Consider the following 69,392-nt stretch of genomic DNA (forward strand, 5'->3'; position numbering starts at 1 on the left):
CTCACCCCCTATGGTGTGACCCGTGACATTCTCTCCCATTTGATCTAACAATTCTCTCATTGCTAGGCAAGAACACTTGGTCTTTGAACACCTTGGACGAATCTTCAACAAAAAAACTCAGCTCACTTCATGCATTGGTTCACACCATCATGACTCAACACGATCTAACCCTCAGTGGCATACATCTCGAGCGTAGGAAATCCATCCTACCTGTTTGCATTCACCCAAACTTGGATAATTCTAATCCAACAACCAAGACTTAGATACTCCCAACGACATAGGACATGAACTATCATATTCATCGAAAACACTCGCTTGTCCCTAAGAACTCTAAAAAATCTCACATGACCCTTCCAAACTTTGGAAACTTTGCAAATCTGGTTGGGTCTTTGACCCACACCAATCAACAATGGCAAATAAAACTAAACAACACTGAAAAAAATGTTTGAGATGTACTTCCCTTGATTACTTCTTATTTACATTTACTCTCTATGCCAACCCTTCTTACCTATGAAGATTGACACTCCCAGCATGATACTTCTACCTCGAAGTTCATTGTTTCAACTCATAATGGCACCCCCTTCTTGAAGCCTAGTGATACTCCCATCACGCTACTGGGTGGAGAGATCAACTTCCTTTATGTCCCTGAGAGGCTTGGACTCCATCAACCACTCTTTAATTATCTCTCCGATGGTATTTCCAAAAGCAATGTTCCTCTCCCTCAGAACATCAACACACTGAATGGTTCTCATAGTCTTGTTCTCTCCCTTCTCGTCTCGAAACAATGACACTACACATTGCCTTTGGGAATCCAATATGCACATGACATTAACAAAAGGAAAGAAAAAAGCATGAACTCAATCAAGGAATCCAAACCCGATGATGAAATCAAATTTATCCAGTAGGATCACCTGGAACACTTCCTTACCACTCCATTCACCAATTTACAGCTCTATCTCCTTTGTCAAGCCAACAATTGAAACCTATTTAGAGTTAACAGTTTTGATCCTCTTACTCGATGGTTGAACTGAGAGATCAAGTTGCTTAGCAAGCCTATTCAAAATGAATAGAATGGATACCCCCGCATCTACTAAGGCAAATCTCTATCGTCCCGTAACGGTGATGTTGACAAACATCAACCCTCTCTGTTTTTTGCCTCTTGTTACCTTGGAAGAACTCAAAATCATTGTGCCAAGTCACACAATATCTTCGATCCTAGGCACATCATCCTCCTCGGATGCCTCGATCTTGGGCTCATCCATCTCCTTGGACAATTTGGCTTTATCTAGGCAAACTTGCAACTCCTATGGCCCCTTAGATAGGCTACCATTCAATTGTTCATATATTACCCTTGGCTTAAGGAACTTGTCACTTTCACTTGTACTAAGTTTAGTCTTGTGATCTTCATTGATGATTGCATCAGGTCTCAGTGGACTTCTGTCACCACTAGTAGAGTTTTTCTACCCCATAACCCTTCAATGTGGATCCCTTAGGTTGTTCGAAGAGGTTATCTTTCCCAAGAAGATAATATCGATTCTTAATAGTTAACTTATTCATCTTACGATAATTGATACACAACCTCATTGACCTATCATTCTTCTTCACAAAAAAGACTAATGTTCCTCAAGGAAAGATGCATGGTCGAATGAAACCCTTATCCAATAACTCTTATAGTTAGATTTTTAACTGCTTAAGCTCTATTGGTGTCATGCAATAGGGAGCAATGGTCACCGAGTGGATCTTAGCATCACCACAATACCAAACTCTAGCTCTCGATAGGTGCTAATCTTGGCAAATTCTCCAGGAATACATCTAAAAGTCTTAAACTATATATCCTCGAGTATTGGAACAATAACTCATGTGTCAACCATATAAACCAAAAAGGCTTCACAACCCATCTCTCTCATCTTTTGTGCCTTTATGACCGACATAATTCTTGAATACCTCAATTTCTCACTAAACATCACAACCTTGGTTCCTTCGCCCTTCCTAAGTTTGAGCTGTCTAGCTTTGTATCTTAAACTAGCATCGTTCTCTAACAACCAATCCATGCCAAAGATCTTGTCGAACTCTCTAAATTATAGCTCCATTAGATCAACTGCAAATGTCTGACTTTGAATCACAACGGGACATCTACGGTGAACCTTATCCACAAGGATTTCTAATCCTAATGAGTTGGACACTCAGACTCTTATCTCTAGGTCATCGGCTGGAATGTTTCTTTTTTAAACAAGCTCAGAACAAATGTAAGAGTATGTGGACCCTGGGTTAACTAAATCATAACTAGAATAGAGAACACAATGAAGGTACCTGAGATCATATCAGTTATGTCACACTCTTCTTAGGATCTGACTGCATACTAAAATAAGGACACTTTAGGCTTGACACCAGCTGTAGATTGACCTTTACCCCTACTAAACTATCCAGATGTGGTACCCTCTCTTCTCGAGTGTTTTCTGTCCATCTGGAATGACTAAGCAAACCTCTGGGTCGATGTTGGAGTCATACGCTATGCCTCAAAGTAATCTCTGATAAAGTGGTTCCTCACTAGTAAAACCCTAAGTGCCTCCTATCATAGATTAAACAATTGGGTTGGGATGGTTCCCTCATATAACCACCGATACTCATCACAGAAGTTGTGGCCAAAGGTTACCTACGATGTTCAGATTTACCTCCTCTGCCTATGCTCTGCACTGACCTACTAGGCTAATCCGATGGAGTTCTCAATGATCCCTGTGAATCCCTGGCACTCTTGGTCGATGGTTGGGAATGTCTCAAAGACTCTGCAACTCTCCTGCTCTATCCAAATATTGCCGACGCTCTAGATTTCATACCCAAAACTCTCTCTCTTGCCTTCGTCTAGCGAGTCAACCCAGTAAATACCCTCGATGTATCGATGGCTAGATGGGTGAGGATTTCTAAGTGAAGTCCCTCTTTAAACCTCCTACAACGGTGGTACTCAGATGCCACCAACTCTGGTGCATACCGGCTTAGACTAAGGAATACCTTCTTATACTCGCATGCAGATCGATATCCCTGAGTCAGGTGCAAGAATTGATCCCTCAATTCGTTAGTGTGATCCTCGCTTATATACTTATGACGAAACTCCTCCAAGAATTACGCTCAAGTGGGTCGTTCATGCTCCATCACCATCTCAATTGTCTCTCACCATTTTATAGCGTCACCCTTCAATAGGGTAATGACGCACTCCAACATACCCTCAGGGGTAAGGTGTAGCTGATGGAGTACTCAAAGATACCAACTGACGCCAGACAGAATAGTGATTATCCTGCAAGCGCTCCAACAGATGATTCACAAGAGAAAATTCGCCCAAAAAAATCCAGAGAAAAAAAGTCTCTAGGGTTTAATAAAATATTATCAAATCAAAACAATGCCAAAATCAGTCCACAAGCCAGACTGTTATAGCCAAAAATCATCTTTATTCGAATTTTGCCAAAATAGCAAAATCCCAAAAATCACTCTAATTGAAATTTGAAAAAATAAGCAATCTCCAAAAAATCCGGCCTAAATCGGATTTTAAATGACTTCCTAATTGACAATCGAAATATTACCATAAATAGTAAAAAATATCTAATTCTAGTGATTCCAGGGAAAACGGCAGAATTTGAGGTTGAAAAAAAGGCACATTGACTATGCTCATACAGAGAGCGTGCGCGTCGAAAAGAGCTTTGGATTTCTGGGGGTCTTATGCGCGATTCTGACACCTGTAGCCAAGTTATGGCCAAAAGACTGAAACATACTCAAAACGACCCCAATGAGGAACATGTCACAATCAATTCCCGCCTTTGCGCTGATATGCCAATTCATGGTATCTCAGCGCCATCAAGGTGCAATCTGACAGCTCAGCATCATCTGTCTTGGATCCCCCTACATCAGTCACCCCGGGTTGGAAAGAACTCATTCTCGAGTTCAAAGTAGTGTCATCAGAATCCACAAAACAATGACTCAGGTGCTTCACATTAAAGACATCAGAAGTCTTCAAGTGGCTGGGAAGGCGCAACCTATAAGCATTATCATTGATCTTCTGCACGACCTCACAAGGTCCAATCTTCCGATCCTTAAGCTTATTATACTCACCAACAGGAAAACGATCACGAGTTAATACAGCCCAAACAAAATCACCAACACAAAAGTACCGACGACGATTTGTCGACCCAAGTCTTGTACTTGGTATTGCTCTCATGAATGGTTTTTCACCTGCTCATGGATACCCCGAAGATACTTTGCCATCTCATCTGTTTTAGGACTAAAACGACCTATACGTGGAATAGGGGCTAAGTCCAGCACCCCGGATGGGTTCTGACCATAGACAATCTCAAATGGGCTTAAACTTGTGGTTCTGTTTTTTGATCTGTTATAGGCAAATTCTGCCTGAGGCAATGCCAAATCCCACTGCTTCGGCTTCGTTCCTACCAAACACCTCAAGAGGTTTCCCAAACTTCGGTTCACCACCTCGGTCTGGCCATCCGTCTGGGGGTGGTAGGCGCTACTGAAATTCAACTGCGTTCCTAGTTTCCCCCACAGGCTCTTCCAGAAATGACTGATGAACTTAGTATCACGATCTGAAGTGATGGATCGAGGAACACCATGTAAACGCACAATCTCCTTGAAATAGAGATGGGCAATCCGGTCAGCATCCACAGTCTTTCTGCAAGCTACAAAATGAGCCATCTTGTAAAACCTGTCAACCATAACAAAGATAGAATTTGAGGCCCTTTGGGTGCGGGGTAAGCCTAGTACAAAATCTCTGATCGAACCAAGGAGCTTCAGGAACAGGTAAGGGAGTGTACAAGCCCACATTGGTGAGAACTCCCTTATATCGCTGGCATACATAACAACGGTCCACATAATGGGCCACATCACTAGTCAACTTGGGCCAATAAAAGTCAGAAGAGATAAGGGCCAAGGTCTTATCTCGGCCAAAGTGTCCCTCATTATGGAGTTCACTTATAATTTGCTGCCTCAATGAACAATCTGGAATGCACAACTGTAATCCACAAAACAGATACCCATTATGCAAAACAAAATCATGACGGTGACCCTCAGTTACCTCCTGAAATATCATTCCAAAGGAAGGATCAGCTGCATACATATCTGTGAACGTCTCAAAGCCTGCAACTTTAGTACTCATGGTGGTGAGAAGTAAGGTACGACGGCTCAGGGCATCTGCGACGCAGTTCAAACTCCATGCTTGGTGCCTCAGCGTAAAAGTGAATTCTTGCAAGTATGCCACCCACTTGGCATGACTATACTCAGCTTGTGTTGTCCATGATGTACTTCAAGGCCTCATGATCGGTAAACAGAATAAACTCCTTCTGTACTAGGTAGTGACGCTTATGCTTCAGGGACTGAACTATGGCATAGAACTCCAGATCATAAGTGGAATAAATTTTCTTTGATCCCGATAGTTTTTCACTAAAAAAAGCAACCAGATGACCTGCCTGACTCAGAACACCACCAATGCCAACGCCAGATGCATCACAATTTACCTCGAACAATTTGTCAAAATCTGGAAGTGCCAAAACTGGAGCCTCGGTCATCTTCTGCTTGACCAGTTGAAAACTGGCCTCTTCCTCCTCAGAACACTGGAAATCACGCCCTTGAGGCACTCGTGATAGGGGCGATCAGAGTACTAAAATTTCTAATGAATCGGCGGTAAAAAGACGCAAGCCATGGAAACTTCGGATTCATGTAAGGTCTTTGGTGGGCCACTCCAAGATGCATCTACCTTTGACTGATCTGCATGAACACCATCAGTAGACATAACAAAACCAAGAAAAGTCAGAGTAGTGAAGAAAGAACACTTCTTTGATGACAAACAAGCACTCTGTTTTCAGCATCTCAAAAATAGCACGGAGTTGATCGAAGTGTGAAGTCCATGTCGGACTATAAACGAGGATATCATCGAAGTAAACTACAACAAATTTCCCCCATAAAAGGCCGCAAGACCTGATGCATAAATCTCATGAACGTACTGGGCGCAATGGATAGCTTGAAAGGCATGACCATCCACTCATACAACCCTTGTGGCGTTTTAAACGCCATCTTCCACTCATCTCCAGGTCTTATTCTGATTTGGTGGTAACCACTCTTAAGGTTAATTTTTTAGAAGACCTTAGAACCAGATTGTTGATCCAACATATCATCTAGACGGGGAATTAGAAACCGGTACTTAACTGTAATTCTGTTGATCGCTCGGCTGTCAACACACATACGCCAAGAACCATCTTTCTTTGGCACTAGCAGAGCAGGGACTGCACATGGGCTCATACTCTCTCGGATATAGCCCCTCTCCAATAACTCTTCCACCTGTCGCTGCAACTCTTCAGCCTCTTTGGGACTGAGGCGATATGCTGGTCGAATTGGCAAACTTGACCCAGGAACAAGGTCAATTTGATGGTGAATATCCCTCATAGGTGGTAGCCCAGGAGGAAGATCCTCTGGCATCAAGTTAGAGAATTATGCTAGCAGCCGCTGCACTTCTACTGGTAAATCTGCATCCACGTCTACTGCATTGTTCTCGTAAGGTAGTAAGGCATATACCACGTCGTCATGCTCAATCTCATCTAAAAACCTGGACATAGAAAGCAGAGTAGTTATTATGGGTTACTGGGGTAGGAGTGAGTCCTTCCGCCGGGTGCCAACACAATCTTTTTTCCCTTGATGCTAAGGGAATATGTATTCTTCTGTCCATCATGAATGACACTACGATCATACTGCCAGGGTCGACCCAACAATATATGACACGCATCCATAGACACAACATCACACCAGGCATTATCAAAATATTTTCTACCAATTGAAAAAGACACGAGACATCGCCTATCAACTGTTACCTCACTGCTTTTATTTAGCCATGATAGCTTGTATGGCTTAGGATGACGATCCGTCTTCAACTGCAATTTCTGGACAACCTCCTCGGACACTACATTCTCACAACTGCCGCTGTCAATGATCATTTTGCAGACTTTATCTGCAACTGTGTAGGTCGTGTGAAAAATATTGGTTCTCAACCAATCGTCCCCTGAATCGCCCTTGGGAGTAAGTAGACTCTTGCGAATGACCAGAGTCTCATGACCATCTCCATACAGCACATCATCAGTCTCATCATCGTCATACACGGGTTCGCCAATCTCCTCAGTCTCGTCTTCCGCGTTTTCCTCAATCAACAAATATTTGCCCTTTTGACTAGCAGGCTTCCTGCAATCAGTCGCCCCATGCCCTTGTTCACCACAACGAAAACATCTAATAGTAGGGTTTGAATCACCCTGCGGTGGCTGTTGAGCAGGACGAGAATCCTGAGGATGAACTGGTCGACTGTTGTGATCGTTCCTAATCACTGGTCTCTTGTTTTGCTGTTTTTCAACAGCAAGTACACGCTGGTAAGCTTCCGAAACACTCAACAGTTAATGAAGGCTGAGGACATCTTGTAAGGGCTGGCGTAAACCCCCCCAAATACTGCGCCACCATTTGCTCCTCCGTCTCAGATAAATCGTTCCGGGCGACCAATTGGTAAAACTCCTCCGTGTAATCATCGACTGATCGTACGCCCTACCTCAACGTATGAAGTCGCTGAAATAAGGTTTGCGTGTAGCCGAAGGGAAGGAAGTGACCTTTCATCTTCTTCTTCATCTTCTCCCAATCAATGATCTTGGCCTTGCCCTGTCTTTCTCGTGAACGTCGCAACTGTTCCCACCACGCAGATGCTCTGCCCTTGAGTTTGATGGCGATCAGTTTCACTTTTACATGATCAGGGACTTCCTTATATTCAAAAATACGCTCTACTTCATTAATCCAATCCACGAATCCCTCGGCCTGTAACGTACCAAAAAACTCAGAGAGATCGACCCAAAAATCGAGGTCTCAATGACGCTCTTCCCGACCACGGTGTTCCCGGAATAGAGTACGATTGTGATATGGGTTTTCGAAAACGGAATTGGTATCGTGATCAGAGGCCTCACGATCCTCTAAATCCTGCGCCGCCAGGCGCTGGGTTAATTCTGCTACTTGCCTCTGTAAATCCGCAATCATCACATCTTGAACATTACGATCACGGCGTTGGGCTTCCTCATTCGGAACCTACTCACGACGACCACGACCTCCAGCCATTGAAACTGGTGAAATTTCCCAGGAAGATGTTGAAGCTCTAATACCAACTGACACCAGAAAAAATAGTGATTATCCTGCAAGCGCTCCAACAGATTATTCATAAGAGAAAATTCGCCCAAAAAAATCCAAAGAAAAAAAGTCTCTAGGGTTTAATAAAATATTATCAAATCAAAACAATGCCACAATCAGTCCACAAGCCGGACTGTTATAGCCAAAGATCGTCTTTATTCGAATTTTTCCAAAAATAGCAAAATCCCGAAAATCACTCTAAATTGAAATTCGAAATAAAATAAGCAATCTCCAAAAAATATGGCCTAAATCGGATTTAAATTGACTTCCTAATTGACAATCGAAATATTACCATAAATAGTAAAAAATATCTAATTCTAGTGATTCGAAGGAGAAAACGGCATAATTTGAGGTTGAAAAAAGGCCATATTGAGCATAGCTCAATGTGGAGAGCGTGCGCGTTGAAAAGAGCTTTTCGGATTGGGGTCTTATGCGCGATTCTGACATCTGTAGCCAAAGTTATGGCCAAAATACTGAAACATACTCAAAACGACCCCAATGAGGAACATGTCACAATCAATTCCCGCCTTTGCGCTGATCTGCCAATTCATGGTATCTCAGCACCATCAAGGTGCAATCTGACAGCTCAGCATCATCTGTCTCGGATCCCCCTGCATAACTCTCTTAACCACTTGTCGGCTAATATTTGGTCATCGTCCATGGAGCAAAAAATCAATAGTCTTATATCTCCAGATCCTTTCAACTAAGGACTCCTACGGTGCTCTAACGAGAAGGGCTGGTGGAGCTGGCTAAGTAGATGTGCAACAAGTTTCCTGGGGATAGTTATAACTCTTTGTCTGAGGGCTACTATCAAATCTTAAAAGAAGGTTGCCTCATCGACCCCCACATCCCTGTGTATCTCAAACACTGAATCTGGGACAAATTCGTAATAAGTATCACCCACTAGAGAAGCTATACTCTCATCCCTACCCTTGTGACTTAGAGCAGTGCTATTTTCCATGTCATAACTCTGAAATTTAGGCAATAACAAGGAGTTATTATCGCTATTCTAGGCACAACAATAATCTTGACTCCCTAGAGACATGTATACTTATAGACGCTTACCAACTCTAATTCACGAGTCTTAGGATTGACTTAACCTGATGCTCTGATACCACTACATGTAACACCCTAATCTGATACGACTTGAGGTTGACTGATTAGAATGTCACACGGACCACCATAGTGGCTAACCAAAAATTTTCTTAAAAAGTTTTGTAAAACATCATTCAAATATCATTAAGTAAAACACAAAATCAAATATAAATAGTTTAGTTCACAACGGGGAGCTCCTAAAATTAATATATCAAAATATTACAGTCGAGTATTTGAAAATAAAGTTATGACTCAAGTAAAACAAGGTTTATGATTAATATATTCCCTCTAAAGGATAAGACTCAAGACGTGCTCGAACTGTCTAAAACATATGTTGCACGATAGGCTCCTTGAATGCTCCTCCTAAAGACTTATGTACATAAACAAAATATAAAGACTAAGCTCACTAGCCTAGTGTCACACTAACAACTAAATCGTACTAAAAGTGTTTATTAAATGCTCATGCTAACGAATACAAATAAATAAGTGAGTATACTCGTATATTGTACATTATATTAGGGTAGACATCATGGTGTGGTCGGAGGGTTATACATCTCGGGACTCAAACCCCTCTAGTTTACCAAGGGTGAGACCCAAAAATTTTACATCGAACACAACACCCAACTTACCCACCCCTTGCGAGTGTTTGGTCCTCGCGCCCTAGTTAGACTCAAAGTTCCTCGCACACTTGCTAAAGTATATTCAGATATTTTATACATCAAAACTATCATTATCTTTTAAAGTAACTTGGGTGTCCTGATCGTTTCCCGAGCATTAACCAATGCTAGTTTTATGTCTTCATAGCTGATATTTTTTCTAGTTGTAATTGCATATTAATGGAATTCTCACTTGTTTATTTTGGTGTTTTAGTTCCATTGAGTCCCTTTATATTATTCTAAATCTCTTGGGTTTCTGCCCAATAATGTACGATGGTATCAATATTAATCCCATAGTATCGGTATTGACCCACGAGTATCGATATTATACGGTTATTACATGCTAAAACGAAATGGTAGTATCAGTATTCCTGGACAAGTATCAATACTCCCAAGCTAGGGTATCGATATTATATGGGGTATCAATACCAAATTTTGCTTCGATGATTTGAAAAATACATCGATATATAGATACTCCTACTAGGAGTATCAGTACTCAACCCTATCGATCCCATGAGTACTAATGCTAAAATACCCTACGATAATCTGCTAAGTGTGTTCATCGATACTGCCCTACAAGTATCGAAACCCGACTAGTAGTATCGATACTCTTTGGATGATATGATACTTCTCTACTCAAAACTTCCTTATTTTAAGCTAGTTGATGAACATAATCGATATTGTTCTTCTAGTACCGATACCTAAACCCAGAAATACACTATTTGGGTGCGAAAATGACTCCCTAATCTACCCCAAGCACCCTAATGAGCTTCCCAATTGTTCTTAAAGTTTTATGTATGAAAGAAATAGTCATAATAGGTCTTTAAACATGTTAAAAACCAAAAGCTTGAATCTATCATGGATGTTCATTCATGTTTTACAGCTCAATACTCACTAGCTAGACTATTCTAATGGCTCACAAATGGTATGAAAGAGTTGTGAATGTGTTACCTTAGTTTCCTAGCTGTTGGAAATGTTCTCAAATCAACCGATGGTCAATTTCTCATTTCTTTTTTCCTTGAAGCTTTCTCCCACATCTTTCACTAATCAAAGTAAAGCTAAATGAGTTACTAACTGATCTAAAGGCTAAAAAATTTAGAAATATGATTTCAAACCTCTAAAATGGTTTGGGAGCAAAAGGAACCCTAAAATCCAAACCCACTTTAACCCCCACCTAAGGATTTCAATGACAAAATCTTACAATATGAGGCTTGGATGAAAGCTTAGGATGTTGAGATTTCATTTCTTACGTTAGAAATTCCGAAATGTGATTGAGAGCCTACAAGTTTCCACATTTGCACTATGTTTGATAGAGTAATAACTATGAGAATGGAGAAGATGAAGGTAGGGGACAAGGAAAACTACAATTGGGGGGAAAAGGGGGTAGTTTAGCCAAATTACATCACCCTCATTAAACAAAATCAACCTTTGGTTGAAAAATTGGTATAATTCCCCTTTTAGTCTTTCATCTTCCAGTTAGACATTAAAATTGCCCTATTTTCTACCATTTGGGCCTAACACAAGCCAAAAATCATTCTTAATAGGTCCAAGTTTTTTCTATAGGTCTAATGGGTCGATCCTCTCAAGTTAGCCCACAACTATTAACCTGAGATTTGGGGTGTTACAATATTAATGAAAAATATCATGTGTTTGTTGTGGCATGTTTAATATTAAGTTAATCCGCATCATGAATTGTTACTGAGAAAAACGATAGAGTGACAAAAAAGTCAATGTATAAAGTTCAGTGAATAAATTTAAAAAATTTGAAAGTTTAATGAGTAAAATAGGAGAGTGTAAAGTTCAATGAGAAATTCTATAATTTTCCCATATAAAGCATTAAAAGACAACTCTTCCCTCACTTCACCGGAATATCTATATGATATACACACTTGTCTTTTTGTCTGGTGTCTCTTTACTCTAGTTCCTTAAATTATAGTTGAAATTTTGAATTGGTCTTTATATTTTATTAGCTTTTAAGAAAATTTTAAATTATTAGTTTCATTTTAATGAAGTATTCCCCCCCTCCCAACATTCTATTAATTTCTTTATTGATATTAGTTGGTCACTCATGTATATGTGATAACAAAAAATATTTGTGTTTTTGTTTTTTATTTTTGTACTATTTTATTCTTTTATTCATAATTCATAATTTTTCCCCATAAAAATACAAATAAATACTATTACCGTAATTTTTAAACCTGTAGTAAATTATAAAATTATTTTTTCTTTTTTTAAATTTTTCTTTATATAATAAAAAATAACTTATATGCTAATTTAAATTATTAATCTTAAAGAATAATTTATTAAAGTATGTTATGTATATATTATATAAATTATTTTTATTTTCTTCTCAATCTTACCTTTTTCCTTTTGATGAAGAAATAATTTATTAAGAAATATAATTTTTTTAATCTCATTACTTAATTAAAAACACTATTTCATCTTTTTACGATCGAATTAATTCAAATAAAATTTATACTAACTAATATAAACATTATCCATTTCTCTGTATTTACATATAAACGCGGTTTTCATTGTGTGGAATGATTCCATTGCCAACATGGTAAACCCCACGTCTTTAAAGAATCTCTCGACCACAACTCCATCTCATTCAATTGAATTTATTGAAGAACCTCTCTTCTATCTTCATCTTCTTGTTGTTATTAATCGATATGGCGATGAAGACTGGTAGCTGTGTCCATCAGGAGACCAACTGAAGCAACTCAAGACATATTCACCCGGTTCGACATAGATTCCGACGGCAGCCTCACCGCTCGAGCTGGCGCTCTCTTGCGCTCCTTGGGCCTCAAGCCCAGCGGCGACCAGATCCACATTTTGCTAGCCGATATGGATGCTAACGGCAATGGTTTTAGTGGAGTTCGAAGAACTGGTGAGCGTCATCATGCCGGATCTCACGCACCAGATCTGATCAACCAGGCTCAGTTGTCGGTGGTTTGCAAAGCATTCGATCGGGATGGGAAGGGTATATCACGGCGGCTGAGCTTGCGGGAACCATGGCTAAGTTGGGCCATCCGTTGACGTCCGTGAACTTTCCGAGATGATGAGAGAAGCCGATTCGAATGGGGATGGCGTATTGAGCTTCAATGGTTCGCGAATATTGGCCAGATCGGCTGCCGATTTTCTGGGCTTAAACTCAAACCTTCAGTTAACTAATTCCTATGGTTAGTTGGGTGTTGTTTATGTGAAATGTGATATTTTATTAGGTATTGGAATTAACATAGTTAGATAATAATTATGATTTCATTCATTTATTTTATTTCCTGTTTGTTTTCCATCGATCATTTGTCTTTAACTTGAATGAATTTATATTTCATTGATCATCGAAAGAAACGCAATCCAGTATGCTGCAAGTATTAATAAGTAATTTTAATTTCTTCATTCATCACAAATTTTTATAAACGGTGGTAAACTAAGGCATGTACTCCATGCATTATATTGGGACTTAGATATGTAGTCATCGAAGAAGATTTGAGAACGATTGATCATCAGTAAATTGAACCGATACTTTGGATAAATTAAATTGCATTTGTTAAAAATGTTTTTCCACAAATCAAAATTATTGAAATTTGTTTAACCTTGTAGAAATGTAGTATAATTAAACTATTTTATGTCTTACAAATATGTTAGATAATGTTTATTATATATTTATTAGTGATTTTACATCTAACAGATAAATCGAGGGATAGTAAGTACGGCAATAATCCCTTAAAAATTTTAAATTATATATATTTTAGATATTTTCTTTGTACTTTTGCTTGAAAATTTGTTAGAAAATATCGCCAAACAAAATATCATTACAAATCAAGAGAAAGAACAGTTTACTCTGTCTTGAGATGTATCCGAAATAATAATTCGAGACGAAATCAAACGTGGGAAAATAAAAAAGAAGTTAAACTTCTTAAAACCAAATAAAAATATGGAAATAAAAATACTCCTTTATTTATATCTTATGATCGAAAACAGTTGAGGCATGTCTTACACAATTTCCTTAAAACAGATTTTCGACCACTCCTTTGGTGCTTGATTCGTTGGTCCCTGTCTCTCAAGATACAACAATTAGATGGTCAGTTAGAGTAGCACAACAGTTGAGATAACGAATTATAATTGCCTTCGACTATCACCGAAAAACTAGTGGAAGAGAACTTTTTCAAGATAAGAGAAGTTATTGATATCTCAGATGAAAATTTGTTTGTCAAAACTATGTTTAACCTAGCAGTTAACACAATATTTATAGAGGATTCAAGAGATTTAATCCAACCAGATATATTTAATATTCAACTTTAAACAGATAATAATATCTTTTAATTTGAAATATTCAAAACATAAACTCCTTTTATCATTCAAAATTAAAATATATATTTTAATTTGAAATATACAAAATATATAGTTATCTTTAATATTCAAAGTTAAAAAAGATAACAAATACATTTTTAAATTGACATATTTAAAAAGTAATTATCCTACTAATATTCAAATTAAAATTATCTTTTAATTTGCAATAGTCAAAAGAAATATGAATTTAATATAAAATTAAATCCATCAATTAAATTCACTCTTTTTCTAAATGTAACACCCCATACCGGGTAACGCAGAACCACTTGGGGTACTTGAGTGTACATTAGAACCCGAACTTTGTCGAACAAAAAAAAAAAACCCTAAACATGTATACTATGCGAAAGCAAAGACAAATTTAATCATATATCATGCGACGCATGGCGATGGAAAACAACAACAATTAATAGCACTCAACAATCAATACATCGCAAGATATACATTATTACCAAGCAGAGATAAATCGATAATTCACATCGTCGAATTAAATCTAGAAATACCAAATTAAGTTTATCGATATTCATTATTGATCCTTAATTATTCTCATGCAAAATCTCAGCTTAATTGGACATCGTTTAAGGAGCTCAATTTAGGGACTAAAATGTAAACTTTTCAAAAATGAAAAAAACCATAAATATGAAATTGAGGTTCATTATGCAATTATTATCATTATAGAGTCATAGAGAAATATCAACAAAATCTAAGCTAAAACTAATTTAATTGCAAAATCATGTTTTCTAAACCAAATTGAATATGTTTTAAAGTTCAGGACCAAGGACTTAGGGAACACTTTAAATCTTTAATGAATGAAATTTTACCAATTTTAATCGAAAAAAAACAATGAAGGGATCAATCTTTTGCAAAATAGTCGGTTTAGGATCATCCTGCAGGGGAGGGATCGATCCTTTGCTTGAAGAGATTGATCCTTTTGAACAAGGGATCAATCCGTTTTCTAGAAAATGCACATTGCATACTAACATGCATGAATATGCATCCAATTGGTCATGTAATCGTTCCTAGGGGCTACGAGCATGCTTGGACACCCATTAATCATTTAAAACATGTCATAATACATATGTAGAATACTTCATTACATCATTTAACATAACATAGTATTTAGCATCCAAAGTCAATTTTGCATAGAAATAAACTTAACACAAGTTACTTAACCATTTTGTGTATTATTGGTCGTTCATGCATCCTAAGGGCCTAACATGTTGCGTTCACTTAATGTCACATGTCTAAATGGTCAAAACACTTATTTAAGGCATATAACAACATTTGATCACTTAAGGAATACTTTAACATATTTCATAACTTGCATTTCAACATCAATAAACATCATTTCACTAATTAATCAGAATCAAGTGCAACGTTGGTCATTATATGTCCTTATGAACTAACAAGTGTCACAAGAACAAATCAACTTAAAGCTCAATTAAGGATCCCATATTGCCTCAAGATAAAACTAAGGTTAAAAATAACTTTACAAAAGCTCTCCCATGTTTTGATCACCATCAAGTACCTTTCCCCTCAAGATTTCAAATCGACAAGTAGATATTTGAAAAATATATTAAACAACGAGTGTGATCTATAAAGCTCAGTGAATGACTAAACATTCAAATATGATGTATATGCCAAGGCTAAAGGAAAGCATACCTAAATGCCATGAAACCTTACTTGTTTTTACCTCAATGATCATACCATAATGTCATGCTTTAATGTTCACTTAATACATCATAAATGCACACAAATCCAGATTATTAACATGCTTTACATCATCATACCTTGCAGCAAATCACATGCACGCATACAATTACCTTTTCGGTAAAGTCACATACAATACATACATTGTTTCCATTTAAGATCAATGGCCTTTTTTTTCATAACATAACTTATTCATTAAATAAACCGACTCCATAAAACTTCCCTATATTTATGGACTCACTCAGGTCTAAAACCACGTATTTCAGAGAAAAGCTCTACGCACCAACCTTATCTTGTAATCTTCTCGGATGATAGCTCAACGCACCAATCTTACCATGTATAACCCTTTGTTCACACACATATAGAAAACCATAGAGTACTCTTTACTTGGAATGCCTTTCATATCCAAAGGTACCATTAAGATTAAAAAGCCAATTAATCCAAGTTCACCAAGAGTAGTTATCAAATGATGCATAGCTTATACACTTAATCACTTTCAAAATACACTATGAAACATTTCTCGAAAATGGTTGTCAAGATCAACCTTAAATGGACAGTGAGATACTCACTCATCCATGTACACTTTCACTTATATATACACTTTCAAATACACTTTTAAAAGCACTATGCATCAATTGCAACATATACATGATTGACATGATATATCCATATTTCATATCACTTTATGCATCAATTATACATTTCCGATTCACATTCCATAAACCACATTCTTCCAATGCACCATAATTTATAACCATCATGTCATGTCATATATATACAATAACATTGATCACATACTTTCACATTACATCATAACTCATATCCAACATGCTTTCATACTAATGCTTGCTAATATCACTTGTTTGCAATGATCACAAATCTTAATTAACACATCAATATTCACATGATATCTCATTCATATTCTTTCAATATGTTCTTATCTCATAAAAATACTTTCATACATATGCTCCTAATGATAATTCACTTTCATGTTCCATAAATCATGTCATAACATATATGTTCACTTTGATCACATGCTTTTATATACATCACGAATCCATATTATCAATTACCAACAGCAAGTACACCTATTTTGGAATCTAATATTTAGTGTTCGCACATAACTAAACCGTCATTCAACATTGAACACATTCATCACAAGTGAATGGACAGACACTCACCTCGATGGCGTAACCATATGATTCAACCCCAAACGCTAACCAAACAATTATAAAAAATTGATTCACCATTTTTATTCAATCGTACACACATTAGGCACCTTATAAAACAAATGACACATCAAAATCCCATCCAAAACAGTGCAAAATTTCTGATTCTAAATAGAGCAAAAATACCAAAATTATTGGAAATCTTACCGAAATGACTCTCCAAGCCTCCTATCCGATCGAAATACTTCTCTTGATAATAAATGATCAATAAAACTAATATCAACAACCAAATGCATACAGAAACCTTACATTTGACATCAATTAACTCTGATTCTCAGATTTCTGAAAAAACCAAAATCAAGCTTGTTTTAAAAAAATTCTTATCTAAATCAAATGCAATTGAAAAATGTTTTAATATGGTAATAATATTATCATAAAAACCTTAATAAACACAAGAAACCCTTTAAAGTGATAAATAAAATATCTCATTAAATACCTCCGAAAATCAAGTTTAATTCATAAACATCTCTTTAAAAGAATTGATTAATTACAATCATCAAATCACTGAATCATTAATCATTGAAGCACAAAAAGAACCAAGGAAAAGGGAATACCTTGTTGGAAAAGATGAAAAGATGAAGACATCAACAATGGCAACTCCTAGAAACAGAGAGAAAGTGTCAACAAGAAAGGAAATTGGATCAACCTTGATTAAAGAGAGAAAATAAAGATAAAGAATAATAATTAATCAACAAATCTATGAATTGAATAAGAAGAATTTTGGCCATGATAGATTTTGGAAGAATTTAGTAGAGAATTACAAAAGTGTTTGGATTAGAGAATGAAGAGCCGTTAATGAAAATTAGTAATGAAAATGTGGAAAAAATTAAGATAATAAATTTAGCTAGGAAATTTGGAAAAAAGTAGATGAAAGATACGATTAAGTTTGGAGGGAAAATAAATCCACATAAGCCTTGGTAAAACTAGCTTCATAGATTTTGATTTATGATCCTTTTAGATTTTAGTCACTAGAATCACATTTTCTATTTATTCAATTTATCACTTACCAAAAATTTATTTTATTATTATCAAAATTAATATTAATATTTCAAAAATCATTTTAACAATTAATATCAATTTTATAAATTTAAAAACCAAATATTATTTTTATCATAAACTCCGAAAATCACCTGACTACAGACTTGAACTACTGACTCAAACTTTGGGACATACACCAATAATCCCCAAAAGTATTTAGTTCTCTTAGGTATGTCCTTAAAGCCATATAAATTCGAATGGTTTTCACAAGAGCTTGAAAGAACATGTTAATAGTCTACTTGAAGCGGGCCCTTTCACTCTCACATAGGTGACTTATGTTGCTCGCTCATCGTAACACACAATGGTCATTAAAAGTTTTTCTTAGCCTATATCACTTTGATCATTGTTTAAATCATAGGATTGGACTTGGGATAAGAAACCCCCACAGTGATCATACACAGTTTATGCAATTAGGTTGTCCCTTTGAACCTATATCTTGGGATCTCTTGTCAACAAGGTAGGGTTTTCCTTCACATAAAGCCTTTAAATTTCATGGACTTTAGTCACAATCCTTTAGATGTTTTCTCAACTTAATCTCGATTTAACTCTTTGGTTAGCGAATCTGTAATGTTATCTTTTGATCTTACAAAATTAATAGAGATAACTCCATTTGAGAACAATTGTCTATGGTATTATGTCGACAACCAATATGTCTCGACTTACCATTATACTTAAAATTCTATGCTAGTCACAATGTATGCATATTATGGGCATGTTTCAGCAATTCAAGAATATCCTCCAAGAATTCCAAAGCCATTTAGCTTATTTTCTAGGCTTATCTAGAGCTACAAACTCATATTCCATTAAGAATCTGGTTAGAACCATTTTCTTAAGGATTTTCATGACACAACTTATCCTCCTAATGTGAAATATATTCACTTGTACCATTGATATTTTAAATATCATTCTAACTAGCATCAATCTATCCTTCTAATATGGTAGGATAGTCAAAGAAAATACAATTCATCATTTATGATTTATTTTCATTTGTTTTGGTAATGTGGTCATTACATTCTCAAGACAGCCCCAAAAAATTTAAATGTTTGTATGACACATGTTTTCAAACTTTGCATAACTCATGTGGTGTCTTATCATTTTTCTTTCTTAGAGACCCTATTTAAAAGGTAATTAGTTAACAGAACAACTTCTCTCTCCCTCACATGTTCTTTGACAACCCAAAACTTCTTAGTATTGTGTTCATTATTTCCTTTAAGGTTCAATTATTTTGTTTTACTACTCCATTTATTTTAAGAGAATATAGTGATTTCATTTCATGAATAATATCATGTTGTGCACAATAGTTTAACATATTCACTACCACTATCACTTTTTACCATCTTAATCTATTTATTAAGTTGATTTTCAACTTTATGTTTATAAAAAATAAAATTATCTATAAATTCAAATTTTCTCTTTAGCAAATACACATAGCAATACTTTCGCTATCATTTATGGAGATAATAAAATTTCTATTCTCCCTCATATGTGCTATTATTACGAATTTTAAGAACTTGACCACTAAAAATTTTCTTAGTGTCAGCAACTTCCGTTTTGTATGTATGGTCCAATGTTATCCATAATATTTTTATGGATATTGTACATCTTATATAGTGCATCCAATAATACATCCAGGATGTATTTTCAATATAGAAAGTCTTAGTACTTTCAAACTTCAGCAATAGTAAATGCAATAACAACATTTACCTTATCCTCTCTAATAATATGAGGATCATCTGATATTTGGTAAAATTCAACATGACCAAACATAACAACATCTTATGTTGTCAAATCTTAAAATTTATTCATATAATTTTACTAGTTTCTCATTGTGGCTTATTATAATTGACAATCATGATTTCGTTTAACATACAAAATTAGAATTAATAATAATTCCAACCATAAATCAAAATTAAATTTAGATTTATTCAATCAAAAGAATTTAGTTATGAACTAAAATTCTGAAACAAATCAGTAACAAAGTTACTTTCCAATGATTTCTATTAATAGAAATCAAATAATTCTATTATGTGATAGAATTAAAATCTCAATTGATTTCAAATATGAAACCAAAGATTCCAATAAATAGAAAATTAATTCTCATTTATTTTCGATTTTGTTATGGGATAGAATCAACATTATGAAATAAAATCAGTAACTAATGTTACTTCAATGACAATTTCTATTAAACGGATTTGTTCACTTTGAGATTTTAGTAAACCCGTTTGTAGACACTCATTTTCGTCTGTTTTTTATAGCAATATAATATAATTTTTGAAAATGTTTTTAAAATATATGTACTATATAGTTTCAAAAACATTCCGAAAATATATATAGTATATAGTTTTAAAAAAAATTTTGAAAACATATATAATGTATAGTTTTTGAAAATGCATTTGAAAATATATATAATATATAGTTTTGAAATCATTTTGAAAATATATATAATATATAGTTTTTTTTAAAAAAAACATTTTTGGAAAATTATAATAATAGTTTAAAAAAACATATTTTGGAATCTTATATAATATTCTTAAATCATTTTGAAAACTATAGTTTTGGAAATTTTTTAGAATATAATATATAGTTTTAAAAAATATTTTTGAAATATATTATATAGTTTATATTATATTATTAGTATGTTATTATTATTATTATGCATTCATTTCATTCATTTAATTTAATTTAATTTAATTGTTTTGGTCCAGATCCAGTCCAACAGGTCTCAGTTCTGTTTGGATGGCCTGAACCAACCCAGTAAGCGTAGGGTTTGGAACCCTAAAAAAGATGCCAGTCAATGCGCCGCATGGGGGAGTCAAGGGACACACGTGGCCAACAGTCAATACCAAAACGGTCGGCCGGGATCCCGGGACTGACCCATCCCGGGATAACCGGTCAACCACGAACCCATGACCCCGAAATATCCGGGAACGTCCCAGAAATCACCGGAAACAGCCTCCCAACGGGCTATATAAATACCAGAGGAGAACGGCCATCAGGGAGGAGGATACAAAACAGAACCCACAGATAGCATCATCAACAGATCGGGAACCTAGAACTCATAACATCACAAAGACCATCAACACAAAACCACCAAATACCAACAACCGAGAACCCACAAATACATTAAACAAATCGACCAACAACAAAGGTCGAACACAACCAAATACACAAAACCGAAGTACCAACCAAAGGCCTCGGAGAAGCTATCGGAAAACCAGAAGGCGTCGGTTTTAAGGTAAAAGACCCGAACTTAAGGCGTAGATCTACGCCGTTTGGGGTCCCTTTAGGGGAAACGGGCTTCGGATCGGGTAGAGTGACGAGGCGAGTGTTTCGGGCTAAGTGGTTTCTTTTGGCCACCGCCGGCGGTGGCCGGCACGGTGGTTGACGCGGCGAAAGGGTCATCGGCAGGGGCCGAACAACCCCAGGCGAGAGAGCCTCAGAGAGATTTTTTCTCTCAAATTCTGAGAGCTGGAGTGAAATGGTGATAATGAATGAGAGATATCTGTTTTTGGGTATTTATATACCAGGGACTACCGTGTAATTACAGGATAGTTAAATCCTTTCCGCGATCCCTGTAAGTTTGAGTCGCAATCCATTTCAGTCACCATATGCAATTCGGCCACAGGATTTTCAATTGTTTCAATTCGGTCCCCGTTTAAATTTTACATTTTTGCAATTTGACCCCCTAAATTCTGACTTTTTTTATTATCATGCTTGTTAATTATTATTCTTTTTATTTTCTTTCTTACTTCATATTGTTTCCATTTTATTACTTTTAAAATAATATTTTTCTTATTTATTTAATATTTATTTATTATTTATTTAATTTTAATTTAATTTCTTTGATTTATTGTTTTTTTATATTAATTACTTCTATTATTATTATTATTATTATTTTGATTTATTTAATATCTTTTTTATCATCTAACATTTTCTTTAACATTTTCAGTGGTCCTTTAAATCGGTCAAAGGTAAACAATTCGAATCGAGTATTTAAATTCTAATTTAAATTTTTTATTTTCGCCATTAAAGACAATCGGTGAATTAATTGGTACCGAAAGGGCGGTTCAAGGGTGCTAATCCTTCCTTGACCGTAACCGACTCCCGAGCCCAACATATTTCTGGTACAACGCAGATCAGGTAAGAAATAGGGTATCCGATCAACCCATTTGTTTTAAAATAAATGATCGGTGGCGACTCCCAACCCAATCACTCAAGTCGAAGCCCAATTCCGGGGCCCCAACCGAAAGACGGTTCCGACAGCTTGGCAACTCCGCTGGGGTAAGGTAAGTGAGTCAGGCCAGAATTAATTTTCGGTTGTCTTTTTATGCAAAAATGGTAAATTTAAATTTAAATTTATTTATTCGATTCGGATTATTTACCTTTGATTATTTTTTCAAATAAATAGTTGTACTGACATTTTTTTCAATGGTTTCAGATTTTTTAAAAGTTTCCATCTCTGGCTCTATACCCGAGCTCCAAACCCTTTTAAGTGGGGGTGAAAGCGACGCCTTCGTGTGAATTTATTCACCGTGCGGGCCTAGCAAGTAGCCTTCGGGATTTACCTTATGTCTTCGTGTGGATTTATTCACCGTGCGGGCATAAGGGAATGTTTCCTCTCGAGTTTAACTTAGTCCACACAAGCTTGTAATGGGCTTAGGACTAAGGGTCTGGTAAGCCCAAGGGGGCACCGGCAATGAGAACTTGAGTACCGTTTTTTAGAACTTAAACCGGGAGAGTACAGGGAATTAGAGCCCACCCCAAAACCTCATTCCAAACCCTAGGCTGTTTTATTTCCTACTTTATTTTCTGTTCAAAGCATGCGAACTAGACAAACATGTGGTTAGGTTTTGTTTGAAATTAGCATGCGGGATAGAGATCATGTCCGGGTAGGAATAATAAGCATGTGGGGTAGATATCATGTGGGGTAGCATTTTTCATTTTATTATTGTTTTGATTTACCTCACTAACCCTTTTATTTTTGTTCTCTTTTATTTTGTGTTCATCGTTTGCATCATTTAAAACGATGTGTTGATCCACCAAAAATATGTTTGTTAAACATGAATAATCTGCATTAATGGACAAATTGGTTATAATACAAAGAGATAAAAAAACTCAGAAGTCCAACCGTGGTCAAAGAATACTCAAAGGCAAAGTTGCAGGGGCAATACGAGGAAAAGGTCACTGACTCGGTCGCTCCTTTCGAAAACTACAAGAACAAGATGGTGAAACACTAGCTGAGTTGGATGCCATTACGGACGAATTCAAGAAGCAAGCTTCAGATAGTTTCTCTCGATGGAGGGCTCCAATGACACTTTCGTTAGAAACAAGCTCGGTAGAAAGTGAAAGCCGGAGATGCAGTCCTTCGAGATCTTTTTTTTTGGGGCAAGCATCTCATTATTTGCACATTTTAGCCAAATGAGCCGGAATGGTTCGACAGGATATTCAACTAGTGAAAAAGACGAATCAACTTGTCAGAAGCTATACAGGATTTGTACCATCAAAAAGAGTTTTTTGTCTCTTCAGACGTAACACTTTTGTCACCAATAAGGGTTATTCAGAATAACAGGCACATTTTTTGGATCAATGCCTCGGACATTTCATGCATCATATATTTAGACATTTTGCATTTCTTATTTTCTTTGCATTTTGTTATTTTCTTTGCATTCACATTAACTAATATAAACATGTCTCATCAAGGGGAACAAATACTGGATACACCGCCTCAAGCATTGGACACACCCCATCCGCATAACACTCGTTTGAAGAAGAAGAGGATGGAAGCCAGAATTACACAAATCGAAGAGAATATGTTAAAACTACAGAAAGAGCTAGAAGACAAGGTAAACCAGAACAGTCGAAATACTCTAGAAACAATCACAAAAAACCAAGAGTCCTTGGTTGATCAGATCGTTGCCAAGTTAATTGGCCTACAGACCAGTGTGCCTGGGGCAGGTTCATCGGAAGGGGTAACTATACAACCTACCCCACAAGTGGTTATCTCACCTGAATCTTACCAGAACTTCGAGGGGACTCATCTGCTGCAAAAGCAAAGCCCTCGTCCTCTGTATTTACCCTAAGAACAATCCGGTTATTACCATGTACCGGATTTGGACGAAGAGGAAAAAGCGAGAAAGATGGAGGAAAAAATCAAACATTGGAGGACCAAATGAATATAGTCAAAGGAGACCGTGACTACCATGAAATCGATGCAGCGGAACTTAGTCTAGTCCCGGACTTGGTTCTTCCCCCGAAATTTAAGTCCCCGGAGTTCGAGAAGTTTGACGGAAACAGTTGTCCATCCGCTCACATCACCATGTTCTGCCGAAAGATGACAGGATATGGAGGAAACGACCAACTCCTGATCCACTGCTTTCAGGATAGTCTGTCGGGATCAGCCATTCGTGGTACAACCGCTAAGCCGATCAAATATCAAGACCTGGAAGGACCTGGCCAAGTCATTTCTGGAACAATACAAGCATATCAATGATATAAGGCCAGATCGAGTTATGCTACAAAGCATGGAAAAGAAGCATAACGAGAGTTTCAGGCGGTACGCACAAAAATGGAGGGATTTGGCTGTGCAAGTTCATCCACCGTTAGATGAAAAGGAAACCGAAAGCTCTTCGTGCAGACCCTGAAGGCTCCATACTTCGGGCACCTGGTTGCGATCACATCAGGAAGCTTTTCAGACTTGGTTATGGCCGAGAATGATTGAGTCAACCATAAAGCAAGGCAAAATTAAGGATGGGGAAGCCAGTAAGAAAGCCTCCTATGAGGAGAGGGATGGAGAGGTTAACAACATCAAACACTCCAGCAAAGGTGTTACAATCTCCAGCCCAAAATCAACTGCCAGCTGTACCGTTAGGTACTTCTAAACAAGATTCCAGGAGGGAAAGGGAACATTTCGACCCAATTCCCATGACCTACAAAGAGCTTTATCAGCAACTTCTTGACGCCCATGTGGTGTCACCATACCAGTAGAACCCATGAAGCCCCCATACCCCAAGTGGTATGATGAGAATGCGTATTGTGAATATCACGGCGGAGTCCCAGGGCACACAATTGAGAACTGTTACGCATTCAAGGGTTGTACAAAAGATGCGTAACCAGAACTGGATCGACTTCAACAACTTGGGGGAATCCAAGTGAGGAGTATCATTTCATCATTTGAGGCATTCTGTTTGACTTTGTTTTCTTCCATTTTTCTCAAGTTTTTGTAAAGACATTTTAATCAAATTTATGTTACTTTAAAAGATGTTAAGCAATGGATCATATTTGCAAATTTGCAATTCTTTGCATATCATTTGAATTAAGAAACTCTGTAACGGTTCAAAGTTACGAATCTTTGACGAAGTAACATGATTTAAAACAAGGACTTGACCTTATCCAGAATATATCCTCAAACACTTACCCTACTCTTGCAATTAACCATATAACCTTTTCCTTTCATAAGGTGCGGACAACATGGGGCATCGTTTGCATATGACGATTACTATACTTTTTATTTAAGACGTTCAATGACGATGATGATCTTTGAAAGAGTCGAGTAGGTGAATCCAGTTTAGGTCAGTTGCTTGAAAATTGAACTATAAAGATGAGATTCCTTGACTTTCAAAACACCTAGACTATGACAGGTTCTTCTTGATAATCTTAAGAAATTAAATCCTAAAAACTGAGCTATTCCGCTAAGGCAATTGGTCTAGAGGAAACTTGAAAGCCCTGGCCTTATGAGTAGATTACGTTCAAACCATGACATTGCTCGGACACTTGGCAATTCGGTGTTTGCTCCATGCTCTTGTCAGGATGAAGACTCTGTGATGAGATGAACCCTTCAGTTAACTTGATAAGAGTGATTATAATATTAAGTTGTCCCTCTAAGGCAATTGGTTAAATGCCCCGGCTTTATGGATTCAGCTAGCCAGATAATGGAAAATTAAATCAATTTATCTGAGCAAGAAATTCGGTAATGTTGGACTAAGGGAGTTAAGGAACACCTGTTATAGTCGACTACACACGAGCACTCAAGAATTTCATTTTTAGACCGATATTTTTCGCACTGCCTTTGTTGGAGGAGCCTACAAAGCTTGAACAAATGGAAGATTTCAGAGGACCGAAATAAAATGTCTAGTAATTGGTCATTATACTTGCGTCATTATGTCCGCACCCAAATGAAATGCCAAAGCATATTTCGATATTTAAAAAAATGACATTTTGGGTTACCAAAACGTTAGAAAGGAGGCTAACCTAAAGCCAACTCATCCATTTGAACATTCGTCAAAGATTTGTAACTCTGAAAGCATAAAAGAGCTATTGATTCCTTTTTATTTTTTGAACTCACATTTACAATTTGATTCAATTGCAAACAATATTTTACAACATTTTATCATGTCTCTCTCCTAAAACAAGAAAAAGGAGAAAAACATTTTCAAGCAGAACAGTCTCAGATATGAAAGGTCTGTAAAGCCCAAGCTCGAGAAGCAAATGGGGCACGATCCATTTCAAAGACCAGATTGGCAGACAAAGCACGAGATCCATCCAAGAAATAATCATAATTCATTCATGTTGCATGCATCTTAGACATATTTAGGTGCATCACATTCATCATTTTAGCATACATTTTTTACAGCCCTTTGAGTCATGTTTCAATTCTATTTCAAGATATACTCGACTTGCAAGCACCTTTAAAGAACAATGGTGTAACTCAGCAGCAAGAAGCTACACCTCAATCGACTTTACATATACAGATCTCAGAACCAATTTCAGATGGGTGCGAGAACCAATTCAGATCAAATTCAGTCAGCTCAACTCAACAATGAGCAACATGTTTTCAGTTAACACTTTCAGCCAGATTTCAATTCCACGACGGAAGATATCCGGCTGTCAGAATTTATCAGTAGGTTTTCCCAGACCATTAGGGGAACCACCTGAAGAAATCAGAACCGACCCGTAAAGGGAAGCCATTTTTAAACAAACTATTTGCAGCTTAGTTCAAGGCCAGAAGGGCTATCTGCCCACCAAGACCTTCGAGTTCGACTACGCTCAGCTCCAAGGCACATCATTTGCAGTATAGCTTAAGTTGAGAAGAGCTATCTGCCAAAGACCCTTAAGTTCGATTACACTCAGCTTCAAGGGCATAACATTTACAGCAACTCAAGGCTAGAAGGGTTATCTGTTAGCAAAGACCTTTGAGTTCGACTACGCTCAGCTCCAAGGCACATCATCTGCAGAATAGCTTAAGTCGAGAAGGGATATCTGCCAAAGACCCTCGAGTTCGACTACGTTCAGCTTCGAAGGCACATCATTTGCAGTAACTTAAGTCAAGAAGGGTTATCTGCTAACAAAAGACCTTTGAGTTCGACTACACTCAGCTCCAAGGCACATCATTTGCAGCATAACTTAAGTCGAGAAGGGTTATCTGCCAACTAAAGACCCTTAAGTTCGATTACACTCAGCTTCAAGGGCATATATCATTTACAGCATAACTCAAGGCTAGAAGGGTTAACTGTCACCAAAGACCTTCGAGTTCGACTACGCTCAGCTCCAAGGCATATCATTGCGGTAGCTTAAGTCTAGAAGGGTTGTCTGCCAACAAAGACCTTCGAGTTTGATTACACTCAGCTTCGGGGGCATCATTTACATAACTCAAGGCTAGGAGGGTTATCTGTGACCAAAGACCTTCGAGTTCGACTACGCTCAGCTCCAAGGCACATCATTTACAACATAGCCTAAAGCAAGAAGCGCTATATGTCATAAATTATCGAGTTCGATTCCATTCAGCTCGATGTCACATCATTCACTACTGTCCGGTTGCATTCGAGGCTTTCAAGTCGAGAATAAGACTCGGGTTAGCCGTGCCTTAGTGGCAAGAAACCGCTTTCCGACAGTATAGCTTAAGTCGAGAAAAGCTATCTGTCACGAATACCTTTCGAGTTTGATTCATTCAGCTCGAATCAACCACTGGGTAGAATTTTAACCAAGGTCTTTAAATCGAGAAGAAGACCGAAGGACAACGAGAAGTCACATTCCAATTCCGGACAACAGATTCAATCCCATATCATTTCAAGGTGGACTCGACTTGCGACGGAGGAGCCATCATCTCAAATCGACAGGGAATATTCTCCACCGAACGAAAATTTGTGTCATTTTATCTTTGTCCTATTTTTTCGTTCCACGAAAAAGGACAAAGGGCAGCTGTAGACACTCATTTTCGTCTGTTTTTTATAGATATAATAATTTTTTGAAAATGTTTTTAAAATATGTACATATAGTTTCAAACATTCCGAAAATATATATAGTATATAGTTTAAAATTTTTTTTGAAAACATATATAATGTATAGTTTTTGAAAATGCATTTGAAAATATATATAATATAGTTTTGAAATCATTTGAAAATATATAATATATAGTTTTTTTAAAAAAAACATTTTGGAAAATTAATATATATAGTTTTAAAAAAACATATTTTGGAATCTTATAATATTCTTAAATCATTTTTGAAAACTATAGTTTTGGAAAGTTTTTTAGAATATAATATATAGTTTTAAAAAATATTTTTGAAATATATATTATATAGTTTATATTATATTATTATTAGTATGTTATTATTATTATTATTATTATTTGCATTTCATTCATTTAATTTAATTTAATTTAATTGTTTTTTTTTTGGGTCCAGATCCAGTCCAACAGGTCTCAGTTCGGTTTGGATGGCCTGAACCAACCCAGTAAGCGTTAGGGTTTGGAACCCTAAAAAAGATGCCAGTCAATGCGCCGCATGGGGGAGTCAAGGGACACGTGGCCAACAGTCAATACCAAAACGGCCGGCCGGGATCCCGGGACTGACCCATCCCGGGATAGCCGGTCAACCACGAACCCATGACCCGAAATATCCGGGAACGTCCCAGAAATCACCGGAAACAGCCTCCCAACGGGCTATATAAATACCAGAGGAGACGGCCATCAGGAGAGGATACAAAACAGAACCACAGATAGCATCATCACAGATCGGGGACCTAGAACTCATAACATCACAAAGACCATCAACACAAAAACCACCAAATACCAACAACCGAGAACCCACAAATACATTAAACAAATCGACCAACACAAAGGGTCGAACACAACCAAATACACAAAACCGAAGTACCAACCAAGGCCTCGGAGAGATATCGGAAAACCAGAAGGCGTCGGTTTTAAGGTAAAAGACCCGAACTTAAGGCGTAGATCTACGCCGTTTGGGGTCCCTTTAGGGGAAACGGGCTTCGGATCGGGGTATAGAGTGACGAGGCGAGTGTTTCGGGCTAAGGCGGTGGCCGGCACGGTGGTTGACGCGGCGGAAGGGTCATCGGGCAGGGGCCGAACAACCCCAGGCGAGAGAGCCCAGAGAGATTTTTCTCTCAATTCTGAGAGCTGGAGTGAATGGTGATAATGAATGAGAGATATCTGTTTTTGGGTATTTATATACCAGGGACTCCCTGAATTACAGGATAGTTAAATCCTTTCCGCGATCCCTGTAAGTTTGAGTCGCAATCCATTTCAGTCACCATATGCAATTCGGCCACAGGATTTTCAATTGTTTCAATTCGGTCCCCGTTTAAATTTTACATTTTTGCAATTTGACCCCCTAAATTCTGAATTTTTTTATTATCATGCTTGTTAATTATTATTCTTTTTATTTTCTTTCTTACTTCATATTGTTTCCATTTTATTACTTTTAATAATATTTTTCTTATTTATTTAATATTTTTATTATTTATTTAATTTTAATTTAATTTCTTTGATTTATTGTTTTTTATATTATTTACTTTATTTATTATTATTATTATTATTATTATATTATTTGATTTATTATATCTTTTTTATCATCTAACATTTTCTTTAACATTTCAGTGGTCCTTTAAATCGGTCAAGTAAACAATTCGAATCGAGTATTTAAATTCTAATTTAAATTTTTTATTTTCGCCATTAAAGACAATCGGTGAATTAATTGGTACGAAAGGGCGGTTCAAGGTGCTAATCCTTCCTTGACCGTAACCGACTCCCGAGCCCAATATATTTCTGGTACAACGCAGATCAGTAAGAAATAGGGTATCCGATCAACCCATTTTGTTTTAAAAAAATGGTCGTGGCGACTCCCAACCCAATCACTCAAGTCGAAGCCCAATTTCGGGGCCCCAACCGAAAGACGGTTGCGACACCGTTAAGACGACATGATAAATCCCAAAATAAATTTGTTTTCTATCTCATTTTCCATGATATCTAAATTGTTTCAGATTAAAGAAAGATAGAATAAAGAGTTCCGAATTGTTTCAGATTAAAGGGGAAATATTCAAATTTCACCTACATGATTGACTTCATCGTTGTCAACCAAAAATTGGATTCTTGATCAAAATTTATAAAACCTACAAATTTCTTTGAACTGCAATTTGCTTTGATTTTTACGTGCAAATTATACACCAACATGCAACACCATGAAATATTGTAGAATTCATTATACCGACTTGTATTGAATCCTAGCTCCATTCATTCGTCACCATGATTCGCTTGATCACATATTAAATTCAAACAATTCTATATCATCTCAGAAAAATAATAAAATCAAATATGTCTTAAGATTGTTAGAAAATCGCACGTTATTCCAAGAATAATATAAAAAATCATAATAAAACAAATATCATTATAAAAAAAAGAGAAAGAATAAGTTTACTCTGTCTTGAGATTGTTATCCTATCATAACGTCTCAAAAGAATTGAAAAAAAATTTAGGGGTTTGTTTCCACTAAAATTAGGTTTTAAAACAAAAATGTGGCTCGAGAGAGTCGCAACTAATCTTTGTTTAGGGTGTGATTGGGTCAACAAAAATATCATCATTTAATAAATTTAATTTTGAAATTATTAAAACAATGTTTGGTACTTTCTAGAAAATAGTTGAGAGTCGATTACATGTGGGGAAGGGTTAGCACCCCCACAATACCCGAAAATCGGTCCCTAGTCAATTAATTATTGTCTTTGCAATGGAACTTATGAATTCAAACTTAATTTAATTAATGATCCCTTTTTTATTAAATAAATATAATTTCGTTTGACCTAAAATTTAGAAGAGAAGATTAAAGATTCATGCATTTAACAAGAGAAAATTAACCACCTAATATAGGGTAGAATGACATACCTCTCATTTCCAACCAAAGTGGTGAATCATTAATCTTCTTCGAAAATTTTAAAGTTAAACAATCGACATTTCACGTTTCAAAACTAAGAGGAAACACCACATAATATAAGGTAGAGTGGTGATTCCCTATATTTAGAAAAAACAAGAAGTATCGTAATCATTGTATTGATTTACCTATAGTTGTGCAATAAATAAAATTTTATTAATGGGAGATTATCGTGCTTTAGATAGATAATAAATTTGAATATTTACAAGTACCGAAACTAAATCTCGAAATAGGGTTGATTTTAGCAGTTATCATTTTTCATTTGTTTCACTATAGGGTACCTGTTCACTTTAAATTATCAAATTGAACTACCCAAGTGGATTAGGATGACTCGCTTCGATAATTTAAATTAAACATGTATTTCCTTTAATTTATTATGAAAAAGGTTGAGTAATGTGAATGAGGTTATGCTTGAAAAATAAGAATATTATGTCATAATAAAACAAAAATCATTTAACTCTAAATTAATCATTCAACCGTATTATAATAAAGACCAAATTAAACATGCTTCTAATCAACGTCATCAAACAAACTAATAAATTAGTTATGAGTATTAATTAATCATTCTAATTAAAATAACACAATTAAACAAATACTTACTAAAATAGGCAATCAAATTAATTAACGATTGAACATGCTTAACATATCATAAAAATAATTAACAAGGAATCATGGATTAAATAACAATTAAAAAGAATTCCAGGGATCAAATTGAATTTAAAAAGAAATTCTAGGGATCAAATTACAAGTTTAGTGATCTAAATGAATTATGCATCAAACTTATAGGGATTACATAAAGAATTAGACTATTACCTAATTACACTCGTGCCCCTCTTTTAAAATGCCCCACATTCCCTTTTTTTTTCATTTGATAACCTTTCCCTAAAAGAAACCTCTTTCAAATGCTCTTAAATTCTCTCCAAGGCAGCCCTAGCCCGGTGACCAAAAATCCAGATCCCATTGGCTTTCCACCGGGTAAACTACCCCGATAACCGCGACAGCCACCACCTACGGAGGCCTGAAAACCTAACCTTACCTTATTTGAATGCTCTTTTTCCCCTAAGTTCAAATTTACCCTTCAAATACCCAAATAGTGCCCTATTTGGTGTAGATCTACGACTAAATGTTCGAGTTTTACCTTCTCATTCGAACGACAGTTGGTGTCTGGTGACCTCCCTTCTCTCTGAAGATCACGAGCACGAGTAAGTGCTCTTTTCTCTCTATTTCTTTCTCTCGTTTTCTCTATTTCGCTTGATTAATTACTGACCTCCCCTTCTATTTCCTTTTTTGTATGAGCTTAATTCCATAATCGATGGGATATATTCTCAGTTTTTTCCTTAAAACTGAGATTTGGTTTTGTTTGATCAAAATTTCCCCCCGTTATTGTTGACTTGCATCGATTTTCATTAAAAGGATTTTTTTTCCTTTTTGCGTTGAATTTGTGTTGACCGCCATATTTGCATATGATATGTTTTTGCAAGAAATCTGGAAAATTTCCATTTTCTATCGGTGCATGACCCACAAACGCGGCCTTTGAACCGTTGGATGGTTCTTGTGGTGCTAAATCTGTTGTTGACCATTGGATGGTTAGCCAGATCCAACTGCTTGGATTGATGCGACACTCATGTTTTGTGACTAGGGTTATGAAAACCCTTTCTTGTGGTTGATCTCTGTCATTGATCCATCTCTTGATCCGATGGCTCTTATTTATGCGACTCTTTGCATAAGACGGAAAACCTAGCTTGCTGGGTCACGGAGCGAGTTTCCTTAGAGGACCTCTAGGCCTGCTCCGTGTTGGATCCTTCCCGATTTTGGAATTCTCTACTCTGCTGGGTCAGGTAGATTGGACCATTTACACATGACCTTGACTTGTTGGACCCCAACTGGAATTTAAACATGGACATTATTTCAAAACTGGAAAATAAAATAATATATATATGTTTTCAAAACTATATAAACTTTCAAAATTATATTATATATATGTTTTCAAAACTATATACTATAATTTCAAAATTATTATATTATAATTTCAAAATTATTATATTATAATTTCAAAACTATATATACTCTATATGTTTTTAAAAAATTAATATATGTTTTCAAAATTATATATATATATATTCAAAAATACATATGTTTTCAAAACTATATATTATGCATATGTTTCAAAAGTATATTATATATTTTCAAAATATACTAGGATCAGACAAAAATTAGTGTCTACAGCTGTCTTTCTTTGTCCATTGTCATGTAACGAGAATAAGAAAAAGATAAAAGGCATGAATTTTTGTCCGGTATGCCATAGATGAGCCTTAAAAGTATCTCGTACGTTGTGACTGCTGAAATCCTCTTCTAAGACTTGATTGACTCTGAGCGTTTTGATTGGAAGTTAGCTCTTCACTATTGAGTTCAACTAGATCAGAGATAACTTTGTAATGTTTCTTAACTTAATTTCTTTCTTCGTGAAGTTGAAATTGATTTCGGAGACCTTGATTAGAAAGTGGCTCCTCATCGTTGAGTTAACCTAAATTACAATCAGTCTTAAGTATGTTTTTATGGTTAAGTATCATTTGTAATAAAGTTAAAACCAATATCATCCTCCGTGGAGCTAAATTACTTCGAAAACTTTGACCAGAAAGTAGTTCCTCACTGAGTTAAACCATGATGCGTTCACTGTGCTCTCAAGTTGAAAATGACTCAGGAGATCTTACTGAAACTAATTCTCACCGTTGAGTTAAACTAGAGTGCAGTTGGTCCAATATCCTTCATTGTGGAGTTGAAATTGGTGTTGGAGATTTCCACCGGAAGATAGTTTTCACCATTGAGTTAAACTAAAATGCGGTCATTGTACTCTCAAGTAGAGTATCATTCGTTGTGAAGTTTAAGTTGAGCTCAAAAGTTTGATCAAAGACTAGTTCCTCGCTATTGAGTTAAACTAGAATGAAATTGAATTGGTTGTTCTTTTGAATCCATATCCTCGTTACGGAGTTGAAATTGGTGTTAAGAAGTCCTGACTAGGAGATGCCCGTCACTGCTGAGTTCACTGTCAATTTGAATCAAGTTCTTGAATCAAGTATCCTTGATTGTGAAGTGGAAACTTGTTTCTAAAGCTAAAAAAACATATATTCATGTGCAATATTATGAATGTTATGCTCTTAGGATGTTTAAGAAGTATGCAGAATGTATCGTTTTGTTAATTTGTATCCTTCATTTCAAGAGGGAAATCGTATTCTTCGTGTATCAATCTTATCCTTCTTACAGACGCTTACGAGCAATGCCGCTTGGAATTCATTGTAGGCTGTTACCTAAAAGAGTGCCCTGATGGTCGGGGACACGGTTTGTAATAAAGCTAATCAAACCAGATTTATAAATCCATGAGCTTATGTGGATTCAGTGTTGAACTCAGTCATTTTGGACTTCTCGTATTTTCCCCAAACCTTTTGTACAGTAATACACAATGATCTTTTTTCAAGACAGATAAAATATCATACTTTATTTCAGTGCAGATACAGAGTAAATAGGGGCAAAAATCAAATGAATTATTTATTCATGTAGAATCGAAAAGGATTTTTGGTTAATACATGGCAACCATTTAAAAGAACATAGAAAGAAAGAAACAGCCTCTGGACATCGAAGCATAAGTCTTTTAAATTGGCACTTTGTAAAGTTGATCGAGCATAACTACCGTCGCGGGACTTCAACAGTTATGATAATGCATGAAAGATGTAAAATTCCCTAAACTACTATGTTCTATAATGAATTAATTGCATTCAATTGTGTGTCAATGCCATTTCTACGATATTCTTGATGCAAATCTTTCCTTACGTGAATCCTGAATCGTAACTCAAGTTACCCTTTCAGGTTTTTTAACTTATGACATTTCTTGGTTTCAAGACGCCCGATGCAGGTTTTCATCTTGAACTCCCTTTTATTTTTATTCTTTTTCCTCTGTTTTTATTTCTCTCTTCTTTATATCTAAAGTGTCTTTTTTGGGTTTTCACTTTAAATATTTTTCACATGTTTTTTTCTTGGAGCGTTCGCTCGGGTTTTCATTCTAGCTCACCTTTTTTTGAGTTCATTAGGCAAATTATTTCTTGACGACGTCTGAGTTTACAGGATTGGGTAACTTAAGTCCATCCATCTCAGTCAAGTTTAATGCTTCTCCAGAAAAGGCTCTCTTTACAACAAAGGGTCCTTCCCAATTCAACATCCATTTTCCTTGAAAATCTTTGTGAATGGACATGATCTTTTTCAACACCAAATCCCCCTCATAAAATTATCTTGGTCGCACCTTCTTGTTATGGGCTTGAATCATTTACTTTTGATATATCTGACCATGACAAATTACTTTCAAACTCTTTTCTTCATTCAAATTTAATTGGTCATATCGAGCTAGTATCCATTTCGCATCACTTAGATTTACTTCTAATAACACTCATAGTGACTGGATCTCTACTTCGATGTGCAAAATAGCTTCCATCCTATATGCCAAAGAAAATGCATTGCCCCTATTAATGTTCGGTGATGAGTTTTTTATTTGGTTAGTATTTTATTATTAATTAATTTGTTTTATCCCTTTTATAGTGCTATTTTGGGTTATTAAATAGATTTTTTTGCAAGACTCTACTTTCATAAATCAAAAATAAAAGAACGAATTAAAGCATATTTATCCTAATTCTAGGAGTAGTCGGTGCCAATTCAGATTGAAAGGCCAAGCTAGGCGTTAACTCTAATTAAAAAATCCAGTCAGCAATGAAGATACTCATTTTTTTCATTTAAATATTATTTATATTATTATTATTATTATTATTATTATTAAATATTATTACAGGCCCAAATTACAAACCAGACCAGAGGCCCAATTACAACCCATACTGGCCCAGACCCAACTTGGTCCAGGCCCAATTATAAACAGAAACCCTAAACTGATTAGGGTTTCATCTTTTTCAGCCGCCAGTATCAATTTCAGCCGTTGGATCTGGTTTGATCCAACGGTCCACAGTTTGCCAGAGGAAACCCTAGGGTATCATCACCCTAGGGCCACGTCGTTGCTTCCTTACTGTTGCCATCCCGCCGCTCAGGAAGCTGCTGCCACCGCTCAACAGAACGCTCCAGAAGATCCCTGCCCCCCACACGTCGCAGCTATGGGTGAGTCACCACATAGCTCGATGACTCACCGAACTCCACCCTTAGGACCGGTCCGAGACAAGCGCCGGTGATGGCTATAAAGCCATCACCCAACCTGCAAAGAAAAACCCACGACAACCAGCAAAAACAGAGAACAAAAAAAAAAAGAGGACAAAAAGCAATTCACTAAAACAGCAAGGAACGAGAGAAACTTACCGTGGAAGATAAAGCCTTGATCGGAGTCACCACCGGCCTCCAAACGTCACCAAAAACCTTCGAAAACCGAAGGTATTTTCTTAGATTTGCTCCGATCGGGAGCTATTTAAAAGAAATAAACACTGGAACCGTCTTTAGGACGGTCCGATCTACATTGTGGTGTAAAAATAAATTTTTTCGGCCACCGGATGCGGTGGCCGACGGTGGGAATTACGGCGGCAGACGGCTGCCGTCCGGTAGCCGGCTTTCCTCCGATGAGGGAAGCTAGAGAGAGGGGAGAGCATTATCATTCTCTCTCAGTTAGAGAGAGAATGATAATTTGAAATATGAGAGGCTGGCCCTTCGGGCCTGCCGTTTCGGGCTTTAAATAGCCCTTCCCGAACGACATCGTTTTGGGGAGGGCTATTTGTGTAATTAACTAAAGGTTAAATCCCGTTCGTAATCCCTTAGATTTGTAATCCTTACATTTTAGTCACTAAATCGAATTTATAATCCTTTTAATTTGGTCTCTAAATTTTATTTATTTATATTTTAGCCCTTAACCGTATTTATAAATATTTAGGATAAATAACATATTTAGTTCCTTAATTTTATTAACTAATATTTTAACCCCAAATCATATGTTTTAATTTATTTTAATCTGATTTTCGAATTTTATATAATTTTAGTTTAGTCACTAAATTAATAAATAAGAAAAATAGCATGTTTAATCCCTATAATTTTAAATATTAATTAAATTAAGTATTTAATTTTATTAGATTATAATTTAGTAATTAATTTTAAATATTTTCATTGCTTTTAATATATAGTTCTAATCGTATTTTTATTATTGTTTATTTATTTTTAATTTTATTTATATATTTAAATATTATTTTTATTATTATATATAGTCATAATTATTTTTATTTTAATATTTATTTATTTTTCAATATCAAAGAAAAAGGCAGTCTTAATACAACTGGATGTCCTATTCTGGTATTTTAAATTAAATATTATAAAAAATTTAATTATTATAATATTTATTAATATCAAGAAAAGAGCTGTCTTAAGGCACCTAGAAGTCCTTTTCTGATATTCTAAATAAATAAATATTTTATTTATAACTATATATAATTAGTATATTTTTCATAGTTATAATCTTAAAATAATAGGATTATAAATTAAATATTTTGATTTTTAATTTCTAATAATAGAGACAATTTCTAATTAAAAAGTACCAATTTTGGGCGTTGTAGGGGTGTTAATCCTTCCCTAAACGTAACTGACCACAAATCCATTTTTATTATCAAAAAGAATGAATTTTTGGTTAAAATGCAGATCAGTTTATCTTTTAATCGATGTTTTCTTAAAAACTCTTTTAAAGGATGATTTTTAGGTATTCGACCTACCTGACCCGAAAGGTCGATGGCGACTCCCAAATTATTTTAAAACCATTTATTCACATCACTTTTCCCGCAGAGTAAAAAAAAATTCGTGCCCGGACAAAAATCGGTTACGACAGCTTGGCGACTCCGCTGGGGACTGGTCAAACTTTAAAACCAATTATTAATTCTCTATCAATTAGAAAATTAAAAATTCATATATTTAATTTTTAATTCTTTTTTTTCAAATTTTTTATTTTCATAATATTTATACGTTATTTTAATTAATGCTTTTTTTTTCCAAGTATTAAATTTTATTATTTATTGTCTGTCAGAGGTTTGAACATTTCTCCACACACACAACACTTGCATTGCATAACATAAAGCTCTATAATTGAGTTTGTCCCTTTTAAGTGGGAGTGAAAGCGACGTCTTCGTGAGAATTTATTCTCCGTGTCAGGCATAGAGAAATGTGTCCCCTTGAATTGAACTCGATCCGTTTAAGTCTGTAATGGACTAGGATTGAGGGTTTGATAGCCCAAGGGGGCATCAACAAGGACAGTTCGGGTACCTTTATTCTTAGATCTAAAACCTTGCATATAATAAACCCTAGAAACTCTTCCGATCTGAAGTCATGCCGAAATTTTGTCCAAAATAGGTGTACACACAGGAGAAATGAATTCTAACTTTCCTTTTAATTTATTTTATTTATTTTCTTACTGATTAAATACATGTGAATTTAAATTATTAAATTATGAAAAAACATGTTTAAATAAGGATATTTAGGTGACATTATTATTAATTATTTCCTTTATTATGTAAACTAATTCATTTCTTTTTGTGTGTTCTTTATTTCTTCTGTTTGCATAGCATCATACAGGATAAAAGGCATTGATCCTCGTGTTAATTGTCTCATTGAAAAGCCTTCATTCATGGATAAAAAGTGTTCAAATCAAATAATTCTAAACTCAGAAGTAAGAGAGTGGGCTGAGGACTTACAAAGATAAGGAGGAGACAGTCTGCAAGATGACTATGTATCTGACTTAGCCAGTTATGCTCCAGTTTCGCTAAAAAGAAATGACATGCAAGATTTGCGAAGCATTTGGGAAAGTTGGGACTCAAACAAAAAGTTGCAGTTTTATCAGACTTACGGAGACATCCCATATTTGCTCTATGTCGAAGTTGATGATGACTTACTTCGAGTCCTAATTCAATTCTGGAATCCAGGGTATAATTGCTTCACTCTCAATAAGGAGGACTTGGTCCCTACTATTGAAGAGTACACAATTTTGCTACATATAGAAGGGGCTTTGGAGAATCGAATTTATTCAAAGTCAATTAAAACTCAACCCTTCGAGTTAAATTAGCAAAGATTGCCAGGGTACGAGAAGAATGGGTGGCATCCCGTACAAAACAAAAGGGCGAAAGCGAAGGCATTGCTTGGACCAACATTAAATAACTTATTCAGAGTCATCCAGACACTAAAGTACAATTAGATCTATTTGCTCTGGGTATGTATGGTATGGTCATCTTCCCAAAAGTATTGGGATATATTGAAACTGCAGTAGTAGATTTGTTTGAGCAGCTACCAAAAAAGATTAATCCTGCTTCTGCAATTCTAGCAGAGACTTTCAGATCATTAAATGCTTGTAGAAAGCTAGGAGGTGGACGATTCTCAGGGTGTACCCAATTGTCATATGTTTGGATCCGTAGCCATTTCTGGAGGATAGAAAAGGTTTCATACCGGCGCTTTAATACGGATTACTCACCATTAAAAGAATTTCTGAGCAAGAATGGCCGAAAGAAATTAAGAAAGATATGTGGATAATGCCTTTCGAAATCTGCAAAGCAATGACATTGTTTGGCGAGCCCGTGGCAATCCAAAGGGAATTCTTTTACAATGTGGTGATTACAACTGGATAATGTTGCTCGGATTGTGGGGAGGAATTGGATATGCACCACTTCTGGTCATAAGACAATATGAAGGTCGTCAATTTGTACCTGTCACTGCTGGATTACATTCATCTGAGTTCGCATTCCACAGCAAAAATTATAAAAGAAATATCATGGAAGCCTTTACAGCTTGGAAAATAACTTTTGTATCCGAGCTAAAGCAGCAAAAGAAATGCTAACTCCTGATTATGAGGAATGGATCTGTCAGGAAAAATGAAAATATTCCTCTACCAGATCAAATGAGGATATCTCTATGGAAGATCGCATTAAGGTGGTTCCATCAGAGATTGAAATCCTGAGAGCTGAGTTTGAAGCAGAAAGAGAAGCTGGTCGAGAGAATTAGAGCAAATGAGACGAGAAAGCTATGTTGGTGTTGACATTGACTTTCATTCATCACATGTGCAATGTTGAGAGAAAACAAAGAAAAAGTTAATGGTGAATTAGAGCATTAAAGAAAAATTACCAGGAGTTATATAAATCCCGGAAACATCAGGACCAGACAATCAACAGTACAATGACCAGAGAATTGAACATCGAAAAGTCGAGTTGAAGATCTGAAAGGAAAGAATAGCGTCTACTCAAAAGCCTTGAGAAAGGAAAGCAAAAATGGAAGATTTTGAGGTTGACAGAAGAGAGCGAATTATAAACACAAAGCTGAACATCACGAGATCATGAATGAAATGCAAAGAGAAAGGGATCGAGCCAAAGATTTAGAGGAAATGAAGAATGACATCTTGATAAATTTGAAGGTGAGAAAAATATCATGTTCAAGGGATTTGAATCTGAAATGAACCATGATTGCGAACTTGAAGTCAGGGGCCAAAGGATTGAAGAGTTCAATGTTGAAAAAGAAAAATGGAGCTGGAAAGAAAGAATTTCAACACCAAACTTGAGGTAGAGCAAGAAATGGCTAGCAATTGGATGATGCAGAAACAAGATGTTCAAATCCAGAAGCTTAATCAAAGAACGCAAGAAGCACGAACAAAACTTGAAGAAGATCTGGATCAGTCTAGAAACAAAAACTCAGTTAACGCTTACATTTTGCAACTTGAAGAGTCATTATTTCAAGAAAAGGTTGTCTAGGACCTAATGATCTCAAAGAAAGTAATGAGGAAAGTGCTTCTGCGAAGACGCATTAGAGATCTTGAAAAAACTCTGCACAATTGTCAAGTCAGAATCACTGAGTTAGAGCAAACTCTTGAAGGAACTAATGAACAATGGCAAAAGTCAACTGATTTCTATGTAGAAAGAAGTGAAGAAAGAAGTAATATGGTATTCGAGGCCATGGTACAAATGAGCGAAGTTGCTAGATATGTTTGGGAACTAGCTGTTGAAGCTAAAATAATTGAGCATCACGTTAATCCAGTTTAAGTTCGGAAAGAATGTGTGTTAATGAAAGAAATTATAGAGCTTAATAGGAAAGCTACGCCTTATCTGTAGTTATGAACTATTATAAAGAAACTTTGTATGCCGATGAAAGTTGTTCTATGACAGTTAACTTTTTGGGATCAATACCTTTTTGCATACATGCATTCGTATACATACATTCATTGCATTATTTTCATTATTTTATAACATTCGTTAATTAAAATTTGAAAAAATAATATCAAAAGATTTTCAATCGCAGTTATTCTGGCCAAAAGAGAAATACAACATCACTACGGTACTAGACAAGCTACTAAGAGAATTATGGAGGATAAAAATACAACGTATTGAGGAACAACATAATAAAGAACAAGCAGAGATGAGAATGAAGCTAGAGAAAATTGAAGCCAGTATTGCAAACACAAGACATCATGATGCAGAAAATAGAAGACAGTTAAAAGGCAGGCTATCATTGGAAAAATGCATGAAAATCCTGTATCTTTCGACCAAGAACCTATGTATCCTTTAGGTTTTCCACCAGAACCAATTTATCACTATGTACTACACCTATACAAATCAATGCCGCACATCAACATTTTAAGAAGCCAAACCACATGAAAATCGACAAGTGGATCCTGCATCTTCAAGTAAAAATCCACTTATATCAGATGTGAAAATAGGGGATTTTAATGCTGAGCATCTAATCCCAGATTTGAATGAGCCGAATGAGAAAGAAAAAGTAAATGAAGAATTGACCAGACAGATCAAGAGCTTAGAAGAACGAATGAAATCCGTGGAAATAACTGAATCATTCTATGGGTTTGACGCTAGTGAGTTGAGTTTGGTTCCAGACCTAATCCTCCCCATCAAGTTCAAAGTTCCCGAATTTGATAGATATGACGGTACCACATGCCCTTCATCCCACATTACTATGTTGTCGCAGAATGGCAGGATATGTGAAAGACGAGAAATTGTTAATTCACTGCTTTCAAGATAGTTTGACAGGACCAGCCTTAAAATGGTATACTCAATTGACCAAAGCCAACATTAGATCTTGGAAAGATCTGGCTAAAGCATTCCTAGAGCAGTATCGCCACGTAACAGACATGGTCCCTGATAGATGGACTCTCCAAAATTTGGAGAAAAAGAATAACGAAACGTTCAGACAGTATGCTCAGAGATGGCGTGACACAGCAGCCCAAGTTCAACCATCTTTGTCAGAAAAGAAGCCACAGTAATATTTGTCCATACATTGAAAGCTCCTTATTTAAATCATCTAATGGGGAATGCAACCAGAAATTTTGCAGATTTGGTCATTTCTGGAGAACTCATTGAAAATGTCTTGAAAAGTGGCAAAATTGAATCAAATGAAGGGTCTAGTTCCAAAAGACCTATGTACCGGAAAAAAGAAAATGAAATCAACAATGCAAACTCTTACAACAAGGATTCATCGAAAAGTGTTACAAAACCCAGCCAAGGGTTAAGAAAGAGGAAACAACACTAATCGAGCAGAGTCCAGAGGATCTCGAAAGGAAAATGAAAGGATGTCTTTTATACCTTACCCTATGCGAGATCTATGATTCGCTGATAAAAGCAGATGTCATACGGCCCTATCCTTTGGTCCCATGCAACCACCATTCCCTCCATGGTATGATGTAAAGGCACACTGTGTTTACCATGAAGGAATTACGGGTCATTCTATTGAAAACTGTTTGGCATTCAAAAGGGTGGTTCAAAATTGATCAACACTGGAAAGTTGGAATTCAATTCACCATCTACATCAAATCATCCATTGCCAAATCATGGAGATAAAAACGTGAATGCAATTCAGGAAGAGAACAGAAAGAAAGCAAAAACTAACATTTCTAAAATTAAATCTCCTTTTGATTGGGTATTTCAACAACTCTTTAGCCGGTATAATTCCACAACAATTCAGGCCAAAGCATAATGAAGGCAAGAATTATTGTGAATATCATCAAGAGAAGGGGCATGAAAAAATATGTCCTGAGTTTAGGGATTTGTTGCAAGAATTGATGAATACGAGAGATAGAATTCTTTGAGAAGAAAAGGAAAAAAAAGAAGATGATGTTTGCTCATCAGAAGATTCTAAACCTAGTCAGAGAACAGTGATCTGTGATCATTAATGTGAAATCTTCTACGGTGATTCCTGCACCAATAAAGCCGAAAGTAGTTATCACCACTCCTCTACCATTTCCATACAAGGATACCCGCAGAGTACCTTGGAATTATACTACCAATGTTTCAATGGTAGGAGGATCTGTTTCTCTAGAAAAAACAGAGAGAGAAAATACAGAGTCTGGGTTCGACATCTGAAGCATGAGTGAAGTCGGATTCTTTACAAGAAGTGGGAGATGTTACTCTCCCGAAACATCCAATGCTCGGAACAAGTGAAACAAAAGGAAAAACCATGGTAATACCCAAAAGGTATTTGATGATGAATCCCCTCCAGCATTCAATGAGCCTGTAACAGAAAAACAAGCGCAAGAATTTTTGAAATTCCTGAAACATAGTGTATAGCGTGTTGGACAACTACACAAACAACAAGCGAGAATTTCTATTCTTGATCTATTGATGAATTCAGAAGCACATAGAAATGCTTTGATGAGAATGCTTAATCAAACCTTTATCCCTGAAGATATATCCCTAATAAAACTTGACAGAATTGTGGGACATATAGCCGCTGACAATTACATAACGTTCACGGATGATGAAATACCTGAAGGCGGAATGGGGTCAGTAAAAGCTTTGAATATCACTAACATTGTCATGGTCATGTTTTGCAGGAGTATTGATTGACAATGGATCCGCTCTCAACTTGATGCCTCTAGTCACACTTCAAAGAATGCCTGTGGATAAATCACACATGAAGAGTTATCAGAATGTAGTACGAGCTTTGATGGTACTCAAAAGAGGTGCTTGGGAAAATGGAAATACCGTTGTTAAGGACCAGTCGTGTACAATATTGACTTTGTGGTGATGGACATCCACCCTACATAATTGTTTATTAGGGAGGCCATGGATTCATTCAGCAGGAGCGTTCCTTCTTCATTACATGAAATTGAAATTTGTGTTGATGGACAACTAATATGCGTAGGAGCTGAAGAAGAAATCATTGCGTCTATAACAAGTGATGTTCCATATATTGAAACCAATGATGATGCTCTTGAATGCTCTTTCCGAGCTCTTGAATTTGTCAATGCAACCTTTATTGCAGAAGGAAGCAAAATTCCATATCCCAGATTATCTGATTGCACCAAGATGACGGTACGACAAACTTTAGGCATCGGAGCTAAAGCTGGGAAAGGTTAGGAAAGAATCTTCAAGGGATTTCAGTTCCTGTAAGTATAAAGATGAAGAAAAATCGTTTTGGGCTTGGATTTAAGCCCAATTTTCAGCAAAAGAACAAAGAGATGAAAAGGTGTGAAGATAGAAATGCAAGGTTGAAAGGATAAGAAATCCTTTGGGAACACATGTTTCCCAAGTTGAAGACCACATTCAGATCAGGGAACAATTAATGTAGAACAAGCTTGTTGAGGCCAAGAGAAAAGTTGACGAAAGATCAAAGCATAGTTGAAGAAGCTATGAATGGATTATTTATCAACATGATCATGAATGACAACAAGACTGGCAAATACTAGGATAGGATTCGCCCATGTTTTCCTGGAGAAAACACAATTGGACCACTGAAGACCTTCCTATAGTTTTTAATATTAACACAGAGTAATATTCAGAACTAATCTATTTAGTCAAAAGTATGAAAACTTTTTGTTATCTTGTAAAGGAAATTATGTTAAACCTAATATTAAATATAAGAAATTTTCTTTAAAATTTCATATGGCAATCATTCTTTACATTTTCTTACATTTACATTATTTATTTCATAAATTTACTATATTCTTTCGAAATATGTCCGACTTAAATTTGCAGGTGTCACAATGTTAATAGCATGTTTATCCTAAATTTAATCGAGAGATAAATTTAGAGCAGCCCATATGTCTGGAGGAAATCAATGAGTGTGAGGATGAACTGGAATGTGATGTTCCTACTGAATTATTAAGACTGGTAGAAAAAAAATAAACAAATTTACCTCACAAAGAAGAATTGAGACTGTGAATCTGGGAACAGATGAAGAAAAAAAGAGGTGAAAATTGGTACTACCTGACAATCCAGATAAAAAAGAATTGATAAATCCTTCAAGAGTTTCAAAGATATCTTCGCCTGGTCTTATCAAGATATGTCTGGTTTGAGTACAGATATAGATGCACAAGCTTCCAATCAATCCAGAATATAAACCGGTCCAACAAAAGCTCAGGCGAATGAGGCAGAAATGTTTTGCAGATCAAAGAGGAAGTGATGAAGCAGATTAATGCAGGTTTCTACAGGCAGCCAAATACCCAGAATGGGTAGCCAACATTGTTCCGTACCAAAGAAAAATGGAAAGTTCGAATGTGTGTGGATTACAGAGATCTCAACAAAGCTAGTCCGAAAGGATAGTTTTCCATTACCCACATAGAACACCTTGGGACAATACTGCAGGACGCATGGTTTTCATTCATGGATGGCTTTTCAGGATATAATCAGATAAAAATGAATCCTGAAGACATGGAAAAAACAACATTTGTAACCATGGGGCACATTCTGCTATAAAGTGATGCCATTTGGATTGAAAATGCGGGGCAACGTATCAAGAGCCATGGTAACTTTGTTTCATGACATGATGCACAAAGAGATTGAAGTATATGTAGATGACATGATTGCCAAATCCGAACTGAAGAACATATTCAAAAATCTGAGAAAGCTTTTCCAGAGATTGAGGAAGTATCAATTAAAGCTCAACCCTGCTAAATGCACTTTTGGGGGTAACTTCGGGAAACTTTGGGATTGTGGTCAGCAAAAAAGAATCGAGATTGATCCAGATAAAAGTAAGCAATTCAAGATCTTCCACCACCCAATACAAAAAAAGAAGTTCGAGGCTTTTTGGGAAGATTAAATTAGATATCTCGGTTCATTTCTCAATTAACTGACAAATGTGATCCAGTATTCAAATTACTTCGAAAGAACAATCCTGAAGTTTGGAATGATGAATCTCAAGAAACTTTGGATATTATTAAGAAATATTTATCCAATGCACCAATTTTAGTATCACCAATGCCTGATAGACCGTTAATTCTCTACTTGACAGTCTTTGAAAATTCGATGGGATGTGTACTGGGACAGCATGATGAATCTGGAAGAAAAGAAAAAGTCATTTATTATCTGAGCAAGAAATTTACTGATTGTGAAATTCGATATCCACCAATACAAAAATTATGTTGTGCCCTGGTGTGGCTACTCGAAGACTCAGACAATATATGTTATCATACTACTTGGTTGATATCCAAACTTGATCCTTTGAAATTCTTAATGGAATCACCAGCTTTAACAGGCAGAATGGCTAGATGGCAGATGTTATTATCCGAGTTTGATATTGTATATGTCAACTAAAAAACAATAAAAGGAAGTGTCATAGTTGATTTTCTGGCCAGTCGTGTATCGAATGATTATCAGCCTTTGAGTTTTAATTTTCCAGATGAAGATTTGTTGTGCATATCCATGAATGAAGAAGTCGGAACAAATGATGCATCTTGGAAGCTTTACTTTGATGGAGCATCCAACGCATTGGGACGAGGAATTGGGGCAGTGTTAATTTCTCCAGAAAATATTTATTATCCCTTTACAAGTAGACTGGAGTTCTTTTGCACCAATAACATGGCGGAATACGAAGCTTGTGTCATGGGATTGAAAGCAGCTATAGAAAGAAATCAAATGTCTCAAAATATATGGAGATTCATCGTTAGTGGTGTATCAATTGCGAGGTGAATGGGAAACAAAAGATCTCAAATTGTTGGAATACCGAAATTTTACCCTCAAATTAGTGAAAGAATTTGAGAAAGTCACCTTCAATTATCTCCCTCGAGAAGAAAATCAAATGGCAGATGCTTTGGCTACATTAGCTGCTATGTTTCAGGCAACTAAGAAAGTTGATATGATGCCAATCAAAATGCAAGTATATGAAATTCTTGCACATTGTTATAGTGTGGAAGAAGAGGTAGATGGTAAACCATGGTATCATGATATCCTACAATATATCAAAAATCAAAGTTATCCACAAAATGCATCTGAAATTGATAAAAGAACCTTGAGAAGAATGGCTGCTGGATATTTTCTTGATGGCGAGATTATGTATAGAAGAAGCAATGATCAAATGCTATTGAGATGTTTAAATACCAGCGAAGCCAGAAGCATCATTGAAAAAGTACACAATGGAATATGTGGAACACATGCAAATGGTCTTTCCATGGCCAGAAAAATAATGAGATATGGATACTATTGGGCTACCATGCACACAGATTGCATTGATTATGCAAGGAAATGCCATAAATGCCAGATATATGCAGATAAGATTCATGTACCCCCATCTCCTTTACATGTAATGACAGCACCCTGGCCATTTTCTATGTGGGGAATAGACGTCATTGGGGCAATCACACCAAAAGCATCAAATGGACATTGTTTCATCCTTGTGGCAATTGATTATTTTACCAAGTGGGTTGAAGCTGTTTCGTATGCCAACATTAAGAGGTCCACAGTCTGCAAATTCATAAAGAAAGAGATAGTTTGCCGGTATGGCCTACCAGAAAGGATCATTACAGATAATGCTCTGAACCTGAACAACAAAATGATGACCGAACTTTGTGCACAGTTTAAGATCAAACATGCAAACTCAGTGGCATATCGTCCAAAGATGAATGGGGCAGTTGAAGCAGCAAATAAGAACATCAATAGAATCATTACAAAGACCACTGAAACTTACAAAGATTGGCACGAGAAGTTACCTTTTGCTTTATATATGCATATCGAACTACTGTTCGAACATCTACTAGGGCAACACCTTTTTCTTTAGTCTACGGGATGGAAGCAGTCTTACCAATTGATGTTGAGATTCCATCGCTTCGAATGTTGAGAGAAACAAAATTGGATGAATCCGAATGGATCCATGCTAGATTTGATCAATTGAACCTTATTGAGGAGAAAAGATTGAAAGCTATTTGCCATGGACAGATGTATCAGAAACGGATGATGAAGTCTCATGACAAGAAAGTACATCCAAGAGAATTCCAAGAGGGTGATCTAGTACTAAAAAAGATCTTGTCTATACATAAAGATTTCCGTGGGAAATCGATGCCTAATTGGGAAGGGCCATACGTTGTAAAAAAGGCCTTTTCCGGAGGAGCGTTGATCTTGGCAGAAATGGATGGAAAAATTCTGAGAAATCCAATAAACTCGGATTCTGTCAAGAAATATTATGCTTGAAGAACAAAAAAGAAAAAAAGAAAAAAAGGAAAAAAAAAAAGGGGTCAAGATGAAAACTCGCAAAGGGCATCTTGTAACCAAAGGAAGGATTTGAGTTGAAAACCTGAATGGGCGGCTCAAATGCATATTGATATTAGGCATCTAGCAATTGAACCCTCTTAAGATTTTGATAGTTTGGGAGAAACTTCACATCTACAAGCATTCTGACAACATTTGAGATCTTCCAGACAAAAGCTTACATCAGTACTCTAAATTGTGTCAATTTGATTAATTTAGAAATACTTATGCTAATAATTTGTTGAGTCACTTGAATTTTTATCATTCCTATGCTTGCCATAACTTTGAATACAATTCTATCTATTTATTAATAAATTCCAAGTTCAATTTTATTTGAGATTCAATTTATTTTCGAAAATTCAATTTATTCTTTTATTTTGTAAATGGATTAACATAATTTTGAAATAAGTTAAAGATTTCTGAATATCACTTTATGTTAATACTTTTAAAGGCATGGAATACAAAGTAAGCAAATTATCACCATCATAAAGCCATGAACAAGTCATTACCTGCACTCTGGTTATATAGGGTAACATTGTTTACAGTATTCCAAAAGTTGAAGATGACAAGTTTTACTGTCAACTAAACCGTTCCATGATTCGAAAAGAGTGGGATATATTAGAGCAGCAGAAGAGACAGTTTGTTGTAGCAATCATTGCAAGTAAATGCACCAACAAAAATCTTCAAGCCCATCACAATGATGTTTATTTCTTCCAGTAAGGTTGTTACGCTGGATGCCACCGACAACAAGGTCGAGTCCGTTAAAACTACTCATCAATTGCTCCAACCGATCATTATTCAGTTCTTGCACATCTGTTTTCAAAAGTATGCCAAGACAGTAAAAGGCAACTTCTGCATCATTGATCCCAGAGAAAAGAGGCAGGACATTGATACCACCATGGAACATGTCTCTATACAGATCCTTGTGTATGGTTTTTAGGGAAACCTAGAAGAATTTCCACCTCATCAGATTTAAGTGGAACAATTTTATTCTTTTCAACCCATACCAGATTCCATTTTCAGCACTCATCAAGAACATACTTCTGGACACTCGAAGGTGGCTCATTGTCATAAGCTTCAAGAGCCTTACAGGTCCTTTCTGTCAATTTGGCACTTCCTGTACATGTTTATAAACAGTTCAACTTTGTTCTTGGATCCCAGGAAGGCCATCATTTTTTTGTCAATGGAAAAACATCAACACTTGGAGGAATCAGAATAAAAGAAAATCTGTTCTCAATTGGCAGAATTATGAATATAGCCCTTTTCAGTGTAGTAGCATGAAAATGCTTCGAATCTACAAATTCTGGCTCTACATCAAATAAGTACTATGATATTCCAGTCCAAACATTAATTGGAGCAAGTGCCATGTACTCATAGTAGAAATAAGAAGACCCAATAGCATCTTCTGGAAGTGTCATTTGAGTTATCTGATCTGATTTGGTATGAACCCCAAAATTAATCATTGGATTTGAAAGATGAATTTGCTCATAGTACAAATAAAGAGACCCAATAGCATCTTCTGGAAGTGTTATTTGAGTTATCTGATCTGGTTCGGTAGGAACCACAGAACCAATCATTGGAATTAAAAGATGAACTGCATGATCGTCTTCATTAAGAAGCTTCTTTTCAAGCTTCTTTTGCTTATTCCTTTCCCAAAAATCATAGCCCAAGTTTCGCCTTTTCTTGTAATTGGGATCATTGCATAATGACTTCCTATCTTTTACCGGAAGAAGTGCGTCAGCAGCCTTAGCCATTTGAGCAGCACATATAAAATCTATCAATTCTGCAATTGATGAATCAGGATTATATCTCCATGGCTATTGAAGACATAGCATTTGAGTATCCCATTTTCGTCAAGTATAACAGTTTTCTCTCCTCATCAGAATCAGAATTCATGATTTTCTCGGTATCAAAAGAACTATCAATATCTGTGAAATCATCCTGAAAGATCGCTTCATAATCAGATGAGTTGTTATCAAGATCAACATGTTGCATGAATACAAGCCTTTTCAAGAGCCTATACTATTGAGTTTTATTCTCAAGTGGTTTTGTGACATTATGCAAAAATTCAGGCATATCTACATCTACACTCTTCAAAGATAGATTCTCCGATTTAAAGAAGAAATATTTATTGGATTTCTACTCAACTGAAGAAATACTAAGTTCATCAATTTGAAATCAAATAAAAATAAACTTAACATTCATGCATCATATTTAGGCATTTGCAAAAATAGGTGCATTTTCATTCATTTTATCCATGTTAAATTTTGACAGGAATTTCAAAGATTTTAGCAAAGATTAAAATCCACCAGTCGGTGGATCAACATTTCCAGTTCGAGTTCATAATGAGAAGAACTCATCTGAAGAAGGAAGAAGAAGTTCATAATGAGAAGAACTTGTTCAACTTTTTGCTTAAATACATCATTCGGTGGATCAACATTTCCAGTTCGAGTTCATAATGAGAAGAACTCATCTGAAGAAGGAAGAAGAAGTTCATAATAAGAACTTGTTCAACTTTTTGCTTAAATTCATCACTCGGTGGATCAACATTTCCAGTTCGAGTTCATAATGAGAAGAACTCATCTGAAGAAAGAAGAAGAAGTTCATAATGAGAAGAACTTACTCAACTTTTTGCTTGAATTCATGATTCAATGGATCAACATTACCAGTTCGAGTTTATAATGAGAACTCGTCTGAAGAAGGAAGAAGAAGTTCATAATGAGAAGAACTTGTTCAACTTTTTGCTTAAATTCATCATTTGATGGATCAACATTGCCAGATAGAGTTCATAATAAGAAGAACTCGTCATCTGAAGAAGAAAAAATTCATAATGAGAAGAATTTGTTCAACCTTTTGCTAAATCCATCACTTGATGGATCAGCTTTTCCAGAGAAAGTTCATAATGAGAAGAACTCATCTGAAGAAGAAGAAGTTCACAATGAGAAGAGCTTGTTCAACCTTTTGCATAATTCTATCACAGAAGCAGATAGATTAGCATCAACCTTTCCAGAGAAAGTTCATAATGAGAAGAACTCATCTGAAAAAGAAAGAAGAAGTTCATAATGAGAAGAGCTTATTCAACCTTTTGAATGACTCTATCACAGAAAGAAATAGGTCAACATCATCCCCAGTGGAAAGTTCATAATGAGAAGAACTCATCTGAAGAAAGAGAAGAATTTATTCAACATTTCCATATTAATCAAGTGAAGTCAAATGAAAAAACTTATTATCTTTTCGTCTTTGCTCTATTCTTATTAACACAAGAATAAGCAAAGAGGGGCAGCTGAAGATACTCATTTTTTTCATTTAAATATTATTTATATTATTATTATTATTATTATTATAATAATTATTATTATTATTATTATTTTATTATTAATAAATATTATTACAGGCCCAAATTACAAACCAGACCGGAGGCCCAATTACAACCCATATTGGCCCAGACCCAACAGACCCAACTTGGTCCAGGCCCAGTTACAAACAAAAACCCTAAACTGATTAGGGTTTCATCTTTTTCAGCCGCCAGTATCAATTTCAGCCGTTAGATCTGGTTTGATCCAACGGTCCACAGTTTGCCAGAGGAAACCCTAGGGTATCATCACCCTAGAGCCACGTCGTTGCTTCCCTTACTGTTGCCATCCCGCCGCCTTAGGAAGCTGCTGCCACCGCTTCAACAGAACGCTCCAGAAGATCCAGCTGCCCCCCACACGTTGCGGCTATGGGGTGAGTCACCACATAGCTCGGTGACTCACCGAACTCCACCCTTAGGATCGGTCCGAGACAAGCGCCAGTGATGGCTATAAAGCCATCACCCAACCTGCAAAGAAAAACCCACGACAACCAGCAAAAACAGAGAACAAAAAAAAGAGGACAGAAAGCAAATCACTAAAACAGCAAGGAAAGGAACGAGAGAAACTTATCGTGGAAGACAAAGCCTTGATCGGAGTCACCACCGACCTCCAAACGTCACCAAAAACCTTCGAAAACCGAAGGTATTTTCTTAGATTTGCTCCGATCGGGAGCTATTTAAAAGAAATAAACACCGGAACCGTCATTAGGACAGTCCGATCTACATTGTGGTGTAAAAATAAATTTTTTCGGCCACCGGATGCGTGGCCGACGGTGGGTACGGCGGCAGACGGCTACCGTCCGTAGCCGGCTTCCCTCCGATGAGGGAAGCTAGAGAGAGGGGAGAGCATTATCATACTCTCTCAGTTAGAGAGAGAATGATAAATTGAAATATGAGAGTAGCCCTTTCCGAACGACGTCGCTTTGGGGAGGGCTATTTGTGTAATTAACTAAAGGTTAAATCCCATCCGCAATCCCTTAGATTTGTAATCCATACATTTTAGTCACTAAATCAAATTTATAATCCTTTTAATTTGGTCTCTAAATTTTATTTATTTATATTTTAGCCTTTAACCGTATTTATAAATATTTAGGATAAATAACATATTTAGTCCCCTAATTTTATTAACTAATATTTTAACCCCAAATCATATGTTTTAATTTATTTTAATCTGATTTTCGAATTTTATATAATTTTAGTTTAGTCACTAAATTAATAAATAAGAAAAATAACATGTTTAATCCCTATAATTTTAAATAATTAATTAAATTAAGTATTTAATTTTATTAGATTATAATTTAGTAATTAATTTTAAATATTTTCATTGCTTTTAAATATATAGTTCTAATCGTATTTTTATTATTGTTTATTTATGTTTTAATTTTATTTATATATTTAAATATTATTTTTATTATTATTATATAGTCATAAATTATTTTTATTTTAATATTTATTTATTTTTTAATATCAAAGAAAAGGGCAGTCTTAATACAACTGGATGTCCTATTCTGGTATTTCTAAATAAATAAATATTTTATTTATAAATATATATATAAATTAATGTATATTTTTCATAGTTATAATCTTAAAATAATAGGATTATAAATTAAATATATTTTGATTTTTTAATTTCTAATAATAGAGACAATTTCTAATTAAAAAGTACCAATTTTGGGCGTTGTAGGGGTGCTAATCCTTCCCTAAACGTAACCAACCACGAATCCCTTTTTATTATAAAAAAGAACGAATTTTTGGTTAAAACGCAGATCAGTTTATCTTTTAATCGATGTTTTCTAAAAACTCTTTTAAATGATGATTTTTAGGTATTCGACCTACCTGACCCAAAAGGCTGATGGCGACTCCCAAATTATTTTAAAACCATTTATTCACATCACTTTTCCCGCAGAGTAAAAAAAATTTCGTGCCCGGACAAAAACCGGTTACGACAAGCAAGATCAAAGGAGAAAAGCAAGAAAACCCATAATTCTTTAGGAATTAAAAGTTTTAATTAAAGTCAAACACTTTAGACTTATTATTTTATGTATGATTTTTAATTATTTATCATTAGGACTTAGTTTACTCTTAATTAAGAATTAAGTGTTTTAATTTTTATAGAGTTAGTATTTTATTCTCATTAGGATTATCTCAAAGCTATAAATACCCTATAGAGGTGAATCTTGAGAGATGTACAAGTTCAAAATTTATAATAGAACTTATTTTGACTTTTGAGGTTTTTAGTTCAATAAAATTATTTTTTCTCCAATTTTCTTTCTTCCATATGCCAAGTATGAATTCTATCTTACTTGGCTAAATTTATACTTAGCTGATAGCTAAGCTACGACTCAATCTGATCTTGTGAGAATTGCATAAACATTTCATATCTTTAGATTTCTTTCTTGATTTTTGGCATACAATGAAAGGCAATCAGCCTTTCTTTAACCATCTCAATATTTTCAATCCAAAGTGTGCAATTGGCTTGATCATTGTTTTCATCTACGGTTAGGGATGAGAATCAACTTGTAGGAAATTCAATTCCCTAAGAACAAACTTAGTGGCAGTCCGCTAAGGGAAATCAAGATCAGGTTTGATTCTCATTGAGACATCATAATCTGAGCAAGGGCTTTTCTAGTTCTTGGACCAACATTAGCGTTAACATCGATAACTGTTGTTGATCCAAACAAGGGCTAAATTTTAAGGATTGACTTTGGAAAATTAGTTTACTTGAGAGAAGAGTAAGTTACAAGAGTTGGGTCTTGTAGATTGTAATCGGAAAGTACCCTAAGTAAAATCTATTTCAGTGATAGAGACAAATTGAGGCAAAACGAAGCTGAAGGCTATCTCTCATCATAATTAATTTTTATACAACTTATTTTCTTGCTTTTACTACTTTAATTTATTTTATTCAATTGTTTTAAACCCCATTTTTTATTTTTTATTTTTCAGTTCTTACTAATCAAGATCAAATCAATTCGAAATTAGAAATTTATGAATCCTTGTGGATCGACTCTTTTTTCTTATTCTTCATTGATAACTTACTTATCTAAGATAAATGGCTTATTTATTTGACAATTACGACGCTAGTCGAATTGACACCGTTAACAGGAATTCGACAAAATTTTTGATATTTTTTTATTTATACCAAGAAATATTTGGTGACCTAGTAGATTAGAAACCTGAGATCAAAGCATTAACCTGAAAAATACACTCACGTACACTACAAGAAAGCTGACAGCAACAAGAAGAATAACAACAATCCGAATCAAATCCAATACCTAAACTGGAGACATGATTTAACTTCGAGACTTTCTCTGATGCCGAAGAAGACTTCGAAGAACTAATTTCAATGGATCAACAGACGATCCAATAATTAGCCGCGACACCTGCTGAACAACAACCATTATGCATCACATTCCCTTATGGAGAAACATCGTTTGAGTTGAAAACAGGTTCGATCCATCTTCTACCTACTTACCATGGACTACCCAACGAAAGTCCTCATAAGCATCTTACTAATTTCATCTAGTTTGCTCTACATGAAACCACATGGATTATCTGATGATCAGATTAAACTCTACGTTTTCTCTTTTTCTTTACCCGACTCGACTAAATATTGGTTATTTTATTTATTTACCTCCTAATTTTGTTAATACATGGGTTGGTATTACTCATCTTTTTCTTGACAGGTTCTTCCCTACAGCAAAAGTGAGTGAATTAAGAAGGAAAATCTTAGGAATACAACAAACAAATGGAGAATCATTATATAACTACCGAGACGATTCAAGAAACTCTACACTAGCTATCCACACATGACTGTCAGAGCAAACACTTCTCTAATACTTTTACGAATGACTACTTCCTTTAGAGATGAAGAGATAGATGAGCTTATAGAGGAACTCGTTAATATGACTCCAAACGTAACCAAAAATATGATCTCAATTATGGCTGCTAACTCTCAACAATTTGGCTCTGTTAGTGAACCCACTCGACGGTTCACGAGATAAGTAAATTTCATTGGAAAATAAATTGATAAATTAGTTGATATTGTTCAATCTCTTGTTTCAAGAAAAATGACTACAGCTAGACTTTGCAGAATATGCACAATACCAGACCATCCCACGGATTGTTATCCTGTTACAAGAAGACTCTACCACACAAGTTAACACAGTTGGAAATTTTCAGGACCTCCACATAGACCATACAATCCTAACGCAAATACCTATAAGGTGGAGAGACATCCAAATTTAGGTATGCATAGAACTAAAGGGGTTCTCAACAACAACTATATCAACTGAGACCACCTCAACAACAGCAATACCAACCGTCAAAACCTTCACTAGAATCCATCGTTGAGAGGTTGGCATTATCTCAAGAGAAGTTCCAAAACTGAACTGAAACACATCTACAGGAAATAGATAAACTAATTAGTCAATGAATTAGACCATGGGAAGTACCAAATCACAAGGAAAGTTACCATCTCAAACTGAGGCAAACTCGCAAGAAAATTTTAGTGGCATCGCCCTTTAGAGTGGCAAATGATCACACCAATTCCTAAAGAATTTGCCAAAAATAAAAAGAAAAAAAAGAAAAATCGAGATCCCAGAGGGATCAAAGAGGTTTGCAGAGGAGAAAGAAAAGAAAGAAAAGGAAAACCCCCAAGTAAAAAAGGAGGAGTAAACACACTACCCCAGAAAAAGAAAAATTCGACACCATTCCTACAATATTTCCTTATGCCACGCCACCACCATTTCCCTACAGGTTAGTAAAATGTGGAAAACAGTTGAGGAAAAGAAGATTCTTGATGTTTTGAAAAGTGGAAAATAAACACTTCTTGAAGTAATCTGAAAAGTATCGAGATATGTAATATTTCTAAAGGATCTTTGCACGAAAAATGAGACTTACTGGTAATGAAAGATAAATTTAGGTGAAACGTCTTATCTATTTTTCAATGCAGCTTCCACCGAAACTAAAAGACCAAGGTATGTTTGTTACACCCAGCAAAATTGTCAAGTAAGTATTAACATACTATGTGTGACTTTGGTCTTCAATTAATGTTATGCTTTATATGTTTACAACTCACTTTATACCGAGCCTTTTAAGGAAACTAAGTAACGATTTAACTCACTGGTAGATGTCATTTATCTTGGGACATCTGAAAACATTCTTGTTAAGGTAATAAATTAATTTTGGTTGATTTTTATGTCATCGACATGGAAATGATCGAACTAATTCTTCTTCTGAGATCTTTCTTGGTCCCCATCTTAAGAATTGCATAGACCAAATTTGATGTTAAGAGTAGAATTATTAATATGGAATTCGATAGTGAGGTTGTAAGTTGATGTTTACAAAGCGATTAAGTATCTAGATAATGTTGCAGCATTAATTTCATTGATGTTATGAACCTTTAGTGGATGATTTATTGAGACTGACTTATCCAACGATTGTGCAGAGTTAAAAAACTACGATGAAGAAATCAGGGAGTTAGAAAATAATTTTTATTCAACTGGACTTGCACCTAACATAATCTAAATCTAAACTTTACCTTCAATTTTCTAGGCACCTCAAATTGATTCAAATAGTTATTGGACCATCTCAAATACATATTTTTAAGAGAAAAGCACCCTCTAGTTATTATTTTAAATAAACTTTCAAAGAGGAGGAAGAAGACTTAGTGACGATTTATGCGCTCACAAGGAAGCAATCGACTAAACTATAGCCTATCAAAGGACTTAGTCCATCGGCATGCATGCATAAGATTAAAAACCAAGAAGGCACAAACCATCCCGAGAATGAAAAAACGTTTAAATCCTCCCATGATGGAGGTGGTGAAGAAAGAAATTCAAAAATATTAGACACTGACGTTATCTATCTGATATCGACGTAATCAGATAAGTCAGTCCATATGGTTTCTAAGAAAACTGAAGTAACGATAATTGAAAATTTGAGGTGAACTAGTTCCTACAATGAGTTCAAATAGATGGAGAGTTTGCATCGATTATAGGAAGTTGAACTCATCTACTCGAAAAGATTATTTTCCACTTCCTTTTATTGATCAAATGATTGAACAATTATAGGTAAATCTCACTATTGTGTCTAAATGGTTTTTCAGGATTCTTTAAGATTTCAGTCGCACCAGAAGATCAAGGGAAACAACGTTTAATGTCCTTTTAGTACCTTCGCTTATCGACGATGCCCACTTGGCTTATGTACTCCCTAGGTACATTCCAGAGATGCATGCTTAGCATATTTTCAAATTACGTAGAGAAATGAATTGAATTTTTCATGGATGACTTTACGGTATCGGTATCCTTTGATGAGTGTCTCTTCAATTTACTAATAGGGTAAAATGATGCATTGAATATAACATTGTGCTTAATTATGAAAAATGTAATTTTATGTTCGATAAATGTTTAGTTCTTGGTCACAATGTCTCTGCTGATGGAATCTCGGTCGATAAGGCCAAAACTAAAATTATCTCTCACTCTCATGCCCCACAACTGTGAGGGAAGTTCTTTCTTGAACATGTAGGTTTTATCATAGATTTATAGAAAATTTTCTAAGATAGCGTAACCTCTTTGCAAGCTCGTACAAAAGGATACACCTTTCTATAACAAACAATGCAAAGAAGCTTTCGACATCTTAAAGAAAGAACTTATTTCGACACACTAGTAAAATCGTCGAATTAGCATTATCCCTTTGAGATCATGTACGATGCAAGTGACTCAAGCGTAGGAGTTGTGCTTGGACAAAAAAATAGCAAAGAGCCCCATTATATCCTATGAGTCTAGGACTCTAGACATGACTTAACAGAAACTACTCGACTACTGAAAAAGAACTATTTTCCATTATTTTGTTTTGGAAAAAATATGTTCTTATCTCCATTCTGTCATGCAGCTTTCAAATATTTACTGAATAAAAATGAGGCAAAACCTCGCTTAATCTGATGGATTTACTCTCACAAGAGTTTAATCTTCAGATTAAAGATAAAGGTACGAAAAGCTAGTCGTTTATCACCTAAGTCGACTCTTATTTCTCAAATCGATGAACCAATTCAAGAAAATCCTTAAAGAGCACTTATTTTTGGCACAGACACCTATATCATGGTATGTAGATATGGTTAATTACTTAGCCACATGGGTGCTTCCATCTAATCTAAATCATTCTAAGGTAAATAGTATAAAATGATAATCTATATTTTATTTGGGATGATCCATATATTTGGAACATTGCTCGGATACGGTAATTCATTGTGTATCCCCAAAAGCGAGGTAAACCTATCCTTAATTTTTGTCATGCTTATTCTAGTAGAGGACACTTTGAACCAAAAAGATCTACACATAAAATTCTTGAATGTGGATTTTACTGGCCTAACATTTTTCGGGATGCATATGTATTATGTAAATCTTGTGAAAAATTTCAGTTCACAGGTAATTTAAGCCGTCGTAACGAGATGTCTCTTAATCTGATACATGTTTTTGAAATATTTGATGTATAGGGCAATGACTACATGGTTCTGTTCGTTCATCTTTGAAATTGTTACATATTAACGTTCATTACGTCTCAAATGGGTAGAAGTTAAAGTTACTCATAATAACGATGCTAGAAATACTGTTAATTTTAAATAATTTATTTTCGATGTTTGGAACTCCAAGGGTGATAATTAGTGATCAAGGGGCACATTTTGTCAATTGGATCATCGAGGCATTAATGAGGAAATATGGAGTCACTTAACGAATCACCACAGCTTATCATCCATAAACTAATGGACAAGTAGAAGTTTCAAATCAAGAAATTACATCAATTCTTTAGAAGATTGTGAAACCAAATAGAAAAAAAATGGAGTTTGAAACTAATATGCCTTATGGTCATATCGCACTCCTTATAAAGGTTCTATCAGCATGTCTCCATATTGCCTAGTCTATGGAAACCATGTCACTCACTAGTTAAATTAGAACATAATTCATATTGGGCGATTAAAGAATGCAACATAGAGATAGATGCAATCGGAGAAGCACGAAAATTAAACATTCAAGAACTTGAAGAAATTCGTCACAATGCTTACGATAGTGCTCAGATTTATAAGGATAAAGAAAAATATTTCCATGGTCGTCGAATTTCATTTAAATTTTAATGTTGGTCAGAAAATCTTATTGTTTAATTCTAAATTGAAAATCTTTGCAGGAAACTTACGAATGAAGTGGTCAGGACCTTATATTGTGACTCAAGTATTTCCCCATGGAGCAGTTGAAATTCAAGAAGATTCATGAACTTGTTTCAAAGTAATGGTCAACAGTTAAAGCCATACTACGAGAATAATCAAACACGCGTGATCAAGGAGGTTATTTAGAAGAACTTATAGTCTGAACCAGGCCGTCGAGCTAAATGACTTTAAATAAATCGCTTAATGGGAGGCAACCATTCTATTTAATTCTATTTAATTTTATTTTTGTTTATTTTTTTTGAATTTATTTTAAATTTTATTTTTTTCATACTTATTTATTTTTGTTTGAATTTTTTATGATACTACAAATGCTTTGATCAACCTAAAAGTTTAAGCAAATCCGACGAATTTGATCATATCTCACGCGAAGCACCAAAGTGACGCACGTTAGCACCCACGGTGTAGGTTTGCAAAACTCTACCGTACTAATACCCTTTGTCGCCCACCCCTTAAATACCATAAATTCTAACATCTTTTTACAACTTTTTCAGCCAAAACAATCCAATTTTTTTTAAACTCTTTATTATTATTATTATTATTATTATTATTATTATTATTATATTATTATTATTATTATTATTTATTTATTTTAATTATTTTCTTTTCTTTTCAAAATCCTTAACCAACCTAAACTTTTTTATTTTATTTTTTATTTTCTTAAAACCAATCAAACTTCTACTTTAACTTTAACTTTTTTCTCTCCACGTTTAAACCTTTTATTTCTTTTCTTTTTTTCACACATTACTTATTCTCTTTAAACCTTCAAAATCTTTTTCTTGTTTTCTTTTTTTTCCTCCACGCTAACTTACCACCCCTAACACCATCCACTATGTGTGCCACATCCGATCACCTCTGCTCGTCGAACACCACTTGTGTAGTCGGTTAGTATTTCACCATCTTTCTTTCTTCTTTTCATCTTTATTCTCTACTGTAAAATTTCAAGATGGAGAAAACAAGAAGTCAAAGATGCATCGTTTTGGAATTTAATCATGAATCTAGTGATTCCAACTTCGTCCAATATTCTCAGCCACATAATGGTGTTGATCCTTCACATTCATGAGAATATCAACTCTCACCGGCATCGTCATCATTGTCACATTATCTCACCTTACCACCTGAAGAATTACAATGATATTTGAAATTCAACGATGATGAACAAATCTGATTCAGCGATATCTAACATCGAAACTTTCAAGGTTGTAAGTACATTTGTACTCGTACGTTAGATACTTTGCATCTAAGAGAATCTGTTACACATTACTTGAATGTTATTGGCTGGACTTTAGATCCTGAAATTAAATGTGGAATATACTATGAATTGGTTTTTGAATTTTATACCACATTTACCTTTTTGACGTATCGAGTTGTTAGCGTGAATTACTCGGATGTTATTTCTTTCCACTTGATAGGACAATACTTTAGGATGTCAATTTTTGAATTTAATATTACCATAGGGTTCGTGATAGATGTCAAGAACCAAAGCTATTTGACATCTTTGCTTAAGATTCCATAGGATTTTGACACCGACTACGCTACTCGTATTGACCGATTCACCAGGATAAATCTTCAATGCACAAATGATGAAATGATGGCACATCTACCTACGCTTTGATGCATTCACCAGTTCATAGCATTCTACTACACGGGGAATAACAAAAATACATCTAGCTTGAGCAAAATTGAACTATTCTTCCTTCGGTACATGCTTATCGACATCAAACTTTACCTAGGATTTTGGTTTGCACGAGCTTTTGAGCGCATTGTGTTCTCTAATCAACCATTGATTCTTGGTCCATACATAAATCATCTTACATCTAGACTTTTCCATTATATTTTAATATTAAGAATTTACCTATGTTTTTCTATGAAAGGTTTACATTTATGATACTTGGACATGATGGGACTACTTATCGGTACACCCGATGTACCTTTCATTATACCTCTTGGCACCACGACACCTCGCAACAAGTGTCTTTCTTCGGAAACATGCACCACCATCAACGTCGACAGATGATCCATGTCTGAACATACACATAAACTTAACGAGATGCACGATCATCTCAACTCCCTTGAGTTCACTCTTACCGATATTTTATCCAACATTTGCCCGGTTATCTCTCGTCGAGGTCAAGGTCGCAAATGTCATTAAACTTGGGTATTCATTCTCCTACGCTTTAATTTTACATATTGGGACAATATGCTTTAAGGAGGAGGGTAGAACATAGAAAACACTTACATCGAATTTAGTTGTTTATTTATGCTTGAAATTGAGTTGACTTGATTGATATTTGAAGTATCTTGTTATTAATCTTGAATCTTGCTTTGTTTCATTGATTACCTTATGAGTTTGTGATCACGTTTTTATCATATTTAGGGTGCATGATAGTAAAAATGACATGACTAGTAATTTTCCTTAAAACTTATGCTTGATGTTCTATAAATCCATTGGTTGATATGTTTCTTGATTCAATACACAATACTCATTCTTGTGAGATTTGAGCCTAAACGAGCATACTTTTTTATTTTTGATAATTTGTTTGATTGAGTGTCCGGATTAATTTAGACATTCTAGAACTTGTAATTAAATACATATCGAGACCACGTGTTGAACTTGATGCTTTAATATGATTAGGGAACTTTGGATTAACCCGCTTCTTTACCCAAAATTGTTTACCCATTTATACCCACTAGTGAACCAACTTTGAGCTTTCACCCTTTACTTTGATTTTTACCACATCATAAACTTCTAAGCCTTGCAATTTTTATATTTTTATCCACTTTTGTAACCATAGTCAAGACAGGAGATAGATTTTTCCCACAAACGAAAAAAAAAACATTGAGAAAAAAATAAACAAAAACATCGGTTCAAACAAAGAGTTTGAACATAACAAAAAAGGGGTAACAAAATATAGTTGAAAAGCAACAAGAAAAATAAAAAAAAGGAGGAAAAAGGAAAATTGATTATACTATTATGCTTCTTTGAGGGTGTTTACATCATTGAAATCGTGGCTTGAACTTATATATTTTGCAACTCTTGTCTTGACATTTAAACCCAATTTTTTTAGCCTTATGCCTACTCTAACCTAAGCCTCGTTGCAACCTGATTAAAGACCCTTTATTAAATGCTTCTTGTTCATTCTAGTGGTGGAGACTTGATTTTCTTACAAGTCTATGGTAATATCTTTATTAATCTTGGCTTTGAGTGATTTCTTTTATCTTAAACACTTTGAGGGATAATGATTGAATCCTTGTGAGGTATTGAGTCTTGTTACATTGAAATTGATGAATTATTGGGATATCTGGACTTTTTCTTAAACTTGTTACTAGTTATGCCTATTTGCTTAATTATCACCTTGTTTTTTATAACCGATGTGATTATTGACTCGTTTGATTTTCTTTGGTATATCGTAAGATGAAGAATTGATAATTTGAGATTTTAATAATTGATTAAGGCATCCATGAGGACAAGCATTGAATAAGTGATGAGAATTTGATGAGTGTTTTATTTGGTTAATATTTTATTATTAATTGATATGTGTTATCCCTTTTATAGTACTAATTTGAGTTTTTTATATTAGATTTTGTATATGACTCTATTTTTCATAAATTAGCAATTAAAGAACAAACTAAAGCAGATTTATCCTAATTTTGGGAGTAGTCAGCACCACCTCAGATTAAAGCTACTCGAATTAAATAATCCAACCAGCAAGATCAAAGGAGAAAAGCAAGGTAAACTACAATTCTTTAGGAATTAAAAGTTGTAATTATATTCAAACACTTTAGATTTTATTATTTTATTTAGGATTTTTCATTATTTATTATTAGGACTTTTAGTTTACTAATTAGGAATTAAGTGTTCTAATTTTCTTGAGAGTTGGTATTTTATTCTCATTAAGAATATCTTAAAGCTATAAATCCTCTAGGGTTAAAGCTTGAGAGATGTACAAGTTCAGAATTCAGTATAGAACTGATTTTGGCTTTTTAGGTTTTTAGTTCAATAAAATTATTTTCTTCTCCAATTTTTCTTTGTTCTACATGCCTAGTATGAATTCAATCATACTTAGCTAAACTTCTACTTAGCTGATAGCTAAGCTATGACTCAATATGATATCGTGAGAATTGCAGAAGCATTAGATTTCTTTCTTGATTTTCGACAGACAAGGAAAGGTAATCGACTTATCTTTAAACATCTCAATATCTTCAATCCAAAGTGTGCAATTGGCTTGATCGATGTTTTGATCTCCAATTAAGGAGGAGAATCGGCATGTAGAAAATTTAATTCCATATAAAAAAACTTAGCGGCGGTCCACTAAAGGAAATCAAGATCAAGTTCAATTCTCATTGAGACACCATAATCCGAGCATGGGCTTTTCCAGTTCTTGGAAAAGCATTGGCGTTAACATCGATAGTCATTGTTAATCCAAACAAGGGCTAAATTTCAATGATTTACTTTGGAAAATTAGTTCACCTGAGAGAAGAGTAAGTTACAAGGGTTAGACCTTATAGACTGTAACCAGCAAGTACCCGAAGTAAAATATATTTTTGTGATCGAGACAGATTGAGGCAAAACGAAGCTAGAGACTATCTCTCATCATAATTTATTTATCTACAATTTATTTTTCTTACTTTTACTTCTTTATTTTATTTTATTTTATTCAATTTATACAATTGTGTTGGGATTTTCGGAAGCTCGATTCGACAATCGGAACGGTTTGCAAAGAGGGGTCAGAACGATTTTTGAGTTTAGGGAGTAAGGAGATTGAAAGATAGAAAATTGCACAGTGATTTAGAGTGGTCCGACTTTCTAAACCAAAGTCTACGTCCACTACCTTAGCTCCTCACCAAGGATTTTCCAACAAATTCACTAATTTGTTCTTTCTTTTGAGGACAAAGATAACCTTACAACTCCCTAGTTTTTCCGGCTAAACTAGAACCTTTCCCTAGCTTTTACACGGGATAAGCTAGAACCTTTCCCCTTTACAAAAAGATAAAATAAGTAAACAAGAAAACCTCTCTAAGGTATGTGTTTACAAGATTGAGCTCACAAGAACAAAATATTTACAAGAGAATGATAAGATTGAAAAAACTCTTCTCTTGTGTTTGATTGCTTGGATAATTGTTCTCTTTCTTCTTCAAGTGTCCTTAGCTTGTATTTATAGCTTGGAATGTGTTTGATGTTGTATATAGCCGTTGGGGATGTTTTGGAGCCGTTTGATGATGATTTTTCTACTCAAAAAGGCTGCCCATAACATGGTGCATCGGTGCACTATCATGGTGCATCGATACTTCATTAAATTCAATAAACTAGCTGTTACTAACCGTTGCAGCCTTCGTGCATGGATGCATAGCAGGATGCATCGATGCACAGCTTGATGCATCGATGCACAGAAGGATGCATCGATGCACTAATTGCATTCGGTGTTTGAGTGCATGGATGCACTGCATGATGCATCGATGCACTAGTGCAGGTGCATGGATGCACTGCAGGGATGCATGGATGCACTTTGACACCCTTTAGCATTTTGGCTCAAATCCGAATTTAATGGACTTTTAATTATTTTTGAAACCTTTTAAAACTTTGAATAAATTCAATTAAGTCCAAAAACATTTTGTAAATTCAATTCAAGTCCAAAAATCATTTTTCCTTAAATTTGTTATATCCAAACATAATTCAACAATCTCCCCCTTTTTGATATAACCAAATATTTGAAAAATTGTTTTTGGCAAAACTCCCCCTTAATAAAATGTTTAATGAAAAAGATACCAATTGTTAACAATTGTTGAAAAATATATGAAAATGTTAAGCTCCCCCTTTTTCATTTAGAAATTGAATTTTTCAAACCAAACTTCTCCCCCTTTTTGTTATATCAAAAATAATTCGATCTTTGAAGTTCAAAATAACTTTGGAGAGTAAGTGGTAAATTTGACATTTAAAAATCATTTGAAAAATCAAAGCTCCCCCTTAATAATAGTATTCCAAACAAAATTAAGCTTTTAAGTTCATGACACTTAAACAAAATATTGAATTTCTACAAAGAATAACAAACATGTTAGAGGCACATGAAATTCAATATATCCAAGTCTAAATTACTTTATGCGATACCAATTGTTGAAATTTGATATTAATATCAATTGTTAAAATTGAGTGCATTTGCATAAAGTTTTCCAAAAATGTTATGCATTTTTTTAAAAATTTGATATCAATTGCTAGAGATATCATTTTCATTAGACCACATGCATAAACATTCAAATTTAGGCCAAAAATTAAAATTTATAAAATCAAAGTATTTTGAATTTGATATCAATTGTTAGAGATATCATTAGCATTTAAAACCAATTTGACCAAAATTCATTATGATGAACTAAAAATTCTCAAAATTAATATAACTTTAAAATGTTCATCATAATCATCTTTTCAACATACATGAGATTAAAACAATGATGCATAATCATTTAAAACCAAAACTCATGCATGCTTAAAATCAAATGAGCAACCAAATAACCAAAATTAAATCATTAAGCTTAGAGGTTACCCATTCCTTTTCATGTGTGGCTAGAGCATCTTGAATATCATCACTTTCATCACCATTGCTCTCACACACCTACAAGAGACATTCATTTCGATTTTGGTATCCAAATTGCTTTGGATCCTTGGACGTTAGTTTTAATGCCCCTTGTTTCCTTAGGAACCCATACTTGTCTAATTTTAAAATGTTTTCCTTTCTTTAAAGGACAAGTATGTTCTTTGTGACCATGATAATGATAATGTGAGCATATTGTCATTATTGAACTAAATGAATTATTTAAAATGATTTCTTTTTCTTTTGTTAAGCATTCAAGCTTAACTTTTAAATCAAAATTTTCTTTCAAAACTTTCAATTTTATTTTTGAAAGCTCTAAATCCTTTTTTCAAAATTTCATTTTGGCTTTCAAATCTATTTTTGTTTTCAAAAGAAAATCATTTTCGATTTTAAATTTTGAAATCATTTTCTTATATTTGGAGTTCATGGTCTCAAACTCCGAATATAACCTATTAAAAGCATCTTGTAACTCATCAAACGTATATGAATTAAATCAATTGAGTTAGAATATACCTTGGGCTCTTCACAAGCCATTAGAGACACCACCTTTGTTGGTTCTTCTTTCTTGCTTCCATGGATTTCCTCGAGCTTATTCCAAAGCTCCTTGGCACTTGAACATGAAGAAACTCCTTCATAGATTTCAGGACCAAATGCACACAACACCATGTGCATGGCCTTGGCATTAAGTTGAGCTTTCTTCTTCCGTTCTTTGTCACTGCGCTTCTTCTCTTTTTCTTGGAGAAGAGTATCCGTTCTCGATTATCTGCCATCATCAAAGATCATTGGATTGGATGAATACCTTCATTAATTTCTTCCAATGACGATAGTTGACTCCATTGAAGTATGGAGGCTTGTACGTTGGTAGGGAGTCTTCCATGTGGAACGAGCCGGAGGTGGAAGCCATCTTCTCAGTTCTGTCGGGAATTGGTAAAGCTTCTTCGAGGAGTCTCAAGGTGGTTAAACCTTATTAACAAGTAAGGCTCTGAAGCCAATTGTTAGGATTTTCGGAAGCTCGATTCGACAACCGGAACGGTTTGCAAAGAGGGGTCGGAACGGTTTTTGAGTTTAGGGAGTAAGGAGATTGAAAGATAGAAAATTGCACAGTGATTTAGAGTGGTTCGACTTTCTAAACCAAAGTCTACGTCCACTACCTTAGCTCCTCACCAAGGATTTTCCAACAAATTCACTAATTTGTTCTTTCTTTTGAGGATAAAGAGATAACCTTACAACTCCCTAGTTTTTCCGGGCTAACCTAGAACCTTTCCCTAGCTTTTACACGGGATAAGCTAGAACCTTTCCCCTTTACAAAAGGATAAAATAAGTAAACAAGAAAACCTCTCTAAGGTAGGTGTTTACAAGATTGAGCTCACAAGAACAAAATATTTACAAGAGAATGATGAAATAAGATTGAAAAACTCTTCTCTTGTGTTTGATTGCTTGGATAGTTGTTCTCTTTCTTCTTCAAGTGTCCTTAGCTTGTATTTATAGCTTGAAATGTGTTTGATGTTGTAATAGCCGTTGGGGATGTTTGGAGCCGTTTGGGGATTTTTCTACTCAAAAAGGCTGCCCATAACATGGTGCATCGGTGCACTATCATGGTGCATCTACCCCTTCATTACCCCTTCATTAACAATAAACTAGCCATTACTAGCCGTTGCAGCCTTCGTGCATGGATGCACAACAGGATGCATCGATGCACAGCCTTGATGCATCGATGAACAGAAGGATGCATCGATGCACTAATTGCATTCGGTGTTTGAGTGCATGGATGCACTGCATGATGCATCAATGCACTAGTACAGGTGCATGGATGCACTGCAGGGATGCATGGATGCACTTTGACACCCTTTAGCATTTTGGCTCAAATCCGAATTTAATGGACTTTGAATTATTTTGAAACCTTAAAACTTTGAATAAATTCAATTAAGTCCAAAAACATTTTGTAAATTCAATTCAAGTCCAAAAATCATTTTTCCTTAAATTTGTTATATCCAAACATAATTCAACAATCTCCCCCTTTTTGATATAACAAAATATTTGAAAAATTGTTTTTGGCAAAACTCCCCCTTAATAAAATGTTTAATGAAAAAGATACCAATTGTTAACAATTGTTGAAAAATATATGAAAATGTTAAGCTCCCCCTTTTTCATTTAGAAATTGAATTTTTCAAACCAAACTTCTCCCCCTTTTTGTTATATCAAAAATAATTCGATCTTTGAAGTTCAAAATAACTTTGGAGAGTAAGTGGTAAATTTGACATTTAAAAATCATTTGAAAAATCAAAGCTCCCCCT

General features: G+C 35.3%; 1 long non-coding RNA gene and 1 pseudogene across 1 annotated transcript; both read left to right on the plus strand.

Annotated features, from left to right (window-relative positions):
• The first annotated feature begins 7,325 nt into the window (after positions 1–7,325).
• Positions 7,326–13,137, plus strand: LOC120187379 (annotated as a pseudogene).
• Positions 13,138–32,370: 19,233 nt separating this feature from the next.
• LOC120187542 lies at positions 32,371–60,704 on the plus strand. The gene is made up of 3 exons (XR_005522302.1): positions 32,371–32,696; positions 58,406–58,513; positions 60,478–60,704. It is a non-coding gene; the product is annotated as an uncharacterized LOC120187542 (long non-coding RNA).
• The last annotated feature ends 8,688 nt before the right edge of the window (positions 60,705–69,392 follow it).

Source organism: Hibiscus syriacus, unplaced genomic scaffold (genome assembly GCF_006381635.1).
Source record: "Hibiscus syriacus cultivar Baekdansim isolate YM2019G1 unplaced genomic scaffold, ASM638163v2 tig00113725_pilon, whole genome shotgun sequence".
Lineage (NCBI taxonomy): Eukaryota > Viridiplantae > Streptophyta > Magnoliopsida > Malvales > Malvaceae > Hibiscus > Hibiscus syriacus.